Here is a 72,089-nt window from a genome sequence, read left to right as displayed (position 1 = left end):
CCCATCGTTAGTGCTCTTACGGTTCAGGAGCTATAAGCGAAAAACTGTGGGGGGCCAACTTCACGGAAGTTAGCCCCCCCCAGTAGTAATATGTGAGCACTAACTTTTAAAACTGTACCAACGGTTAGTGCTTCGTTAGTGCTGGTTAGTGCTTCAACTCCCATCGTTAGTGCTCTTACGGTTCAGGAGCTATAACCGAAAAACTGTGGGGGGGGGCCAACTTCACGGAAGTTGGCCCCCCCCCCATAAAAGCACTAACAATTAAACTAGTATTAATGGTTAGTGCTGGTTAGTGCTTCGTTAGTGCTGGTTAGTGTTTCAACTCCCATCGTTAGTGCTCTTACGGTTCAGGAGCTATAACCGAAAAACTGGGGGGGCTAACTTCCCCCCCCAGTTTTTCGGTTATAGCTCCTGAACCGTAAGAACACTAACGATGGGAGTTGAAGCACTAACCAGCACTAACGAAGCACTAACCGTTGGTACAGTTTTAAAAGTTAGTGCTCACATATTACTACTGGGGGGGGGCTAACTTCCGTGAAGTTGGCCCCCCCACAGTTTTTCGCTTATAGCTCCTGAACCGTAAGAGCACTAACGATGGGAGTTAAAGCACTAACCAGCACTAACGAAGCACTAACCATTAATACTAGTTTAATTGTGAGTGCTTTTATTGGGGGGGCCAACTTCCGTGAAGTTGGCCCCCCCCCACAGTTTTTCGGTTATAGCTCCTGAACCGTAAGAGCACTAACGATGGGAGTTGAAGCACTAACCAGCACTAACGAAGCACTAACCGTTGGTACAGTTTTAAAAGTTAGTGCTCACATATTACTACTGGGGGGGGCTAACTTCCGTGAAGTTGGCCCCCCCCCCACAGTTTTGCGGTTATAGCTCCTGAACCGTAAGAGCACTAACGATGGGAGTTGAAGCACTAACCAGCACTAACGAAGCACTAACCATTATACTAGTTTAATTGTTAGTGCTTTTATGGGGGGGGCTAACTTCACGGACCTGCAGCCATCGGCCTCGGTGGTCTAGTGGTTAGCGTGCCGGGCTGATATACTGAAGGTCCCAAGTTCGAATCCCGCTAGAAGCATACTAACTTTTTTTTCGAGATCTGTTCATTATCAGCAAGTTTGGTTGGTTTGGTTCGGTCATGACAGTTTAATTTTATTATTAAGTCATTATAAAATTGTAATTGAGCAATTTCTAGTTTTATTTAATTAACAGAATTATTTTTTCTATTAGTAATTTTTTTTAATATTATTTCATAATCAGCAAGTTTGGTTAGTTCGGTTAGGTTATGATAGTTTAATTTTATAATTAAAGAATTATAAAATTGAATTTGAGGCATTTATAATTTTATTTTATGAACAGAACTATTTTTGCGATTAGTAACCCTTCATTGCCAAGGTGCTCTCTACTACAGCGCTGTCCATGGAGGAATTTTGAACTAATGCCTCATTCGTACCTCCCCTAAGTCAGACCCCAGAAACCCCAGTTGTTGCTTTTTGCTAGTAGTTTTTTGATGAGCATCTAAGCAGCCAGTGCAACTCCGAGGATCGTGGATCAGATCTGAAAACCCCCCACCACCGCTCCGTGCCGATGGCGTGACGTCAACGATTACCGCAACGATACGGAGCTATGTCATGAGCCGTGAAGTGGATAGCGTGTCGGACTAATAATCGAAAAGTGCCGGGTTCGAATCCCGCTGGAGCACTAACTTTTTTTCGAGATCTGTTCATTATCAGCAAGTTTGGTTGGTTTGGTTAGGTTATGACAGTTTAATTTTATAATTATAAAATTGAATTTGTGAAATTTATAATTTTATTTTTAGAACAGAACTATTTGGTTGCACTAACTTTTTGTCAAAATTTTTTTTCATATCAACAAGTTTGATTGGTTTGGTTAGGTTATGACAGTTTAATTTCATCATTAAAAATTATAAAATTTAATTTGAGACATTTATAATTGTATTTTTAGAACAGAACTATTTTTTTGATTAGTAAACCTTCATTCGAGTTTTTCATTATCAGCAAGTTTGGTTAGGTTATGACAGTTTAATTATTTTTAATTTAAATTTAACAATTTAGAGATAGAGAACAATTTTCCTTGAACAGTTAGGCTATGCTGATGTGCCAGCATGATTCGGAAGCGTACGACATGGTGCGGTGGTGGGGGGTGATCTGATCCACGATCCTCGGAGTTGCACTGGCAGTCTAGACGCTAGTTTTGTTTTGGGCCTAGATTCAGCTAGCAAAGCGACCCATCGCCGTCATGCATTCTACGAAACGTATTTTCCGGGAAAAAAGTGCAGGCGCCAGGCAGGATTGTTGTGTACGTAACTTCTTAACCACTCTCTCTCTAAATATATATATATTAGCCTAATATATAGATTTAGAAGCTACATAGACAACAATCCTGCCTATATTTATCCTAATAAATCCTAGTATCTTCAGTGGTATCTATAATATTAAAACGAAACAGTGTTTTTTTATTTCACGATTCTGAATCAAATCAACCACTCGACGGATTTTCATGATTTTTGTGTTGAAAGAAAGATAATTTTGAGAACTAGGGAATGTCGAAGCCATAATTTTAGTTTAGGGTCCCAGCTTTTTAGAAATTAAGTTTTAATTTTTAAAAAGTCTAGCAGCCGACGCTAAGATTCTAACTAAACTAGCTTTTGGCATAAAATAATTTGCTTAACATAACAGCTGTAAACATTCAGCTTTTGTGTCACAAATTCAGCATTTGGATAAAAATGTAAAGACATACTTAGGGTTGACTTATTTATACTATGTGTAATGCTAATCATTGATACGTTCAATTCTTCTGTAAGAGGATGACAGATTAATTAAATATACATAGTAAAATACTAGGATGTTCAAATTAATTTTTAAAGCAATCTTTGTAATCTTCGATTTGTTTTAGAGCAATATAATTTGTTTTAACTAACAGCTGGTTAAATATAAACTATGGAACTATAAGATTATTTTATTTACTCTTATTTTGCCATTGGTTATAGGAAATAAGTAAGATTAGTATAGACAAAGATTACATATGCATATGTAATCTTTGGTATAGATAATTAGACCACAGTTTAAAATAATTTAGACCAAAATTAATTAAACCACATTACAAATCGAGGCTCTGTACACGAGTCTTAATAAAAAAGGATAAATGCAAATTATTTTACTGCTCCACTTTTCAAGGAAAGAATAGAAAAATAACAATGTTTACATGTTTTAATTCTTCATGGTAGCTTTTTGTTTACAATTAATATTTGTCTGCTTTAACTTTGTTTGGATTATGCCCGGAAATATTGATGTCATAAAAAGAAGATCAATAATAATCAAGAATCACGATTTTAAATTACCACCACAACCTCAGCCGGGTTTTATACAAAGATAAACAGATGGATGACATAGATGGAACACATTGACCTAGGATACTGCAATTAGACAAACCATTCTTTAAATCGTGTTCAGTTGTGGTTACGTTTGGGGGTGCCTATATCAGCGCCCCCAAACGTGAAAATATCACTTTTATTTCAACTACGAATGTAGTTTAAATTAACTAATATGGGAAATTACGATGTACAATTTATTCAATGAGGGTGGGTAATTATCAAGGATAGAACTGATAACGGTATGGATAATAAACATTGAAAATTACGTCATTAGCTTTACTAGCGTGTTTACTTTTTATATTCCTGCTACATGTTACCGGTGGGGCACACGGAAGATTTCTCAGGTGCCGTTTGACGTCACTAACTGCTGACGTGACTAACTGCTGCGTCTGAAGAAACAGACAATTTTATAATTTTCTATTATTAAATTAAACTGTCATAACCTAACCAAACTAACCAAACGTGCTGATAACGGAAAAATCGAATAAAGGTTTACTAATCTAAAAAATAGTTTTGTTCATAAAATAAAATTATAATTGCCTAAAATTCAATTTTATAATTTTTTAATTATAAAATTAAACTGTAATAACCTAACCAAACCAACCAAACTTGCTGATATGAAAAAATTGTTGATAAAAAGTTAGTGCCGCCGGCGGGATTCGAACCCGGATCATTCGAATTACCAGCCCGCAACGCTATCCACTGCACCACCGAGGCCGATGGCTCAAATTCGTATCGTTGCGGTATTGGGTTTCCTTTAAAGTGACGTCAGCAGTTAGTGACATCAAACGGCACCTGAGAAATCTTCCGTGTGCCGTTTCGTACATGTTACCAGTTCTTTTTTTTTCAAATGAATGTTATTTGAACTGCTGTTTCAAAACAAACTGTTATTGTTTTTACTTTTCTTTGTTTACACTTATTTATTTAGTAATTAATGCAGTAAATTGATAAAAGGATAGATGTGGCGATTAGTTTTGATGTTAGGACACCAAAGTTAAATTATGTGTACTGTGAATTTTATTGGATATTATCGTTTTATTTAAGGTAGTTTCTATTCAGGCCTACTGGAAATTGTGTATAGTAGTTGTATTGTGGTGATAATAATTATGGAATTGGCAGATATGCTATGGAAGGTGGTATCGTTGACTAGGTCTATACACTTCTCGATTGACTATTACCATAGACGGAGTATGTTTTATCTATGCTATTACTCTCTCTACTGTAGGCTACTTATAATCAGTGTGCGTCTGTGCGAATCGGCTGCAAATCTCACTTCAACGCTTTTCACATCGTAAAAATTGCAGAATTGCTGTTTTATTGTAAAATTATCGGATTTAAAATGCATATTGTATAGGCCTATGATGGAATAAAACATATTTGGTCACACAACATTTGTTTAAAGATGATTTTTCACATTAAAACTGCAAGAAACTTTGTTGTTGTTTGTAGTATATGTGTAAACTAGCTGATCTGAATTGTACACGGTTTTAACTGACTACTGAATTCACGTAGGACGGGCTAACACCTCGTCTTCTATAATATATTAATTTGAATTTGAAACTGTTTTCTTTGTCACAGCTAATTTGATAGCAACTAAGCAACTGTGTTTCTTAGAATAATTTACCGGTGTTGTTATTGAAGCAATGAAGCATGTTGTTTCCTCATATAGACGTCCATGTCACTGGCCCGGCCATGACGGAATTAGTACATAAGAATTATGCTAATATTTAGTACCTATTTCGTACTATTTAGTACCAACAAACAAAAAATTAGTACCCCACTCGGTACCGGATAACTAATTAATTTAGGATTCCGGGCCAGTGACATGCTGGCCCGGCCATTTTCGAATTTGATCCTAATATGTATACCATCATTTAGTACCTATTTCGTACTATTTTGTACCTCCATTAATATAATTTGTACCTCAAAGAAAACCAAGCTACGGGCCCGTTAACTGTACAGGTCAATGACCCCTCAGCCCGGCCATATCGGAACCTATGGTTATAAGCTATACTACTATTTAGTACTTATTTCGTACTATTTTGTACCTCCATTCATATATTTTGTACTTCAAAGATAACCAAGCTACGGGCCCGTTAACTGTACAGGTCAACGACCCCTCAGCCCGGCCATATCGTAACCTATGGTTATAAGCTATACTACTATTTAGTACTTATTTTGTACTATTTTGTACTTCCATTAATATAATTTGTACTTCAAAGAAAACCAAGCTACGGGCCCGTTAACTGTACAGGTCAATGACCCCTCAGCCCGGCCATATTGGAACCTATGGTTATAAGCTATACTACTATTTAGTATTTATTTTGTACTATTTTGTACCTCCATTCATATATTTTGTACTTCAAAGATAACCAAGCTACGGGCCCGTTAACTGTACAGGTCAATGACCCCTCAGCCCGGCCATATCGGAACCTATGGTTATAAGCTATACTACTATTTAGTACTTATTTCGTACTATTTTGTACCTCCATTCATATATTTTGTACTTCAAAGATAACCAAGCTACGGGCCCGTTAACTGTACAGGTCAACGACCCCTCAGCCCGGCCATATCGTAACCTATGGTTATAAGCTATACTACTATTTAGTACTTATTTTGTACTATTTTGTACCTCCATTAATATAATTTGTACTTCAAAGAAAACCAAGCTACGGGCCCGTGAACTGTACAGGTCAACGACCTCTCAGCCCGGCCATGTCGTAACCTGTGGTTATAAGCTATGCTACTATTTAGTACCTATTTCGTACCACCATTAAAATAAATTTTACCTCAAAGATAACCAAGCTATTGGCACGTACACTGTACAGGCCAATGTCCCCTCAGCCCGATCTTGTCTCAATCTGTAGTTATGAGGAATGCCTTTATTTAACACCGGCTATTAAAATATATCAAACTAACAAACAATTTTAAACTAGACTAACAGGAAAAGTGTAATATTTTAAAATTTAGCTTCTCTTTAGTTTTCGTCCTACACTCATTCGAATGAACACATCGATATAGGCTATAGATTTTTCGATACTGTACATCGATTACTTTATTCGGTTACGTTAACCTATCCAACCAAACTTGATAAATCGAATGAAATAATCGATATATCGATCGATATGGTGATTCGAATGAGTGTGGGACGTCAACAGCCTGTTTTTTAAGTGCAGCCTAAAAAAATTATCTTTCATTTTCTGTGTATATTATCAAATTAAAGTTGACCTTTTATGGAGTTAGGGAATTAGGATTACGAATCATGAAAATAGTGTATTAATAACAATCTTATGTTGTCTATATTTACATTTTGTCCCAAAACAATTCTAAATGAACTTTTAATATAAGTCATTTTAAGTACCAAGTGAAACATTTTATTAAAGTCAAAACGAGTTTTGTAAGGTTAATCACACTACACTTTCATAAGTTTACATATTGAAAATGTTACTATTATTACTTTGAGTTATTGTCAGTATGCATAACGCCTTTCTGTACATTTGATGTCAATCGAACAAAGATTCTTTAGCTGTGATAATTTAAATGGAGTAAACGAAAACTTGACACGGCACTTGTTTACTAGGAGAGACAAAACTCTTTGAGTCTTTGGTGTCATCGTAGAGTTCCCATGTGTCGTTAGATCTTCTAGCGTATGCCACGTAATGTCCAACACTTGTAAAAGATGTTGTTCTTCCGCAGAACCCCAAGAATCCTCTTAATATATATTCAACTTCTTGAACTACTACGGTAGCTGGTAGTTCACATGGTTTCGACTAAAACAACGAATATTGTGAATTATATAAGACACAATAAAATACCTACATTATATAACACATGTCGTGTGAATGAATCATGTTCGTACAAAACAAAACTCCCAGCTCTAGATGTCCTTTAAAAATAATTGAATGTCCAATATAATGCATTGCAAGCATTTAAAAACTTACGAAATATTTTTCTTACACCTTATAAAATGTATTGTGGTTATTACATGGCTTTCCTATGAATATACGCAATACTAACAAATCTAAATCAAGGATAACCTGGAACAGAGGTTTTTAGTTCAGATAAACCATGAACATTTATTATGAACAGTTCAGTTATTTCAATAATACTTTCCTCTAAGAACGTTTTACTACTAAAGTATATACTTACTTCATATTCCCTTAAAATGCCACTTGCTCTGTCTGTATTAATGAGATCCACCAGCTCAATAATTAAAAAGGTCTTTGATAAGATCCGCTTCACTATTTTGGACTCTTGGCATTTCTTGCATTGGCTGCGTTGGTCTATTGACAGTGAATATCTCCGGTTGGAGTATTGCTAGAGCGGTAATTTTTTTACCATATTGCAAGGGACATTGGGAGCATCAAGATTGCATGCAGGGGTCGTTGACCTGTACAGTTAACGGGCCCGTAGCTTGGTTATCTTTGAAGTACAAATTATATGAATGGAGGTACAAAATAGTACGAAATAAGTACTAAATAGTAGTATAGCTTATAACCATAGGTTCCGATATGGCCGGGCTGAGGGGTCATTGACCTGTACAGTTAACGGACCCGTAGCTTGGTTTTCTTTGAGGTACAAATTATATTAATGGAGGTACAAAATAGTACGAAATAAGTACTAAATAGTAGTATAGCTTATAACCATAGGTTACGACATGGCCGGGCTGAGGGGTCGTTGACCTGAACAGTTAACGGGCCCGTAGCTTGGTTTTCTTTGAGGTACAAATTATATTAATGGAGGTACAAAATAGTACGAAATAAGTACTAAATAGTAGTATAGCTTATAACCATAGGTTACGATATGGCCGGGCTGAGGGGTCGTTGACCTGTACAGTTAACGGGCCCGTAGCTTGGTTTTCTTTGAGGTACAAATTATATTAATGGAGGTACAAAATAGTACGAAATAGGTACTAAATGATGGTATACATATTAGGATCAAATTTGAAAATGGCCGGGCCAGCATGTCACTGGCCCGGAATCCTAAATTAATTAGTTATCCGGTACCGAGTGGGGTACTAATTATTTGTTTGTTGGTACTAAATAGTACGAAATAGGTACTAAATATTAGCATAATTCATATGTACTAATTCCGTCATGGCCGGGCCAGTGACATGGACGTCTCATATAGGCTATTATTTATTTGATGGAAGTGGTCATGACACTTTTCAAATTGGTTTCTTTCCAGTTATGTAGAGCTTAAAAAATAAATGATTTTGTATATTGAAGCGTTAATGTATGCCTAACGGCTACGGAGATAGTAAAAAAAAAATCAAATTTTGATTGGCAATCTTGTTTATTTCCTACTACTGTACAAGCTATCAGCATTTCAATGGAAAAAACACACCTCAATATCTTCCCCGTAGCAGCAAACTTAAGTATAGACTAAAATTAATGTTATTTAAATAGGAAAAAATTTGAAATTTATTAGGGAATATTTTAGTATAAAATCTCACCAGGTAAATGAAAATTCGCTTAGTCTGTAGGTTTGCTGCGGCGGGGGTATTTTTTTTAGTAATGTTAAAATAGTTTAGCAAGAGATAAATGCATCTTCCAAATTTGATCAAAATATATCTTTGTCTGTTTGTTTGTCCTTTATGGACTCCGAAACCGCTCGACAGATTGTAATGAAACTTTCAGGCATTATTCAAGGATGGTTTGTGTGAAGTTTGGTGCAGATCCGTCAAAAGGGCTCCACCCCAGTGGCTCTGGAGTTTCCAATGTTAACCTTATGAGTACTCATATTTAGATGGAATTAAAGAATCTTAACAGATGGTTCAACTAAACAATTTGATTCTGTGATGTTCAATAGCATCAACAAGTTAATATGTTTACAAACAGGGTGCAGCACACTATTATTTTTTTTATTTATGACAACAGCTACTTTGCAACCAAAAGGTGAGTGAGCGTAGCGAACGAACTTCAACCTGGAGGAACTTCAACTTATCCATTTTGTGAAATAAAAAAATTTGATAATCTACAAGATTATCTCGCGTTGTTTATCTAGTTAGAAGACTGATCTCACTTGTTGACAGTAGCTATGTAAGAATGTCCTATTTCGCCTTTTTTCAAAGTATTTATCGCTATGGCTTGATATTTTGGGGAAGCAGTTCAGGAATTCAGGATATTTTACTGATTCAGAAAAATATTGTTAGAATTATATGTAATGAACATCCTGATACTCATTGTAAACCTCTTTTTATTAAACTTGAATTCCAAACAGCTATTAATTTGTACATATATGATATCATGGTTTACAGCCTTAAAGCCACATAGTGATGTCACAGATAATATATAACTAACTCAGTAAAATTGTTCAATCATATTCAACTCACTCAATGTTTTCAAAACAATTTTATTATAATTAATTGGCTTTTAAAAAATCCCTTTTATTTCCTCTCAGAGTTTTTAGAGAAGCACAGCTGACGAGACGCCACCCCATGCCAGGACACCGTATTGTAACACCGACTGCACATAGGCATAATACACCATCCTGCAGTGATCCACTGTCAGCACCTGACCCAGCTGATCGAATGCATTTACTAATTTTCTAAGCCTCTGCTTGACATACCACACGTGAGGAACCCAGCTTAGTTTTTCGTCCATTTATGCCCAAATATTTGTATTGTGACACACGTTTGATGACGTTACAGTCACAGTCACGAGACGCCGGATCACCACAGGAGTGCAAACATAAATGACGTGAGCTCGGATCACTCTCCTTCTTAAAAAAAATTGGAAGACATTTAATTTTTGTTACATTTAAAGTTAAAGAATTATGATCCAACCAATTTTTAAACTTAAGTAGGTCGGACGATGCCCGCTCATACACCTCATCCCACATGTAGCCTGTAGTCACCACTGCCGTATCATCTGCAAACAAGAATAATATGCTTCTTGTTTCTTTTTTTATAAAAAAAAAAAAAGAGGTTGGCGGCCTCTTTTAGCGAATTTCCCTATAGGGAAGTAGCTATTACCGTAGGTGGCAAAATTTGTATATATGTATATATATATATAGACTTTTATATATATATACGTCCGTGAACGCGATAACTTGAGTAATTTTTGTCCGATTTTGATGAAGTTTGGTGAAAATGTGTTAAGCGGGATAAACTTGAATGAGTTCGCGAACCAGCATGATCGGACCATGGGAACAGGGCTTTACGGGGGGTTTTATGGGGTAAAAGTTGGTTTTTCTCACTTTTGACCCTCAAAACACAAAATTTTCCTATTTCTCTTTAGTCAAATGTAGTTTGCTTGTTTATGGATATATTTAGATCAAACATGGCAAATTTATTTATTTTGTACTAAGCTATCAATATTTTACCAAAAAACACACTTTATTAGTTTCCTTGTAGCAGCAAACCTAGGTACTCGTTAAACCTAATGTTACTAAAATATATTTAATTGAAAATCAATTCATACAAATAGAAATTTGCTTAGTCGGCAGGTTTACTGCAGCGGGGGTATTAACCTTGCATTTGCCCGTCCACATAGACTACAGATCTGTGCATGGAACATATCCAGCAAAGCAAGGGGTGAGCCGGTACAGTACAAAGGTGAACTGTACTGATAAAAGTTAGTGGCAGTAACCAGGATCCGAACCCACAACACTACTGCCTTGGGCCCAAAGTCCGCGATGCTACCGACTGAGCCACCGACTCACCAAGTTCTAGTATTGATATATTATTTATATAAACCAGGAAGAGCAAAGGCCCAAGATTGCTTCCCTGGACCACACCGAATTCAATGTTTCTTTTATTACTTGTGACACCATAGATTGTAACAACTTGCACTCGGTCTTTTAAATAACTTCTAAACCAGTCAATAGAGAGCTCGTCTAGTCCAAAAAATTCCAATTTGTTGATAAGTTTATGTCTACCAATAGAGTCAAAGGCTTTTGCTAAATCTAAGAAAGTCCCCAGTACACCTTGTTTTGAGTTTAATTTATTTGATATAAAGTTATTAATATCAAACAATGCATGACTTGTGCTCTTACATGCTCTGAAGCCAAAATGTGAATCACTAATAATGTTTTAGTTTTCAAGGTAAAAAGATAATTGTTGCTTAACACATTTTTCAAGAATTTTAGATATTGTACCAAGCAATGAGATTGGTCTGAAGTTTGATGCAATGTATTTTTTTGACAGATTTTTAAATTGGGGTGACTTTGGCAGTTTTAAAAGATTTTGGAAATTTACTGGACAGTATACTTAAGTTAATTATGTGCAAGAAGTTGCTATGTGCAAGTTGCTTTAAAAAAAAATTTATATATTCAAATTCAACTCACGATATTTTTGTGGAATAGGAAGTTTTGACAGTCCAGCAGTTATTTTAATACACATGTACAAAAACTTTTGCTGTACGAATGGATCAGTAACTATGAGATAACTTTGAGATTTTCCTTTAAATTGCTTTGAGGAGTGTATTCATCACATCATCATCCTAATCTGTTTTCAATCATCCTCCCCAAAACTTACCTTAAAAAGTTAGTTTAGTTTTATTTCAAACATTGGTTCAAAGTGAAAAACAAAGTATAAAATTCTATCAATAACTTTATTTCATGACATACAACAATAAACTTAATACAACTTACTATTTACACATATATCGCAAAAACTCTTATAAAAATGTTAAAATGTTACAAAATACAGTCTTTAAATACAATTTATACTAGAGATAACAAATTTACAAATCTGCAATTGTCAAGATTTTTAACAGGATGCAATAGTTATGAACAATATAATAATTTAATTGACTTGTCTGTTTAATAATTGGTCACCCTTAAATTAATTGTTCTGTTGTAATACTTAGCATGCAATCTCCTACCAAAGGTTTGAAGTCATAGAACTTAAGTATATTTAAAACTGTTCATAACTCTCACCACTCTTACCAGGTTATCCAGGTAAACTCTTGTTGATTGAGTAACATATCTTGCAGCTAAGTTATAGTAGTCAAGATAGCAGCAAATCAGTAATAGTTTTGCAGTCATTTTACAACAGTCACAAAACAAATGAACTATTAACACTATTAAAACTTTTAATACCACCTATCCTTAAGCATAATTCTTTTACTTATTCCTTTAAAAATAGTAGTCAAATAGACTTATCTACCACCACAAATCTGAAAGGTTAATAACTTAGAATTGCACTTTTTACATTCTCTCTGTTTCAAATATGAATTTTACTAATATTTAAAGCTGTTTACAATAAGTTTTACTTTTGCATTTTCAAACACATTTTATTTTTGTGTTTCTCTTGTCTACAACTGAGATAATTAAAGCTACAAATTTGACTACATATCGAAAAAATTTTAAACTGTAGGTGCAAACATTTAAGAACTACTCGTCTTTTTTAGCATGTGAAAGGACAAGTCATACAAATTATAAGAACTGGTACAGATCTTCTGGATCTTGAAGGTCAAATCATGATTTTTAGGAGTATGTGTCAAAGTTATGAGTCATACATGGTTAGGAGACGTGGACTGTTATCCATTCATGACTCTTGACTTCAGGGAGCGGCAGACGAGCAGACGGCTTTACAACTAACAACTGAAAGAAAAATAAACTTGTAAGAAAATAGAACAAAATAGTACAGTGCCCATTGAAAAAAGGCTTGCCAATGTTGATTGTGATGGGTTAAGGTTTCATTGTATTCATATTTAATATAAGATAATAGTAGGGGTAGGCAGATTCCAAAGTCAATTCTTGATTACACTAATTCTTTTCTTTGGAAGGGGATCTGAGAATCAACCGCCAAAAGTAGATTCCAATATCGATACCAGACACGTTTGCGAAAATCGCAGTCGCAAAACTACTGATGTTGCCACGATCGTGTAAGACAATGATGACTTTTTATGGCCGTGGGAAATGTTCATAATTTTTCTGCTATTGCGGAAAACGATGATGTTAATGCTGGGTTTGCCGTGACATGGGGAGACAATGACAAAGTCTACAAGATTGCGGGAAATATTAGGATTTTGCTGCGATCGTGGAAGATGATGATGTTTCCGTTATCGCGGGCGATATTCAAAGTTTTGCTGTGACCATGGAGGACAATGACAAAATAAAGGACCGCAGGAAATGATCTGAATTTTGTCTCTATTGTGGGAGAAGATGTAATGTTCACAGGATCGTATTTAATAACAACTTTGTTACTGAAATATCAGAACTTTTATAAAAATTAAATGATTTAATATTCTTAAATATAAAAGGCATGTTTTTAAGTAAGTATCTTTTTTAAATTTCTCTGTTCCAGCATTTTGGCATTTTGGACATTTGTACTGTGTATGTGCATCTATTGGCAAGCCTGCGTTGGAAATTTGGCAACAATCGGCTGTGTTTACATCCGGTGTAGAGCATTAAAAATGATGCTGCCAATTGAGACTGCCGCCGACTGTGAAGTGCGCGCTGTAATTAGATTTTTAAGTGCTAAAGGTGTGAAAGCCATTCAAATTCATTGACAGATTAGTGAAGTGTATGGCCAGAACATAAGGAAACTCATCAAAAGGAAATTCAAGTAGAAGTACAAATAGAAACACAAAAAAAAGGGAAGTAGAATATGTTATCCCTAACATGAAACTTACACTATGTTCTGATAGCCAGGGAAAAATGCTGGCACCTAAGATAAACGAGATAAGTAAAGGGAAAGTGGATACGTTCGGATATGTGCGACCAAACACAACCCTTATGGAAGTAGTTGATTCATCCTCAATTGGCAATTCAAATAACCCCCTAATCATTTTAGGTGGAAGTAACGACAGTATTAATAATAATTTCTCTGATATTTTTACCAAGCTTGAGAGCAAACTCGAATCTATCAGCAAGGTCAGGCCGGTTTTTATATCAACCATTCCTTTAAGATATGACAAACCCTACAATAGTGTTGAGAATATTCAACTAGATCTGGTGAACAAATACATCACTGAGCTGGCTGCTAAAATGGAGAATGTTACTGTAATTGACCTATACTTCCTCAAAAGACCAGACTTTACAGTACATGGTCTTCACGTCAATAGCAGAGGCAGAACTAAAGTAGCACAAGCAATCCTTAGCACTCTCTCACAGTGGTCAGCAGAAAAGAGACACAACCAGTCAACCTCAAAAGAAGACTACCAAGAAACGCCATCGCTAACCGACACGGGAAACCATACACAGTCACTCCGAAATAACACGGTTACATTGACAGAAATGCCCATGTACGAGCTTATTAAAAAGCACCAACACAATAAAGCAGTAGGGTTTGCACATAGCATCTCTGCAGATTTCCACCATCCACGACACATGACGGCAGGAGTGGCAGTAATATTTAAAACCCACTTTCAAAAACCAAAACCTCATGAGTGTGTGTCAAGGCATTTGGCCATACAAAACACAAAACCTGGAGCCACTGTATATAGTTTAATTACAAAAGCAAATTATTATGGAAAACCCTATATTAATGATTATAATATCGCTTTTAAGGATTTAAGTAAGAATTTTTATAGAAAGAAGACTGACACATCTTATATGTTCCCCTATAGCATGTGTTAGGGACAACATATCCTTAGCTGATTTCCTGAATAATCTGAAAATGTTTCAAAAAGAAACAGGAGCTGAGATAACTATTGCCTCGTACTACCAAAAATCTTCCAGAAAATTAAGAGGTGGCCTGACACATGAGGATTTCAACAGTAAAATACAATCCTTTATTACTGCAACGTCACTAGGAGAGCATCAAGAAAAAAATTTGAACGGTAACATCCATTCAGAGGACCATCATCTACTAAGCCCTACAAAGATCTATGCACATCCATCAATACCGATGTCAGCTTCCACACCTGTATCAACACCTGTCACAACATCTGGATCAGCCCAATTGTCTGCTACAGGTTCTACATCAGCATCTCCCACTAACCAGTCAACACTAACATCAACAGCAGAAACGCAGATGGAGAATGTGTTAAGTGCAGTGAATGGCGACCACACTGAATGTGAGGCGCTAAAGCAGAGCAAAAGAGAGAGTGAAAGTGCTTTAGGTGTGGGAATTATAAAGGGGAAAAATCAATGTTTTTTAGAGAAGGAAAGGATTGTACTAAACATAAATTAGATAGTAAGTTCAAAATCTTTCACCAAAATATTAGAGGTCTAAATTCATCTTTAGAGTCACTAGAAATTACTCTTTCTGAAGTTAACCCAGATGTAATTGTAATCACTGAGCACAAAATGACAGAAGTAACGCTTACAAGATTAAATTTACCCGGCTACACTATAAACTGTAGTTATACCCAGAAAAATAGCAGAGGAGGGGGAGTTATTGTATTAAGTAAAGAAAATATTAAATATAAACCTCTATTTATCCCTGAAATCAATAACCTATTAGAAGAACAGATCTTTGAATGCTGTCTGGCAGAATATCCTAATCTCTTACCTAAGAAACATTTCAAGTTACTGGTAATTGGCTTTTATAGAAACCCAATCAAACAAAACGAAAAATTATCTGTTGAGAAATTAGGTATCATGCTAGAAATTCTTGTTAAAAAATATGAAAATATAATAATAGCGGGAGATTACAATATAGATGTTACAGAAAATAGTAGTATTGCCTTGGATGTAAATAATTTATAAATAAAAAACTTTTGTAAACAAAACGTTTTTAAACGCCCTAAAAAGTAGAAAATAATTTACAAATAATTTATAAATATGTTGAGAGAGTATAAATACTTGTACGATTTAAAACGAAAAATGTGGGGTGCATGCAATAGATAGTTTACAATTACAGTAGACTCTTGATAATTCAAAATTGGTGGGCAAGCATATAAATTTGAATTATCAAGAGTTTTGAATTATCAAGAGTTCGATTTATCGGGAGAAAAATAAACCATTCAAATTACAGAGAGTTCATTTGTTTAATACATACAAAGGTACAGCACATTACAATAAAACATCATACAGTATTTTAGTACACTTTTAAACAATCACCGGCTTATTTTTCAGTTACTGTAATTGCAAAGAAATCTGTTATTTAGCGCTATATATTTTGCCAAATAGCTGAACTATCAGCTGTCGACAACTACGTTTGTGCTCAAGGAGATGTCGCGCAATCTAGTGATCGGATTGCCAACTTAGAAAAACAAGTCAGCGAACTAACTCAGACTACTGCTCTAACTAAACAAACATCAAAACGTCCAACACTAGCCTACCATGGGAACAGGATGTACTGTACTGTATAGCTTCCTGTTATAACAGGAAGAGATCACTTCGAACTATAGAGTGTTTTGCTGACTAAACTTCGAATTGCTGCGTGACTTTGATTTACAGAGTGTTTTTTCGACGAAACTTCGAATTACAGCATGACTTCGAATTGTAGAGTGTTAACCGACGAAACTTCGAATTACTGAGTTACTTCGAATTATAGAGTGTTTTTCCGACGAAACTTCGAATTACTGAGTTACTTCGAATTATAGAGTGTTTTTCCGACGAAACTTCGAATTACTGCGTGTTGCAAATTGACCTGCCCTCTATTTGGACTTTGAAATACAGAGTGTATCAAAATGCATGGTAAAAATTTGAAATATTGAGAGATTCTCTAGGGACTGAGCCTTCATTTTGAATTATCAAGTATTTGAATTACCAAGCGTGGACTGTACCTTCACCTACTGAACTAATGTATTATTATCAATTAATTGCATGCACCCAACGTTTTTCGTTTTAAATCGTACAAGTATTTATACTCTCTCAACAAATTTATAAATTATTTGTAAATTATTTTCTACTTTTTAGGGCGTTTAAAAACGTTTTGTTTACAAAAGTTTTTTTATTTATAAATTATTTTATTCTTTTTAGTTTTAATGTGTGTGCATGTTAAATCTATTTCAAGCATCTATATCAGATTAAGACAGAGGCATGTGGGAAATCTAAGGTTTATTTGAGTTTATTTGCATATAATTATGTTTTAGATTGCATGTATGGCCTACCTACTAACTATAAATATATCAATCTATTTAATCGCAATGTTTCTGAAATAAAGTACAAAGAAATGTTATTCATAAATATATTTGATAAAATTGTTACTTGAAATTAAAGCTATACCGTACTTATTAGTTTAAATTAGTTGATATATTTACATCCTTTCTAAAAGTAAACATGAAAAATTTGGAAGCCCATGGGGCGTAGCCCAAGGGAAATATGAAAATTAAATGATATAATATTGCATTGTCATGCATTTGTGAGCTATGTTTCAAATTTCAAGTCTCTAGCTTATCGGGAACATCGTTTAAAATTGATATCAAAATTTGTAGGAAAGCGAGCTAATAAAAACAAGCCCATGGGGCGTAGCCCGAAAGGAAATATGAAAATTAAATGATATGATATTGCAATGTCATCCATTTGTGAGCTATGTTTCGAATTTCAAGTCTCTAGCTCATCGGGAAGTATCAAAATTTGCAAGAAATCGATTTAATAAAAACAAGCCCATGGGGCGTAGCCCAAGGGAAATATGAAAATTAAATTGTATAATATTGCATTGTCTTCCATTTGTGAGCTATGTTTCAAGTTTCAAGCCCCTAGCTCATCGGGAAGTTAGTATAAAATCGGTTGCAAAATTTGTAGCGGACAAGAAAGCGACCTAATAAAAACGTTTTAAAAACATGTTGATATTAAATGGGATGAGATATTTAGTAAATTTCCCGACTAGAATTACTGATACTTCAGAAAGAGTAATAGATAATGTTTTTACAAACATCGAAAAACAACTCATTCATGTAACGGGATTAAACACTCAGCTTTCAGATCATGATGCTCAACTAGTAGAAATATCAGCTGTAAAACTTAGCAACAACACCACATATTTGGAATACTGTAGAAAATTTAATAGCTACAATGTAAATGATTTTCTTTTGTCATTGGAAAATGAATTGTGGTATGTTTATATGGCCCCTATTGAGCAAAAATTAAGGAAACTTAAAGATTTTATAACCACTAAAGCATTGTATAATATACAAGAATTTCTTGACCCAGAGTTTAATTCAAAACCTTCTGGGACTTGAAGGGCTTTTGGATGTTTAGAATATTTTACTGCTTTCTTAATTTAGTTCACGATTGTTGTTTGTTTTGTTGAGAATCTCTATTGTAATATTATAAATAGCCTTCTTTTTATGGTAAAAAATTGTAGAAATAAGTTAGAAAACAGTTTAAGTTATAATAAAGAATCACTTTTCGACACTGTTCAATGTACTGTAAATATGTACTAAAAGAATAAAGATTGTTTGAAATGAAATGAAATCAGATAATGATGAGATCGTAAACCGTCTGTCCGACGGTTACGGGTCTGTCCGATTTAGGCATGTTAGATTGGTCATTGGAATTGAATGAATCATCAATAATATTACAAATCACTTGGGAGTTGGGAGAGTTACACGGACAGAATTATGGTTAATTTGGTATTTATTTCAGGTATTTTGAAGGATATTTAGAAGGATCAACTACAGAGGCATATCTCTCCAAAATGTCACCTACAAAATACTTCCGAAAATAGTTCAGAGAAGACTAGAGGAATACACAACAGATATTGTTGGAGAGCATCAAGCAGGATTCAGCAGAGGCAGATCAACGACGGATCAAATCTACATTCTTAAAGAGTCAATAGCAAAGTATTATGAGTTCAACAAATCATTCTGCTGCCTCTACATTGATTTTTCAAAGGCTTATGACTACATAAATAGAAAGAAGTTGTGGATAAACATGGAGCATCTAGGTATACCAAGAAAACTTATAGAACTAGCGAAATTGAGTGTTTTAGGTTCTAATTGCAAAGTTAGAGTAAATGGAGATGTATCGGATTCGGAAGACTTTGAGGTGAACACGGGTGTGAGACAGGGAGACAGGATATCTCCATTGCTGTTCAATTTAGCCATAGAAACAGCCCTTCAGGAGATAAGAAAGACAGAAGTAGGGATTAAGATAGGAACAAACATAAACTTGCTAGCTTTTGCAGATGACATAGTATTAATTACACATAATATAGAAGAAATGAAAGATGTAACAAAAATGCTTATTGAACATACAAGAAAAATGGGGCTATACATAAATGAAGAGAAAACCAAGTTTATGACATGTGGAAGAAAACAAGATGATGACCAACCAAGATACCAAAATAACAACTACATTGAAATTGAAGAGTATAAATTTAAAAAAGTAACAAATTTAAAGTATTTGGGAGTCATCCTCACCAGCGATAATGATGAAGAGCTAGAAATACAAAATTGATTAAACCTAGCACAAAAGTTTTTCGGCCTGTCACAAGTTACGAACTTCAAAAATAATATCCCACACCACCAAACTCAGGATTTATAAGACAATCATCAGACCAGTTCTCCTGTATGGTTCAGAAAATTGGATCTTAAGCAAGAAATCAGAAAGGAAAGCTATTGTATTTGAGAACAAGATTTTGAGGAAAGTGTACGGACCGATTTTTGAGGATGGACAATGGAGATCGAGACATAATTGGGAACTTAGAGAATTATTTAAGGATCCGGATATTGTCGCTGAGGTACGGAGCAGAAGACTGAGATGGGCAGGGCATTGATTAATTACATCTGAATCTGAATAATAATTATCAAAACCCTAGTATCAAAAGTTATATTCAACGCTTAATGCTTACTAAGAAAGAACCAGGGAAGCTCAATAAGAAACAGGAAATGCATGTTAAAGCTCAAAGGTCAAAGGCTGAAGACCAAGAACTGGAGAGGATTCACTTCACTTCTGTATGACTAACTGTGAGTATAGCAAGAGTAAAATGTGCACTTGTTAGGGTTAATATTTTTCCCCTAAAAATATATAATATTTACATGTAAATATTACTTTAATTATTTTATCATTTGAGAAGTTCTGTTAAGTGTAAGCAGTTTGAGGCATATTTTACTACTATAAACAAAGCCAAAACAAGTAACTATTATTTTATATAAATAAATATTGCTTTTATTTTATGATTTATTTTATTTTAGGATAAGTTTAACTCTATCCTAACTGATATCATCATGTTTCCTAATCTTAAGCATTTTTAATAAGTTGGGTGTAATTAATATATATTTTTTATGCTGATGTTTTTTAATAAAAGATTTTAAATACTCTTGCCTATTATTATTATTTTGTATTGAAACAGTCATCTAACAATGTTACAAAATCAGGTAAAAATGTTGAACGAGCATTTCCCGTTGTGTATGAGAAGGGAAATCCCATCTCTATCTCGTCTTGAAATTTTATGAGAAAAAAATATCTCATCTCGTCTCGTCTCTAACTAAAAATCCAATCTCGTCCATCCCTACTTTCTACAATGGTCACCATGAAGCCCTGAATTAGCTGAACAGTTCGCGGGGTCTCATATCTTATGATGTCATCTATATAAAATCCAATGTATGTATGTTTGTAAGTCCTTTATGGCCTCCAAAACCGCTCGACAGATAGTAATGAACCTTTCAGGCATTATTAAGCATTATTCAAGGATGGTTTGTGTGAAGTTTGGTGCAGATCCGTCAAAAGGGCTCCGCCCCAGTGGCTCTGGAGTTCCCCATGTTAACCTTATGAGTAGGCCTACTCATATTTAAATGGAATTAAATAATCTTAACAGCTGGTTCAACTAAACAATTTGATTCTGTGATGCTCAATAGCATTAAAAAGTATAAAGGTTTACCAACAGGGTGTAGCACAATTATTTTTTTTTAATTTATGACAACAGCTAATTTGCAACCAAAAGGTGAATTTTTCAAGATCCAGATCCGGATTGGATCCGCCCATCACTACTTTTATTTATTATATTGTAATGTTGCTACTTTATCACATACTACAGAATAAACCTAAAGTATAATGCTAAGACCAAAAAAAAACTCAATATCAGTATACCTTTTTGATCAAATCTCTGGCAAGCGGTGAGACGTGAGGAGGAAATATGAACAACGATCGCTGGATGCGGTAGTATGTCTCATCGTAGGACTTGGTCTCAAAAGGAGGTTTCCCTGTGACCAGCTCAAAGCACAGCACCCCGAGACTCCATAGATCTACGTTAGCATCATGAGGTTGTCCTGACACCATCTCTGGGGGTAAATAGTCCAGTGTTCCACACAGGGTGTCTCTCCTGTCGGTAAAGAACCATAAATTATCTTTGGCCAAGAGACAGTGACAGTTTGATAAAGGTAGCTGCGCGTCAATCATCTCAGATCATACTTGGAAACAGATAGGAAAGCCCAATCTTTTGTTAAGTAGATAATCTTAACAAAAGATTTTTAAAGATTATAAAGAAGTTTATAACCTTTAAAAAACACGCCGACCAACTACAACATAAAAAATTTCTTGGAGACAGTGACAGTAGTTCAATCTCGGCGAGAAGGTGAAGTGTTCGTGCTTCTTGTCTGTATCAAATTCACAGCATTTATTGCCATATGTTAAAATAACAAGATTGTTTACTTTTTGTTGTCAGTTAGTTTTTACATTAATAAAATATAGTTTTGTTTTACTAAATGTTGTACTTTTTAATTGTATAAGTGAATAAACGTTATTTGTTGCAAAACTAAGTTGTTAGCTGACATTAACACAATGGCAAACTTACTTGGAAGACGGTGCATGGACAGACCAGCCAAAGTCAGCAATTTTAAGTTCCCCTTTTGCTCCCAGTAAGATATTTTCTGGCTTGATGTCTCTATGAATCACTTTCTTGGCGTGACAATATTGTAGTGCATCTGCTAATTGGAGAATCAGTTGCGCAGCTCTGGAGACATGTATTGTCAATTAGGGAGGAGATTCTAATGATTAGTCAGAATATAATGGTGAAGCGATAAAAAAGTAATTACAGTAGTCAATGGTAAAACCTAGTTAGGATGGCAAAAGGTCAGTAGTATTGAACCAAACTGATGATATTATGGACATTGGTGATATGACATCAGCCGCCTGCACTGTCTAATTTAATAAAAGACAATTCAATCAACCAGGAGGAGCCATTAAGAGTCTTCTTCACCCCTGTGGAAACACTAAAAACATGCTGGATTATTAATTAAGATTGATAAAAATGTCTTTCCCTACATATTAATGTTGGTTCTAGAGCCCATGTTGGTTTTAGTGACCAAGTCTCAGGATAGTTACAACTTTTCCAACATATGAATTACCATTACGTTCAAATATATTATGATGATTAAACATATTATGATAGCGCATATAGGTACGGATATTTACTATACAAAAACATTTGATGATTGGTAACTATATTGAAAGAACAAATTAATGCTAGGAAAATTTCAGAGGAAGTGGAAAGTACTCTTATATTGAGTATAGAGCTTTATTTATCAAAAACTCAGTACAGTTTTAAGCTTGCATTACTAGCCTTTTACAAAACTAGGCACAGACAGCAAATGAGTCACCAACCTGTCGCTGTTCACACACCACCTTTCCCTTCAAGGCCATAACTACACTGAGAGTGATGAAGACTCTGACAACGTTGGTAATCAGTTCCCAATCCTAATCGCCAAGCCATTGAAACAATAGAAGCAGTAAGGGCTGACTTAGACTTAGGACAATAATTTTGGTCTTTAGGACCAACATTGTAAACTTGTTTGAAATAAAATATCCTCCAGTCTTTTTGCACTTCAAAATTTTTTAAAACTATGCAGTCAGGCCCGGTCTGGCTTCATTGGAGGCCCTGAGCTAGATGGTGATTTAAGCCCCCCCCCCCCCCTGGAAATAAAACAAGAACCATGGGGTCCTCTCACAGCCACAATAGTTAGGCTATGTTTGCTTCATGTGGCAGGTGCATAAAAGGGCGTAAGGTGGTTTTAAATGCTTTAACATTTTAATAATTTGGATGAAATTAATAGTTGATAAATTTCTATCAATTAAAAATTGCATTTATAAATCTAATTTTAAGGTATTATTAATAAACTTTAAATTTATATAAAATTTGCTTGTATTTGTATTCACCTCTATAGCTTTAATAAAATTTAAAGGCCTATTCTTAAAATTGTTTAAAAATTGTTTATAAGTCTTCAATTAAAAAATAAAACCAAAACTAGTTCTTGGAGTTTTTCCCATACACGTTAGAAATCCTGGGTCGCCGGAATTCTACCCCCGGATATTTACCCCCATGAAAAAACGCCTACGTCATTGTGACATCACGAGGGGCGGGGCCCGGCCTATACACGGTCGAGAAACAGCCCGCGACTGGAAATCTACCCCCGGACATTTACCCCCGTGGTCAGCTACGCTACGTATCGGCCAAGATGCATTGTTGTAATTGATTTCATTAATTGGTTTATGTAAATCAACGGCTCTTCGGTTATTCATTAGCTTATTATGCGAATTAAATTTCTTTTGTAAAACAAAAACTCAAAAATACTTTATTCTTCTTGGGCAATAATATACCCCAAGTCGTTGCCAACACAACAATCAACACAACAGGTGTGTCACCAAAACGATGATATCATCAAAAATATTTAAAAGTAAATAATAAGAAAGCATATTCATAATAGCATATTTAGAAAAAAATATTGATTTCAGAATACGTATAGTTTTTTTTAAACTGCAGAATCTTGTAGTTGTTTTAATCCCAATAACATAAGATAAATGTTATTTGTTATAACCTTATTTAGCTACGTAAATCAAATATGTAAAATACTGTACCTATTCGATCAGTGGTTGTTTCCAAATTGCGACATAAATGTTAACTAGTGACATCGATCTCTGTAGTAATAGAGATCGATGACCAGTAGTCATCATTCAAATTTGTGCTCATTGTACTGTGTGTATTAGAGGTGGCTGTGGTTTAGGTCGTGGCTTATTTTTAACATGTGCTTTGATTCCCTGTTTTGTTTACATTTACGTCGTTATTATGTAAGCACCAGGGCAACCCATAAGTCCAATGTTAAAATAAAAAAAAAATAAACTTAGGGTTACTTTTAATTATATAGGCAGTACAGGGTGTCCAAAGACAATTTTTCATTAATTTCCATGACTTTCCATGACTATCCATGACCATTTACCATTGATTTCCATGACTCTTGAACTTTACTCAAATTATAATATAACATACACACACAAATAAAACTGCCTAGATTTTGCAGAAACTACTGAAATATGTATTAACAGATAACAATGGAGTACAATGGTACAACAATGAACTAATACAAACTCAAAACTCATAAAATAATACAACTGTAATAAATTGAATCGTCGAACATTTGTGAAAAATCCTGAAAAATGCTACAGTAGTCGGAGTTACGGCTGACTAGAGCATTGAACAGTCCCCTCAAATCATCCATCACGGGGAATTTCCATGACTTTCCATGACCTTTTATCTATTTCCATGACTTTCAATGACCAGAATTTTTTTCCATGACTATCCCTGACTTTCCAGAATGTGGACACCCTGCAGTATTATAAATATTAAGTTTGTTTCGTCTAAACCTTCCAAACATTTGACAAAGCAACCTTGGTAAGTTTGGCTAAAATATGTTCCGCCGTTATTGTGTTAATGTGTTAGAAAGTTTGCATTAAAGTCGTTCCCAAAGAGCTTCGCTTCGCTCCACTCATTACTAAATGGACTAATTAATTTTAATCACATTTCTTCAGAGAATATTCTCAAACGTTCAAATAATCCTTCAGAATGACAGCTGGGGGTTCTACCTAATGATAAAGAGAAAATGATCAGTATGGAACATAATTAAAACTTTTACGCGATATGGTGGAAGACCAAATTACATTTTCTTACCGCCAAGTACACTGTAACCTTTCCCGAGAGGCAGCGCAGGTGTTCAAATAGTTTCAACCCTTCAAATAGTTAGCGAAATGATAAAGAGTGACGTTTCCTCTCAAGACTATCTGTTTCTTTCAAGGAGGTCATTGGGAAAATGTACCAAACCAGAAACCAAAACCTGCCATATCGGACTATTAGAAGAGGGGGTGTGTTTTATATTTTTATATAGGTCTTTAAATATTTGTAATATAGTTATTTTTTATATTTTTTGTCATTGCAGCTTCTGATTTAGCTCGAAAAAAATAAGTAGTTTTGATTTATTGCTCTATGATTGTTCGTTACTGAGGTATTGTGCGGTAAACACTTTACGGTGTCCCAATTTTATTTGTCCTATTCACGCTCTAATTCACACTATACGATTTCGCTCTTACGAGGGTTAATCAAACCGTGCGGCACCGATGGAAGGTAGGTCATGAATATAGTGGGATAGTGTGTTCCAGAGTTAGCCAATTCCAAAACCAAACAAGTTAGTGAGTTCCTCTCATTGACCAAATTTGAAGATTGTGCATTTAGCATGGGGTTAGCGAGTTCCAGAGTTAGCCAAATCCATGGAACCCCAATGACTATGACCACATTCTGAAACTCCACATCACAGCTAGATGAAAATATTTGTGATAATCATATTAGACCGTTTGTACAAAATAATGATTACCTTGGCTCATCAAATCTCTTCTCTGGCTGGGCTTGAAGCTCCTTGTACAGTTCACCCTTGGGTGCATACTCCAAAATCATATAGACTCGTGTCTCGTCGTGGAAGTAGCCAAAGAGTCTCAGAATGTTAGGATGCCTGGAAAAATTGAGTATTTTAATTTTACAAGGTAAGATTAAAATAGTTTTCTGGTTTTTTAAGGTACCGTATTAATAGGCAATGCCTTTATTGGTCAAGTATTTACAATTACAATACAAACCTCGATAATCCGGATCCTCCAGTAATCCAGCTCGATCCCTTAAAAAGAAATCATCCTAAAAGAAATAGTGAGTAGCCTATATAATTTCATATTCAGGCCTATTAACTATAAATATAAGAACAAATGAGAACAACACTTTTTTTAGCTAACTTCAACTTCGAACAACCCGGAAATTTTCAAATCATGTGTGAGCAAATATAGATTCCTGCAGAAAGATTTTTAGATGTTTTAGGTCCATTGCGGAGTCTAAAGAAACTGCTTTCAGCAATTCAGGCATACTTGCCACCCGCTCATAAAAAAGCTCATCGCTCCTAGACTGCAATCATTTATTGTTATTATTGACATTGTCAGTCGCTACCCTTGGCTCAGGCAGATAGCATAAAATCAAATTCTCTTTCATTTTGTTCGTACATACATGATAGTGTCATAAAATAGTTAAACCTTCTATTTAAAAGAGAAGGTATATTCTACTCTTTTCAGGGAGGAGGGAAAATGCCTTGGCACATAGGTGGCCAGCCTGTCGTGTGAGACTCCTGAATTTATCAGACTTCAAACTAAAAAACCCTCTCTATACTGTTGGACACAGACCTAGAATTTTTTGTCACATTACTTCAAATCTAGTAGATCTAGTGGTATGGAAGATGTGATCATGCCAGCTAAGCTTACTGTCCACCATGACTGACTTCGACGGCCCCCCACCCTCAATGGCACGATGGTGTCAATCCGTTTTTTGTCAAAGTCGCGATCTCGGTTTTGTTCAAAGCAAGCGAAAGACCGTGTTCCGCCATCCACGCCTTGATGGCTGAGCCAGCTAATGCTACGTGCAGCTATCAAAGCTGCTGGTTGGGTACATTGTCTGCATACCCAACCAAAACAGTTTTCTCAGGCATTCAGACCTCAGAAGGCCGTTGTAGAAGGCTGTTTTCCATTGCAAACTTTGCTAAGAACATAGTGCAACTTCATATAAAGACAGGGGCAGCAGTATGTGTAGTTGCAAAGCGAGAAAACTCATCCAGGCAACTTTATAATGGACTCGACTTTCCTAAATTCATAAATGAACTTTGTCATGAAATTCATGTGGCCGAGAGTATGGCGAGGGAGTATGCACTGAAATCTTCCCAATAGCGCCCATGTGGAAGTGACGGAGCCAAGTCAGTTGTAGAGTCAGCACAATCTCTTGAGTGTCCAGCAGACAAGGTAAAACACCCCGAGTATAACTATTAAATAATTATAAGATATGGTGATATTTCAAATATCCATTTGCACTATGACTGAGATCAAAGTGGTATATATAGCACACTCAAACAATCTAAAAGCATCAAAGATTTACTCAGGGTGGCTGGCTAGTGAAATCACATTGAAAAATTCCCTGACTTTTCCCTGACAATTCCATGATTTTTTTTAACTTTCCCCAGATCGACAAATTCAAAATTACAATTTAAATACTACCTAACTCAAAAGGACTAATCTTTATCTGAAGAATATCTTATGTTTGTTTACATGAAAAACATACATAAAACCTAGAGATACAGGCTAGCTTATATTCAGACTCTGCAACTTACCTTAATAAAATTAAACTGAGTTAAGATGATACGCAGTTTATAATAAAATTTAATTCGTAAAAAAATCCATTGACTAAGTTAAGACTGAAGACAGAACAAGGTACGTAACCTATTATATATTCGATTATCAGTCTTGGTGGCAAAGATGTTTAAATTGTAAAAAAACACAAAATTTATTTGTAGAGACATATTTCTTAGTTTTCACCCACACGGCACACATACTCTCGACCTTTCCTAACAATTATTAAAATTATGTTAAACATTTTACAATTTTCCCTGACTTATGACAAAATTCCCTGACTTTTCCAGATATTTAATATTCCCTGACATTTCCAGGTTTTCCAGGTCACTAGCCACCCTGTTTACTGGATAAAAGAATTATGAACAGTGTTATTTTAACCAATTTTAAGCTGTGTATTAACATATTATATAAAATTTACCTCAAATGAGATTGTATTTCAATTTCTCTTCTGAGCTGGTGTTCTACTCGAGCTTTTTGTATCTGAGATTTGAACAACACTTTGATTGCTACAATAAACTGCGACTGTTTTTCTCTGGCAAGGTAGACATTCCCAAACTTTCCTTTGCCCAATGCCTTGCCTATGTCAAAATCACTAAGGGTCCATTTTTTCCTGAAAATAATAAAAATTATAAATTATGGATTATTTTAGCAGATATTAAGTATCCAGTTATAGCCTATACCCTACCCAGTTATCAAATGAATAGAAATAATTTTAAAATGAGATAAAACATGATTTTTTTGTTCTTTGATTGTTCTGGTTTTGTTCTTCCCAAAAACACTTTCTTTCACCAACTGTTTGGATGAATATTCACAAATTGGTAGCCATACGATGTTAAACATCATAGGATTTATTTAATTTTATTTATATACATAAACAAATCATATAATAATTATTTAATTTTATTGATTGACATTGACATTCATAAACAAATCTATGTAACTAATACGCCAACACGAAATTTGCTCCTCCACCATTTCTTAACCGATTTTGACCATTCACGTCTCATTGGAAAGAGCTAGTCGGGTAGATTTGAAAACTGGACTTAATTTTTTTAAAGTCCCTCAGGCTCTGCCCCAGTGGCTTTTGAAGTTCTCATGTTATCCTTATGAAGAAAATATTTGTTTACATTATGATTAGCTGGATAATTTAATTGCTGTTAATTTTGCAATGGAAACGCATGTATAATAATATTCAATGATTTGGTTGAAATTAAATATTTACTTTGAATTTGGGTTTGCGTACATATTACAATGGAAAAAAGCTAGAAAGCCTGGTCCATTATCTATTTGATATTCTATCAAATAAGATAAATAAATTGACATAGTACTATATTTCTTGAGCATTCATTGAAAGAATCGATTTGTAAACTATGGAAACATAGTTTTAAATAATTTACTATCGTTATTAGCCTGTACATATATTTAAGAACACCTACAATATGAAGATTCCTACAAACAATGAACGAGGATGTTTGCCGAAGTGCTAATATTTTTACTAGTAGGAAACATGGACTTTACTTTGTGATCATTGCAGAGGAAACCCCACTAAGACTGAATAAAATTGGTTCGGCAAGGACATTAAATGTATGTTTCAATAAAAGTCGTGATTTTAAAAGAATATAACTACATCCAAGAAACCTTTAGTCAAACTTTCATTTAAGGATTTAATTATTTTTCACGTTTATGGAAAAAAAAATACCATCTGAACAACATCAGGCCTTTTAACCCTTTCAGTGCCAGGCCAATAATTCATGTTTCGTAAGACTTTTTTGTTTGCCTTTTGATTCCATTACATTTTGTTGAATTTTAAGTTAACTGTATTGTTGTCACTATATTAATAATTAGGGTAATTTTGAATAATAAGACAATAACAAATATATAACAAAGAAAAGTCCGGGTATTTGTAATAAACATTAAATAAAACTTTGTATTTGTTGTAAATTTCCAAGTCTATATTATTTTTATAAAAGAGGAAGTTTGTATGTATATATATATTTGAACGTAATGGACTCCGAAACCGCTCGACAGACTGTAATGAAACTTTCAGGCATTATTAAGCATTATTCAGGGATGGTTTGTGTGAAGTTTGGTGCAGATCCGTCAAAAGGGCTCTGCCCCAGTGTCTCTTGAGTTTCATATGTTAACCTTATGAGTACTTATATTTCAATGGAATTAAAAAATCTTAACAGCTGGTTCAAATAAACAATTTGATTCTGAGATGTTCAATAGCATTAAATAGTTAATAGGTTTACCAACGCGCAATAGGGCGCAGCACTATTATTTTTTTTTATTTATGACAACTGCTAATTTGTAACCAAAAGGTGAGTGAGCGTAGCAAACGAACTTCAACCTGGAGGCGAGTTAGCGTAGCGAACGAACTAAGCCTGAAGGCAAGTGAGCGCAGCGCACAAGGTCCAACCTAAAGGTGAGTAAGCGTAGCAAACAAACTTCAACCAGGACATGATTGAGCGATGCAAACGAGCTCATCTTAAAAATTAACGAGCATTTGACATAAAACCACATTAGGAAAGGACGACGTCTGTCGGGCCAGCTAGTTTTCTTATAAATTGTTATGTTCTGATAGCATTGTTTGAAACCAAAATCTCATGAACTCGAAAGACATCAAGTTTACAATGTAATATTGAATTTAACCTTGATTTAGTTTGATAAAGTTATCATAATATAGCCATTTTAGAAAAAATGGTTTTTTGCAGCAAAGCCTCAGTAACACAATTCATCACTGTTGTGGTTCAAATGAAAATGTCATCTAATTAGTTTGTGACTAACTAGTGCTGCTACCTTGTAACGCATTGAACAACCTTCTATAACGCTATCTGTTCGCAATCGTTGGCGTCAGCGTCAGTGAAAATACTGGTTTTTGACTCCTCAGTCTCCAAGCACAGATAGCCGAGAAGACTAGGGCGTGTGTCACTTGGCCAGTGGCATTAGTTTGCTCGGGTTCGATTCCCGTCCTGTGTGGCAAATAATTGGTGACCTGTGTGTTTGTAGCGATATACTACAACCACTGGGGCATAGTGAGTTGTTCATAATCCTTTGTTTAGACATATACCTCGAATAATCGGATTGGGCGAATGTTTTAGCTTAGTGGTTATTAGTGTATCCTATGAACATGCAGGTCAACGATGGCCGTTTTGCTACTTTTTGTAAAAATACCCTTCCTCTCTACATATCCCTTAGAGATTTTAGTTAACGCCAAAATATCTTCGCATAGCACTCAAATAGTTAACTTTGCATTTTCTCAGGTGAATATTACAGTAACTAACCAAAATAATGCCAATTAAAGCAAATAAAATCGTGACAGACAGGTTATACAGGAAATACAGGTAGTTCTTAAGTACCGGTAATTTGAACAAATGTTAACGCTATTAAAAAAATAACTGAATCTTGCAAACATCCTGGCGACAATGGGTAGTATCATGCAGGCTACATTATCAATGAGTGGGAAATGTTTCTAAAAAACATCAAAAAACGAGATCAGATTTTGAAAAATGATAAGACATTTACAGGAAATGTTGATTATATTGAACTGTTACGGACATCGTGAGTATTTCCAATAGTTACATCATCTTTGAGTTCCCTCTTTTTACTCATTGGAAATTATGACTGTTAATCGTTTCCAAACAAGTCCTGTAATATTTTGCAATTGCTCGATTTCAAGCAACTTATACCTAGGCATATAATAAAAATAATAATAATAATAAACATTAGTAATCAAAAACTGTAAAATCGTTTCCTCTGCAGATTTGTTGGGAGCGTTTCATAAACTCCAAATTTCACAAACTCCAACGCTTAAAATATTAAATGAACAGCGTGTTTCATAATGTCCAAATTTCATAAGCTCCAAAACTATAACATTCAAATAATCACTGTTTCACAATGTCCAAGTTTCACAAACTCCAACGTTTAAATATTAAATAAACAGAGCGGTTCATAACCTCCAAATTTCATAAGCTCCAAAACTATAACATTCAAACAATCACTGTTTCACAATGTCCAAGTTTCACAAATTCCAACGTTTAGATACCAAATAAACAGAGCGGTTCATAATGTCCAAATTTCATAACCTCCAATGGTACAGTCTGGGCCAGAAGTCTCTCTAGTGGTTGCCACAGTCAGATAGCAGGCACCGTTCGCCAGCGCTCAACTACTGATTATACGTACATTTTAATGATTGAAGAACACTCAGCTGTGTGACTCAAATATGTGTTAGCACACAATGTGCAAATCAAATTTACATTTTAGCGAATTTCCCCTATAGGGAATAAGCTATTACCGTAGTACTCATGGTAAGACCTGGTCCCGGGACCGATTTACTTTTTCATTTTGAGGTCCCTAGAGACCAAAAACACCATCAGTTCAAATTCATATATATATATCTATTTATTTATATATATTTATATGTGTGTGCGTTAGCGCGATAACTCGAGCAAAAATCATCCGATTTTGATTAAATTTGGTAAAAACGTGTAAACCTACGTTTATTCGAACGATTTCGCGAACCAGCATGATCGGACTGTGGGAACTCTTAAGAATATATACTTATACTCTTAAGAAAGCAATTACGGAGCAACAATGATGCTTCATGTCGCGCCGCTACAACAGTAGAACGTGTAGCGCCTACATACGAACCACGGCAACCTCTGCAGCGACTTCTGGCAGAGACTGTACCGTTGGAGCTTATGAAACTTGGAGGTTATGAACCGCTCTGTTTATTTGATATTTAAACATTGGATTTTGTGAAATTTGGACATTGTGAATCGGTGATTATTTGAAAGTTATAGTTTTGGAGTTTATGAAATTTGGAGGTTATGAAACGCACTGTTTATTTAATATATTAATAATGGAAGTTTGTGAAATTTGGACATTGTGAAACGGTGCTTATTTGAAAGTTATAGTTTTGGAGTTTATGAAATTTGGAGGTTATGAAACGCACTGTTTATTTAATATTTTAGACGTTGAAGTTTGTGAAATTTGGACATTATGAACCTCACCCTTGTTGTGAATATGTATAATAATAAATTCATAAGAGAAGATTATTGCTTTTATTTAAGTTTACTTCATTGATTAAAAAACAAAACTATACACTTATTATTACAAAACATTCTTATCAATCCATCTATTTTTAGTTTTCTCAGTAAATCTGTTCAAATATATCAAAAAGAGCTCTTACCTGTTAGGATCTGAGTTACTCTCTAATCCCATTTTCATATCCGATTCAACTTGATCAGCAGTGAGTGTTTTGCCATTAGATGTTTGAAAAGTAGCTTCACTTTGTATCACAGCTTTAGGTTGTTCTTGAGTTTGAAGTGGAATTCCTGAAGGAAGAGGTTTTGTAACTGTCTGGACAGTGTTTCCAACAGAATAGGAAGATTTTGTAACTGTCTGGACAGTGTTTCCAACAGAATAGGAAGATTTTGGAACTGTCTGGACAGTGTTTCCAACAGAATGGGAAGGTTTTGGGACTTTCTGGATAGTGTTTCCAACAGAATGGGAAGGTTTTGGGACTTTCTGGATAGTGTTTCCAACAGAATAGGAAGATTTTGGAGCTGTCTGGACAGTGTTTCCAACAGAATTGGAAGGTTTTGGGACTTTCTGGATAGTGTTTCCAACAGAATGGGGAGGGTTTGTAGCTGTCTGGACAGTGTTTCCAACAGAATGGGGAGGGTTTGTAACTGTCTGGATTGTGTTTCCAACAGAATAGGAAGATTTTGGAACTGTCTGGACAGTGTTTCCAACAGAATGGGAAGGTTTTGGGACTTTCGGGATAGTGTTTCCAACAGAATGGGGAGGGTTTGTAACTGTCTGGATTGTGTTTCCAACAGAATAGGAAGATTTTGGTACTGTTTGAACAGTGTTTCCAACAGAATGAGAAGGTTTTGTAGTTGTATGGATTGTGTTTCCAACAGAAAGGGAAGATTTTGAAACCGCTTGAACTGCATTTCCTCCAGAGTGAAACTGTTTTGTAGTCGGTTGTGTGGGTTTTGACAAAGACTTTTGTAGACTGGTCCCAGTCTGAACTTTTGTTTGCCCGGTTGTGGAAACTTGATTTCTTTGTTCTCCACTGGTATGTTGACTACCAGTATTCACATTTGGTTTGGATCTATAAAAATTGCACATTTTATTTAATGTAACATGTCATAATCAAAACATTGTGAAAGTAAACCATAAATGAAGAATAACATGTTAGGGTCCTGACTGAAACTGTCTAAAATAGTCTATTTCTAGTAAGAATTTGTAGGATTCCCAAAACATTGGGATGGGTCGGGACCAATGTCATTCCCGACTAACACTCGGAAATTAAATCATAGCCTCTCCTAATAGAAGGCCGTGGCAAGACAAAACAGGCAACCACAGCTGATGTTGCGACGTTGCCACACACCAACGCCGTGACCTTGTATTAGAAGAGGCTATGCCATAAATGAACTTCGGAAAATTTTGGGATGGAACAGGTAATTGGAGGTTATTGGAAAATAAATTAATTTTCAGTCAAACATACAATTATTTCCATTGTAATATCATAGACAAAAAGAATTAAATATAGACTGTCAGCCATGCTACTGTTACCATGGGTTCTGGTGCACACCGCTTGGAGCGCCGTGTAGTTACGTAGCACGTACGCCGTAACTACATGGCGCTCTAAGCTCTGTGCGCCAGAACCTATGGTATCCGCAGCACAGCTGCAGGTCTATATTTAAATCTTTTTGTCTATGGTAATTGTTCGATATTCATATCTTTAGAGTATTTAGAAATTAGGTAATCATTATGTTAATTAAGTCACTGGTTAATTAATCATGCTAATGTGTATATAAATCACCATCCTTTTAGTGTAATATTATTTAGTCTCAATAACAATTTATTGTAAATAGACTCCCGCTTTCAATATTCAAATGAGATTGCTAAGCCCGCTCGAATTTCCCACCACAGTAAGGCCTATTTTCCTGTACTACATACCCATGAATCACCTGACGCCGTGTTTGCTTCAATCGCATTTCCTATTGGCCATCGAATTCCTAGACCCCTCTAAACCGTAATTGCATTTTTAAAAGTGCAGCCGGCGATCGGCGTCTGTCTGTCCAAGGTCGGCGTCCATAACTCACGGTTTACTCCGTTTCTATTCTCTCGGGACATTAATTGCCCATTTTACCTCTCTTTAACGCATTTTTAGGCTATAGATTAATTATATCTGGCCTCTCTCTCCTCTACAGTACATTTAACAATATTTACATTTTAATTTCCCCCTTTTGTTTGTGATTAAATTACTTATATTGTGATCAGTGTTTCCAGACTCTTCTGTACCTCAAGACAGTGTGTGCGTGTTCGTGATTTCTTCTAGACTTTCCGTTCGATTCTCAACGCGACTTCCGCGTATTAGTGAGCTCTTTGTGTTTTATAAACTTGGGTGCGTTGCGTTCTTCAAAATTCTACAAAACAGAAGCACTCGGTTTAAGGACTCCGCCATCCGCCATCGCTCCGCCATAGAAGACGCCGCTGCCATCCTCTCCACTCCTTTGGATAATTGGACTCAAGGTACAACCTTAAAGTTTTGTGTGTGTTTTAATTAGACTCCTAACTAATCTCATTTGCCCCTCACAAGACACTTTATTTCACCTCGGGACCTCAGTGCCCTTCAAATTGCAGATTCGCCATTTTTCTCTAATTTATTATTTTTCTCTTGAACTATTAATTAGTTCTGGTCCTTCGAGTTATTAATAATTTTCATTTCACCCATTACGCCCTCAACAGTAATATTAATCAGAAATGAAATAACGAGAGACGTCAACTGTTTTTTCTCAAGTCAAACCGTAAATCTAATGAGACAAGCCAGATTGCACAATGGATTTACATACGAAATATGAGCAGACAGCAAGCAGGTGCAATGTAAGGAAGAGTTGTCATTAAATGAATATTAAAATATAAAAACATTCACAACATTTATTATTTTATGTACCTATGTTTTTTCATTACATTCCATTGTTCCTTTTAGCAAATTTCCCTAAAGGGAAGTAGCTATCTTACTAATATTATAAATGTGAAAGTTTGTGTGTTTGTTTGTTTGTTTGTTTGAAGTTCAATCACACATTAACTAATGGTCGGATTGGACTAAAATTTGGCATGATGATAGCTCATATTCCCGATTAACATATAGGCATAATTCTTATCTTAAAAATCTTTTCGGGCTCCGCCCCAGTGGCTCTTTAGTTTCCCATGTTAACATTATGAGTATTCATATTTAAAGGGAATTGAAGAATTTCGTCAGCTGTTTTAACTAAAAAGTTGGTTCTATGATATGCAAAAGTATTAAAGTTATAAGATTCTATTCACCATCAGGGTGCAGCACTATTATTTTTTTTGCATTTATGAAAACAGCTAATTTGAACTAAGCAGCAACAAAAAAACTGTGATAGGCAATGAGAACTGTCAAAGTAGGATTATTTACAGTTATGTTTATGTTTTTATTTGCATGAATAATTTGTTATATTTTGTGAATTTTTAATAATTAATTTTTCTCTATTGTTTAGGTGAAGTGGTAGAACATTATGGCTATGGTAGATGTGTAATACTATAGTATACCTTAATTTAAAGAAGCAAATTTTATCAAACTGTGTCCTCCCCCATTGCAAACGCTAAGAGTATAACTGCAATAAGCATTTTACACTTATATGCCAACCCCGTACGAAGGACGGGTACTCTGCTAGTTATTAATATATGTGGCACAGTAAGACCTATATATACATACACATACATACAGTGCTTGGACTGAGGTGCCAGAACTGTAACCTGTAATGTGATTAGTACCTATTTATGCCATTATTTTTAACTTTCTTAACTTCTAGCAATTATGTTTCTTAATTACTGATAAAAAGATCATTCATGAAAAAAAGATCTCAATGTTGTTTAAGGCAAATTAGTTCTTGGGATTATACTCACAAGATGTGAGTGGGTCTCATGTTAGGGTTTGTTATTATTCTATTCTTCTGACAAAGAACCACAGTAGAACTGGCTTCTTTACTCGCTTCTTTCAAACCAGTGGCGCTTGAATGCATAGAAGTCATCAAAGATCTTCTCGCGGTGTTATTCGATGATAAAGGGACGATGTCTGGTTTTAATGTTGGTTGTTTCAGAGGAGGAGGTCGTTGGATGACATCTGGTTTGTTGCCTGAAAACATCCTATAAATTAATACCAATCAACTCTAAGAGCCTGGAAATTAGTGGTAAAGTTATATCTAAATTATATTCAACCGCATATGTAACTCTCTCACTAGTGATGCAAATGTTAATCCACTTCTAGAATAGCTAGAACCTGAAATTTGGCACGCTTGTAGGTCTTGGTACCAAACCCCCCAAAATTTGGAATTCCCCCCCATGTTATTCTTAAAGGAAAAAATATTGAACATTTCTGATATTGGAATGGGGATCTAAACCATTTAAAAACAAGGTAGAGACTACAAATTAGGCAGTATTGTAAAACCTAATCTCAAATTAATGGTAAAATTTCAAAAAGTCACATTTTCAAATTTAACCCACCAAAAAATCTAAAATGTCCTACATCTGAAAACAACAAAACATAATATATCGAATTTCCCATATAGGGAATAAGTTATTACTGTAGGTCAAATTCATATACAGTAGAACCCCTCATATCCGGCCTTGGTTTTACCGGTCCTCTGTTTATCCGGCCCCTTCCAGGAAGCCAATAAGAAAATGTTTTTCTCGCATCTTACAGACATTTAGATGCAAGCACTAGTCTTTGTGTTTACTCAAGTCATAAAATGAATTGTTCTCACTATTTATCTGTTTGTTTATAATTTATTTACTGTGTCACTATACTCAGTTTGAGCTAGTAGGCCTAACCTCTGAACAGTTGGTTGATTATTTTCCAAAGTGGGGTTAGTACAGTACAGTACCGTACCGGTACATTAATTTTTGTATTTCACTAAGTGGATAAGAAAGTTGAGTAACTTATAAATGCATGTACCATTTAAGTCCTAATGATCTTCAAGTCCAATTCATTGTCATTTTACCTCCATTATTGTTTAATATTTTTTGTAGGCCTACCTGGAATCATAGTATTTGTGCTATCATTACTTAACGACTTTAGCTTACAAATATTTTTTTTTTAAGTCATAAACATGTTTATTCTTCTAAAAATAATCCCAGAACAGACTTGAATGATACTTTTGACTGCATATATTGATTAGATAATATTAGATCAATGGTCATTTTCATAGTAGGTTGGTTTATCCGGCCAAATCGTTATCCGGCCAGGGGCTTGGTCCCGTGGTGGCTGGATATGAGGGGTTCTACTGTATATATATATATATAGGTGTGTGTGGGTGTGTCCGTTAGCGCGATAACTCAAGCAAAAATGATCTGATTTTGATGAAATTTGGTACAAACGTGTAAACCTACTGTTCAGTATGGTTTTGTAAATATGTTAATCAGTAATTTCATCATTAATCATTAATTTTATTAACATTTAATTAACAGTGTGCATAGGTTTTTAACAATACAATACATAAAAGAAAGGAAGAAATATATAATTTACATATTGACACAGAAAAGTTAGAAGACAAACAGGTAACAAGAGAATTCAAGCTGAAACTAGAAAACAGATTCCAAGCTTTACAAAACCTCCAAAACTGGAATGTGTTTAAGGAAAGCATAATAAAAACAGCAAAAGAAGTGTGTGGGAAAAAGGAAAGAACCAACAAAAAACCCTGGTTTGATGAGGAATGTGAAACAAAGGTAATAGAGCAAAAGGAGAAGAAAAGGGCATGGTTGTGCAGCCAGTCCACAGAAGATAAACAACAGTACAATGAAATAAGTAGAGAAACAAACAGAATATTGAGACAGAAGAAAAGAAGGTACATAAATAGTCTGATTGAAAAAGCAGAAGAAGAGTGCACAGCAAATAATGCACGAGATTTTTACAAAAAAGTAAGGTTTTTCAAAAAAGGTTACACTCCAAACCCTTATGGAGTGAAAAACAAAGAAGGCATTGTTGTTACAGAAACCCAACAGGTTATAGAAAGATGGAGAGAATATTTCTGCGACTAATTAAATGTAGATGGTGTAGACTTTGCACCAGAAGAAGATAACGATGACGTATACTATCACGTTCAACCAAAGGTTGAGGCACCAACCAGAGAAGAAGTCGAAGCAGCAGTCAAAGCTCTAAAGAGCAATAAAGCCCCGAGCAGAGATGGGGTAGCAGCAGAAATACTGAAGAAGGGAGGGGGAGTAGTAATAGGAAAGCTTTGGGAACTGATTAAAATAATCTGTGAGAGAGAAGAAATTCCAGAAGAATGGAGGGAAGCAATAGTAGTCCCCATTCACAAGAAAGGAGAGAAAGAAGAATTTAGTAATTTTAGAGGCATATCACTCCTTAGCATACCGTACAAAGTTTTATTAAAGATAGTATTAAATCGGATCGAAGAATATACAAATGAACTAATCCTAGATCATCAGGCTGGTTTCATGAAAGGCAGGTCCACAATGAATCAAATATTTATCCTTAAAGAAGTCATATCGAAGTATTGGGAGTTTAATAGGGAGTTTTTTGCAATATTTATTGATTTCAAAAAAGCGTATGATAGCATAAATAGAGAGAAACTGTGGAAAAAGATGGACAAATTTGGAATCCCAACCAAACTTATAAACCTTGCTAGAACAACTGTAGCAAATTCCACATGTTCAGTAAAAGTAAATGGGAGAGTCTCGGAGCCCTTTACAGTAATTGCAGGGGTAAGGCAAGGGGATGGGCTCTCCCCAATCCTCTTCAACCTAGCAATAGAAGAAGCTCTACAAGAAGTGGCAACAATAGATAAGGGAATTTCAATTGGCTCCAGAATCAACATATTAGCGTTTGCAGACGATGTCGTCATTTTTGCAGAAACTTTAGAGGACCTACGCCAATTAACAAAAGTATTTAAGGACAAAACAGGACAATTAGGACTAAAAGTAAATGATGAGAAAACCAAATATATGAAATTTTCAAGAAATCAAGGTATAGCCCGACCCACTGCAGGTAGATGACCATAAATTTGAAAAAGTAGAACATTTTAAGTATTTAGGGGTTATCTTATCCAGGGAAAACAAAGAAGAAATAGAAATTCCAAATAGACTAAATCTGGCAAACAGATGTTTCTACGCTTGCAACAGACTGATGTCCTTTTAAGTTACTGTCAAAAAACACCAAAGTTAGAATTTATAAGACAATAATCAGCCCAGTATTATTATACGGAGCTGAAACATGGAAACCAAATAAAAAAGAAGAAAAGAAGTTAATCACATTCGAAAATAAGATTTTAAGGAAAATCTATGGACCAATTTATGAAGGTGGTGAATGGAGGAAGAGACACAACAGAGAACTGAGAGAAATCTACAGAGATCCAGATGTGGTGTGTGAATTTAAGTGTAGAAGAGTTAGATGGGCTGGACATGTTTTACGAAGAGAGGAGCAAAATAAGTTAAAATTAGTTTTACTAAGAAACCCCGAAGGAAGACGACCGAGAGGAAGGCCAAAACAAAAATGGTGGAGCCAAGTAAAGAAAGACATGGAGCAACTAGGAGCAACTGAGGAGGATGCAGAGGATAGAGCAAGATGGAGAGGCTTTGTTGGTGCGGCCAAATATCTTCTTAGATATGCATGGCCCTGAGAGTAAGAGTAAGTATAGGTTTTTAACATTTATTTGTAGCCTATGTTAATTATTTATTTTAAGTCTGTAAAATGTATTCCACTCTACTCACACACACACACCACTGCAATTCCCCTCCCTCATTTTCTCCTCAAAATCATACGATGCTTACGTCATATGGCGTGATACATCTCTGTTTCTTTCCCTCTCATGGAAAACTCAAATTTTCCCACCATGATTTTATTCAGTTAGCGTCTAAAACCTTCCTTGATCGGACGTATGTGCCGCGCCGCGCCGTTATTATGGCAACCTCGGTCTTTTGACCACCTCGTGGTGGAAGTGTCCCCACATTAAAACCTCTCTCTCTTTATCAGTGAACAATAATACTAAATTCTCCCTTTCGAGTGTGTGCAGTGCCTCAGAACTCCAAGAACTTCTTGTGTGTTCCTCAGCGTGGTGAGCTCATCCAATCCCCATTCCCCCTGCTACCTTCCAGTGTTGGATTTTTCTCATTAAAAAGGTATGTGACACTGTTTTTCTCAACTCTAATTAACTCCCATATCGAACATTTTGGTCCTTCGAGCCGGATGTGCTACGAATCACGCTTTGGAAACCTGTCACTTTGCAACTTTGAACTTTGATTCGGCGTCCTTTGTAAAGCCACATGTTTATTTTTCATTATTATTTCACTGAACTCAAGTCTCAAACTCTCTCTCACAATTTTCTGTGCAGTAAACACTAATTTGATTGTGCATAAACTTTGAACATTTTGTAGTGCAAGTGCTTATTGAAATTACTTATTTTAGTTTTGGCGCGGAATCGCCATTTTTTCTTGGTTGCGTCGGTCGTAAACGAACGAGGGAAACGACACTTCCCCCTCTTTGCAAATCAACTTATTGGACGATATGCGCTCTTGCGCTAACTTCGTTTGGTGACCGTATCAAACGTGATCGTTCTCCCCCCACTGATCGATCAGCTGTGCATTTGATGTGAACGTTATTCTTCTCCTCTCCTTCCTCTCACAACAACAACAATAACCTGGAAACCACCCTAGCAGCCTTGTCCGCCGTACGGAAAATCTGATCCCGCCAGCTAAGCTTGCTGTCCACCATAACCCCAAGGTAATTGGCAGAACGAACGGTCTGGACTTCGACGGCCCCTACCCTCAACGGTAAGATTGGTCAATCCGTATACTAGTTAATATCACAATCTCAGTTTCGCTCAATGTAAGCGAGAGACTGTGGTCTGCCATCCATGCATTTATGGTACGCATAACTCGGTTCAGCTTTGTCCTCCAACATGTCCTCCTAGGTGTCTAATTTACCACACCAAAAGCCCCGAGGGTGGGGGGCCGGGAAGTTGTAGCCATCTTGGATTTTATGTGCCACTGTTAGGTGTTTCCAAAATATCTCGAAAACTATTAACTTTTTGTATATGAATTAGGAAATTAAAGAAGATTACATTTCCTACAGAAAAGTATATGGTGTAACTATTGGCGAGCTCACAATAACCGCATTATTTGTAATAGTTTCTTATATTACAACTTTTTTGTGTGCTTACCCTCGCCTTCATCTTGGAACAATTTTCATGATTAAAGTGTGTGTTTTTATGATTAACTGGGGGCTTAGGCCTACCATGGTGTTTGTGACAAAACTAGGCCAGTCATGTTTCCTTAGTGTGTGAAAAAAGTATTAATAGTAGGCCTAGGCCTCACTAACAATATGTCCTTACTTCCTGTTTAGTGGCATTACCTAAAATATCTAGAACTAGGAGTTTTAAAAAAGTTACCACATATAGGTAGCCTACTTATTTTCTACTTACTTCCAACTAGTCCAGATGATGAAGTAGTTTTTGTAATGGATGGCCGTTGAACTGGCAGAATATTGAATGAGCGACGTTGGTAATTCTCTGGTTTCTTTTTCTCCGTACTGCCTTTGGAGACAACTGATTTTCTTGATACACCATTGTTCATTGAATTGGATCTAACTCTGGCAGGCAAACTATTCTCTTTCCCCGAAGGAGCCATTTTCTATACTTCCCAAATGTGCCTGTAAAAATATTAAAAGTGAGTAACTTAAGCCTAGGCCCAATAGTTTTAATACAGTACACTCCTGATTATCCAAGATAGTTTTTGGCCTAAATATTTTATAATTTATTTTCAGTAGGAAAACTAATAAATTTATTACAAGTAGTATGTTTCTATTAAAATAAACGTAAATAAAATTACCAATTAATTTGCAATTTGTTGAAATGAACTGCAATAACACGGTCTACTAGGTTGGTTAGCCACCGACGGCAAACTGGACTGGATGAGCTGTCTGCAGAACATTAACTATAGCAGTGTCGGTCTTCTGAAAACCAAACAAAGTTAAACAAATTGTAATTTTATACTTTTGAACAAAAAATATCCACCATAGTGTTTTGTTTTAAATGATGTAGAGTATTGGCTTATTATGATTCTTATAAAAATTGTAGGGCTTATTATACTTTAAGTTTTACAAGACGATTAAAGAGGTGTTTAACCATTCCTGGACGGGTGACGGACATATCCGCCTAAGCCTTTGGCAATAAAGGACGGGTGGCGGATATATCCGCCTTCTCTTCAGACAGACTGGCAGGTGCTTGAGCAGTAACCAGATGTTTTGCGATACCAAGGCGCCACTTTCCTGCTCTCTCCATGGCTGCGCTCTCTCTTGCACTCCCCCCTCTCAGCCCACGCCTACCCCTCTCCCGCGCCACCCCCTCCCAGCCACTCCTAGGCTCCCCCCTCGACGTTTCACGCTCAACACTACGTTGTCTTTATTTATTGCCTAACGCTGTCATGGTCATATCTCCAAAGACGGGTGGCGGACATATCCGTTGCTTTTCTACTTATCCGCGGACGGGTAGCGGATATATCCGCATAGTTAAAAACAAGTAAAAATTTATTTTGACAGTATGAAGCGTTCCATTGTGTTTATTTTATGTATACTTGTATAACAAAACACAATAAGAAAATTTTTTATTTTTTCCTATAATTTGTCCCCGTTTTTGTCACGATTTTGCTCGTCCGGGTAGGGTTAACTGTTTGAAAGTAGGATATTTGACTTCATTATCATAATAAGGTATCTTAACCCTAACCTTTAAATGTATGCGACCTCTAGGTTATCTGAGATTCTTGGTTATCGAGACAGTCTCGGTCCCAACAGCCTCGTTTAATCGGGAGTGTAGTCAAAAGCTCACTGGTGGTTTTAAAATGTCCCTAATCTAAATTAAATCAATTTTAATAAAATAATAATAATATTAATTTAATAATAATTTTTTATCAATTTTAATCAGAGTATGTAGGTAGGGTTAATTATACCTTTAAGTATTAAGGAAGGTTTCTTAGAGATGATGTTTTTTACTTAAGTAGCAATATGAGTAGGCCTACAGAACCTACCTAAACTAAAAGCAATGCACATTATATTTTTTTATTGAGGCAAACAAATATTTAAGGAATAATTAAGCTATTTAATTTGTGTCCGTTCAAATTAACACGTTCGCTACTGAGCGTCGCATATATGCGACGCCGCGGTCATTGTCACAGACCAAGGTATACATTTGAATCTTACACATGGACCGGCTGTCTCTTGGTTAACAGTACACACAGACCACGGGTGAAAACCAGTAAAACAGTGATCATTTACATTGTAATGTGCTACAATCGTGTTTGTAAATAATTTATTCTTGTTTTTTGTATTTTTTTATAATCTTTTGTAATGTCGCATATTTGCGACACCCGGTCTACAGCAAAGACAATAGTGAAAATTAGGCTATCTTAGTTTTCTTTAAATAGACCATACGTCGCATATAGGCTATGCGACGGTTCATTTTTGTTTGTGTTTGTGTTTTGTGGTAAAAGTAAGTAAAAAAGACAGATTATTCAAGATCAGTTTATAACTGAACAAATATAAAAGCTACAGAGGATAATACATCATAAATACTGCATACATACATACGGTGATGCAGAAAAGTAAAGACCAGTTTTTACAATTATCATATGACGTCACCAATCATCATATCCACAGACCAAGCGACGCAGTTGTGCGTCAGACATCTCTGTAGACCACTGAAGGGAATTCAGTGCCTTCAAATAGACCGTTACAAAGATATAAGTATTTTAATAACATTAGAACCCCGACACAAATATATGTCATGAGTCTATTTTAATGTGACTAGCCGTCGCATATGTGCGTCGCTGGTCCATGTGAATGAAAAATTTCGTACTATTGCAGTAGCGAACGTGTTAATTATATATATATATAGGCATTTATACAATTGTTTGGGTAAAGGGCCACTATTATATATTAAACAAAGCATACTAACTCAGTAGGAATACCCTGAAATTATTTTTTTATTTTTTAAACTCTACATGTTTCAACCTTTAGGCCATTTACAAGAGTAACATATTTAACCTCACTTTAAACACAACAAATTGTTAATAAAAAAATAATGTAGAAGAATATATTAATATTTAAATTATAATTAGGTAGGCTAATATATATATTTATATTATAAGGTATTATATAAGTACTTATATATGTGTGTCCGTTAGCACAATAACTCAAGCAAAAATGATCCGATTTTGATGAAATTTTGTATAAACGTGTAAACCAGCATGATAGGACTATGGGAAGGGGGGTTTATGGGGGGTTTTATTGGGTAAAAGTTGGTTTTTCCCATTTTTGACCCTAAAAACACAAAATTTTACAATTTCTTTTCAAACCATTTTGTAGAGCTTAAAAAAACAAATAGGCCTAATTTAGTTTATTGAAGCATTAATGTGCTTAGCTTCTTTTTGGTAGGAAAATCAGAAGCATTGTTCCTACTTCAGACTTAAAACATTGGAGCCTAAGTGGCCAGAAAAAAATATTAAGGCAAGGGACACCTCAGAAAAAGAAAAACTGAAGCGAAACTACCACAAAAGACATCGCGTAAGAGAGCTACGAGTTGTGGTCGCGGGGGAAAAAGTGTGGGTGTCTAACCTGAAGAGTATATGGAATAGTGGTTGGAACAAATTCCAATACTAGAGACTACGGTCAATATCAATGGGAAATTGTACAGAAGAAATAGAGTCTTTTTAGTTCCCACCAACAGTAGATTCCAAACACGTGAACAGGGAAAATAAATTAAAAAAAAAAAAGAGAAAAAGGGAAGGTTATTATTGGAATTATTGGAATTAAGGAATTATTGGACAGCTGGTTTAATATTTTTCATTTAATTTGCTAACACATGTTATGATTATTGTTTGTTGTTTATGTTTAAGTTTTAACCTAACTTAGTTACTGAAATAAAAGGTTGTACATTTTTTTGCGACATATTATTTGGCACCGCTACAGAATGCGCACCACAGGCTCTTAAAATTTCAATGTTATCCTTATGGAAGCAGTATTTGACACAAAAGCATAAGATCAGATGTTGACTTAAGGGAATTATTGAATAGCTCTGTGTGGGCAGAGACTGCTAGCAATGATCGACTAACGCTCAGGGCCGTCCAAAGGGGGCGGCAATCGGGGCAAGCTGCCCCAGGACCCGTGGCTGAGGGGGCGCCGCGCAGCAGCTATTTGTATTAACATCGTATTAAAATATGCGAATGCGACTATTACTGCTGGGGCTAGGGGGCGCCACGACCACGTTTGCTCCGGGCGCCGCCAACCCTAGGGACGACCTTGCTAACGCTTGTGCGGTACCCTAAGTCAAGCGAAACCAGACATTACCAAGATTAGGCCTAAGTGTTTGGTGATCTTATTGTATATCTACGAGTGGTGATATGGCTCAGCTACTATCGGTGCAGGATCGAGCTTTATTCATGCCATCTTATCTTTCAAATCAGTGGTAAGCCTATACAAATAGATGTTTTGCATACAAACACATTTAAAACAATTTTCAACTAAAAACTATCATGCACCAATCCGGCAAAGATCAGTCATTTTCGTATTGATCTTAAGTACTACTGTAATATTACTCATGGAACCATAAAGAGGAAGATTACAGTATATTCTTTTCTATACGATGCATGTAAATAATACAAAAAAAATTGTAGAAATATGCAAGGCTGTTTCAGTGGCGTAACAGAAGGGTCCGCAATACAGGGTGCACACTAAACGGCGAGTAGAGGCCTGTGAGACGAGTGGGACCGAAAAAAGTGAGTTCATTCTTATTGAAACGTATTGGGACGGAAAAAATCGGTTACGCCACTGCGCTGTTCATATCATGGCAAGAGAAGAAGAGGCGCTTTTGTGGCTACTGACACCCTTAATGAGAGTTGGCTATCTAGTAGGATGTTAAAAGTATCTAACTTAGATAGCCTAAGTTATTTAAACCACATACAGGTAACTTACGTACCTACTAAGAGACCATACCTGTCTACTCAATTAAGTCATAAATTATACAGTGTGATTGAAAAGTCCCGGAACGGTTTTATATTTTAAAAAATAATGCAGATAGAGCTAAAATACTTGGTACAAAGTTACAGGGCATAAAACTCTATTTTAACACATATTCAGTGACTCAATAACTCTTCAGGGGGACGTCCCACAAGGAGTCAGAATAAAATCTTAAATGGAAGCATAGGTCAATATGCACATCAAATTAAAGGTCTTTTTTAGTAGAATACAATGCCACAAACCGCACTTCAAAAGGTTGATCCTGCGCAAAATGACAGTTGTTCAAAGATTCATTTAATTTACATTGCTATTATACGCTTTCTCCTCAGGGGGCACAGCCCTAGGAATCGGAAGAAAATTTTTAACGTAAGAATAGGTCGATATGCACATCAAATTAAAGGTCTTCGCTTTTAGATTACGATGCCGTAAATTCAAGCTCAAAAGAATGCCTGAGTAAAAAATGGCAGTCGTTCAAAGATTCAAAATGGCAGATTCAAGAAATCTTTGAACATCTGCCATTTTGTGCAGGATCAACCTTTTGAAGTACGGTTTGCGGCCTTGTATTCTACTAAAAAAGATCTTTAATTTGATGCGCATATTGACCTATGCTTCCATTTAAGATTTTCTTCCGACTCCTTGTGGGCCGTCCCCCTGAAGAATTATTGGATCACTGAATATGTGTTAAAATAGAGTTTTATGCCATGTAACTTTGTACTATGTATTTTAGCTCTATCTGCATTATTTTTCAAAATATAAAACCGTTCCGGGACTTTTCAATCACACTGTAGGCCTATAGGTCTAGTCCAAACTGAGATAGGTACCTCTCCCAAATAATTAAAGACTTAACTTATGAATTTGATTTTGATGACAGTTTAAAGTTAAAAAGTAGGCCTACCTACTGTAAAAAGCATTCACTCACTTGCGACACAGAAAACATACTAGGCTACTATAACCCAGAATGCCAACACTCAGCATAGCGACGCTGGTGGCGCTGCCTACGAATTGACAGGCAAAGCTCTCTCAAAGTACTTAAAGCTTTTTACTATGTGGTTGGCATTCTGGGTTATAGTAGTATGTTTTCTGTGCTTGCGACTAACTTACTCGACCAAAATAGGTCTAGGCATAGCCTACTAAATACTATTTTAAGTTATGTCAAACTTAAATTACCTACTTCATGTGTGATGTGACAAAATTTACTTAGGTAGTTATTTCATTGGACTAAGGCCTAGGCCTAGTAACTTAGTTTTTCCTGAAACCTAGTAAAATTACTCTTTCTAAGATAAGAAAGGCTCAGTTAGTTTTTTCAAACAAAATTTAAGAGGATATTAAAATGTCGTCCTTTATGTCTTTGTCCCTATCTTAAACTTGTAAGTTAACTTGTTAGGTTAGGCTAGGCTATGAGTTACATTGAGCCTCTGTTAGCCAAGGCGCATTTGAGCTGTGCGGCAGGGTCCTGACAGTGCAGCACAGCAGCATTGGGTAAAAAGTCTGCGTTGCACAGGACATTGCATATTGGGAAGCAGTGTCGTACAGCTCTCGTATGAGTGATTCAGTTTCTTGTGTGAACATATCTGTTAAATATTAGGATTTGAGTTCTGAGTCAGATTCAGGTGCTGATCTAGATGTATTGTCACTTCTTCAAAAAAGAGCAAGAAAGAAGGGGCAAAAAAATGAGCAATGTTTGGTGATTTTCTTATTTTCTCCCAGATTTCATTCTTGTAATTTCTCTTTATTTAGGCCTAAGTTACTTACTATGACTGGTAACGTAAAAACTGGATAAAAACACACAGTTTCTATTAATTCCCCTCTAGATCCATCACACAACACAAAATTTAGTCAACACGGAGCAAGTGAGAAATGTGACGCAGGCACTTGTGTCTCGGCCACAAGTGAGCGCAGTCCACGTGCGGGACAACACTGTATCCTGCCCTGCGCCACAAAATGTGCGCGCCCTAGGGAAAACAAAAAACTGCCGTCCTGTGCTGCGCTGCACTGCTTTGACTGCGTCTCAATATGCGCCAGGCCAATTGGGATGCAAAGGACAGTACCTACAGTGTCAATAGCCCTAACTTATGCCTTTAACTTAAATATAAGTTAAGTTACTGCTAACTCAATTGTATAGTAGGCCTAAATGTAGGCCTATGTGCAATGAACTGTGATATGTGATATTATGACAAGGACTGTGTTCTCCTGATTTCAATTAAGTTGAGTGATGCCCAAAAATATTTAAGTTATCATAGGCCTACTGTAGTATGTAAACCCAACATAAGTTTATGGCCTAACTTAGGCCAACCTAACTTATTTTGAGAAAATATTTGCACCATTAGGCCTAAGTTACCTATTTTCAGCTAAAAATCTTAGTTTCTGGTGAATCTACATAGGCTAGGTTCCCAAGGTCACGTAAGTCACAATAAGGCTTTTAGTTTCCGAGTTTAAGTTAGGATTAAGCTATTAACTAACATATATTTTATTTAGAGTAAGTTAGGCCTAGGCCTATTAAGACTAGGCCTAGCCTAACTTGGGCTGAAAAAAAACAATAAAACTAGGCCTAGCTTAACCCGGTGAAACCCCTATCTTATTGCTTTGAAAACACACTTCATAAGTTAACAGACCATATTTTGTATACATTAGGCCTAGGCTAGAACAAAATTAAATGCATTTTGAAATGTCCCACTCACCTAAAGGGAAGGGTGGATTTAGTTTTTCAAGTTGAAATAACCGTTGTATCTCTACATTCACTGTTTGTAGAAATTTAAATTAACTGAACTATGACAAGTTTAGTTGTGGTTGTGAACAAACGTATGCAGTAAACTGAAATACGATTTGAATAATAAAAAGAAATTTTGATATTGGACCGCTCAGTTAGTAAACGTTGCCGTTAACTTGGAAATTTCAAATCGTAAAAGTAAAGTAGCTGAAAGAAAAAGAAAGACACAGGGAGTACAGCAGCAAGAGCAAAGAGCAAGTAGCGACAGGACAGGGACAGAGACAGATAGATGGTGAGGTGAATTGGTATTGGTGATCGTCCGATGGTGGTGCCTGGTGGTTGGTTGAAGAAGAAGAAGTAGAAGAGCCCGAGCCCTTAAAGAGTACGTGAGGATTCAGGAAAAAGAAAGGATGAGCAGACCACTGAGCTATAAGTCTGCTGTAGAACAAAGAATAATATTACATTAAATTTTGCAAACCTAATTATGATCATTGTTATATAGGTGGTTTCTTATAATATTAATAGAAAATTTTATGGATGTTAAAGATATTAAATATAGCACTTGATTTTCCAAATTGAATTTCTTCCAAAATTTCTCGACTTGATGAGGAATTGTTCCGTTTGATCCAATGAGTAGTCCATATACTTCAAATTTATTTTTCCGAATAATAGGTGATAGCTTTCTTATAAATATTTACTTTTTCTTCATGGACTTCCTGTGGCTGATTTTCATTTGTCTCAAGCAAAAACTGTTGGGTCTATAATGAGACCGAAATCTTTCCCCTTGTCTATAACAATGATGTCACTGCGCCTCACAGAGCCCTCTTCTTCTATAGCCGTGACCTCTTCATAGACCTCGTAACTTTTCTTTCTGAATTGATCAGCTAGGTGGTGGGTATTCCGTAGAAGACTACTAAATGGACACTTTCCAATGACGTGGGCAAGAGTTTCAAGAATAAATTTCTCAGACGCAGGACAATGCCTGCACTGGTTCCCGTCCCTGGATCTCCCATGAAGACTTCTAAGAGGAATAACGTCTCCGACCATTTTCAAGTAAAGCTTACGACAAAGTCAATGTTTCTGTTTTACTGCGAAAGATGTATTTGGAACCCCACCTCACTTTATCAACCACCTCCATAAGTGGCTAGTGGACAGAACAGTCAGGCACAAACTATATGGATTTTCAGACAGGAGAAGTACCTGCACAGGATTGCCGCAGTGTCCTTAGTCCCATCCTATTTGCACTGTACATATCCGATTTAAACTTTAACTTAACCGAAAAGGTTAAATCCTTACAGTGTATGCAGATGATATTGTTCTGTACAATGCTGACAAATCAATCGAGACTGCAACAAATAAGGTCCAGGGAGCATTAAAAGAATTGGAAATATTCACTAATAAACTCAATTCGGAATTCAATCCCAACAAGTGCAAACCCATCTGTTTCTCGAGAAGTAGAAAAATATTCTATGAGAAAATCACCCTCTTTCTACAAGGCTATCCTATCCCTGTTTAAGATCAAAATAACACTACTGGGAATTATTCTTTACACAAAACTTACATTTAAACAACATATAGCACACGTACAGACACAGTGTTTCAAGGACTTGAATATATAGAAAATATTGGCCTGTGGGGATAAAGGAGCTCATCCATCCTCATCTTACAAATATATGAAGGTCTAATTAGGCCTAAGATTGAATATGCAAGCTTTCTATTTGGACATGTAGCTACAAATACATTAAATTTAAGTTTGACTAATTCAAAACCAGGCACTGAGAATCGCAATTAAAGCATACAAAACTACTCCAATCATAGCCAATAAGCATTAGAAGGAAAATGTTAACAGAAAGATTAACATACAAAATACTGACTGGTTACGACCATCCAGCGTTTCACTACACAATGTATTTGCACACTATGGTTGTTAAATCTACCATGTGGGGTGCGCAAAAAAAAAACCACTATATGTAGAAGCTACTGACTTAATAATAAACATGATACCCAACATCTTCTATATCTCTGAAAACATAGACATCTATAGCATGGTGGAAGGAAAAAACAGCAATCCATTAGTTATGCTGGATGGCAAAATAAACTGCTACATTGAAAATGGAGAAATTGGAGAGAAAAAGAAAAACATCAATATTAGTATGTTGAAACAGCACCATATAGGTGCCCATTTTATCACCAACACAGTGTTGACATTTTTTCGTAACCATATCGACCAATCGATTGTCAACCGACCGAACAGATCGTTTTCGATAACCAAACTAAGTCTAACTAGTCAACCAGTGATCGACGTCGACGACAACCAACCATCGACCGTTTTCTGCTGATGTCCCGCCAAGCAAGAGCCAAAGCATAGCTAAAACAGGCATATGTTTTATCTATATTGCAGTCCTATCATAAAAAATACTTCTTGGGCTTCTTAGCCTAAGTTATTATATCAGCACATCCAAAAAATATGACTTATGCTTCTGTTATGTGTGTATATGTATTCACTTTGCTGTTGGGTTGGGATTGTTCAGTTAGTGAGGTCCTACATCTGCCACTGTTGTGTATCAAAATATTTATCTAGCATGAATTTGTGAGTCAAGACGAAGACGGACTATTTATTATTTATTTTTGTATCGACGAGAGTGGCATAGCCTATTGCATTGCTTAGTGGCCAAATAAATAATTGAAGCAAGTTAGGCCTAATTAAATAAACACCGAGATGGTTCATTAGAGCGTATAGGCCTACCGTAAAAGGTTTTAACTTTAACACTTTCTATGAAATAATATATAGCAATAATGATAGGTAATTATCAGTTTTATCAGGTCCGTTCCAGCCAGCGTATGAATTATCGAAATATACAATATATTAAACAACCTTGTGGCTGGAACTGAAAAATGTTTTAAAATAGGCCACTCAGTTAAGGCTGTTACTACGAAAAAACAAAAGTAGCCTAGTAATGTGATACAGGTTCCCACTTGGTTTATTTTAGCAAGCTTGTGGGTAAATGTGTAAAAGAGGACTGGTTTGGTACAACACACTAACTTAGTTCCTTCTCTTGAGTTTCGAGTCAAACCATCGATGAACTTCATCTATGGTCAAACTACCCCGTCCGTGTTTTGTTTTCCTACTTGGTGTTTAATAAAATAAGGTTAAACGATTCTTAGTTGTCAAATCATTATTTTAAAAGGTTAGGTAAGTTATAGGCCTACCCAAGACTTTATTTAAGATGTTTATTTGAGTAAACATATAAGTTAATTACGATAAAAGGCAGACTAACATTCCGGCGTTAGTATGAAATTAAATATTAATAGTTCATATTTTTGTTTATTTTCATAAGTCCTTTTATAGTATGTTAAAATCGATAATCGATAGCAAGCGATGGTCGATATGACTACAAACCGATATCTTGTAAATCCCGATCGTAATCTTGGTAAGGTGTGTTACTGTGGGGGTGATAAAATGGCCACCCAACAGGTGCGGGTCTGACCATAGATAAAACATACTCCTCATCTATGGTCTGACTTAGGGGAGGTACGATCAGTGTTGCCAGACTGGCCATGAGATGTTACCCACCGTGAGTTTCGAAAATCTCCGGTTTTACACGGCAGTATCTTTAAAAATCCCCGCATAATCCACGGCAGCGTTTCTTGTCCCTTAAATAGGGTATTCATGACGTTTCATACTAATAAATCAAGAAAACGGGGTAGGGTTTTTTTATGTATACGATTTTTTTTAAAATTTTGTGTTATTTGAGGTGGGTCGAATAATCAATATCCAATACTCTAATATGAGCAATGTTTGCTTGCTTGCTTGCACAAAGATCTCGAAAACGGCTCCACGATTTTCTTCAAATATTGTAAATCTTCATCTTGGCTGAATTAAATAACAAGGAAAATGTAAACAAAAGACTTGTAAGTTAGTTGTCTATCCACAGTATACTAGCAAATTACAAAATACAAAATACAGTACAAAAGGAAAAACATCAGTTGTGTCTATTAAGCAAAGATTATACTGAAGATTACTCGATGCATTGTTTGTAGTAAAGGCTTGAGGAGTATGTTTTATCTATGGTAAAGGCTAGCAGGTGTAGTGTAGGAAGCGTCTGCGGCATTTGGATAGTAGATTTCCCATCCTTATGGAACAGCTGAAGCCAATTTTATTGTTAGTTCTGTCCGGTTTTATGTAGATGTCGTGTTTTGTTTACAATTTGTTTCTTTTATTTTAGGGTTAGTTTCTCATTATTTGTGTCTCACTGTTTGGTTATATAGCTAGTGGACGAGTGATTGTTTATAATTAGATAGTTTTATTTGGTTAAACGAGGTTTTAAGTTACTGATATAACAAGAAACAAATTGTAAACAAAACACGACATATACAGAAAACCGGACATAACTAACAATAACATTGGCTTCAGCTGTTCCATAAGGATGGGAAATCTGCTTAAATAAATGCTAAGAGAAGGTTAAGATATTTAGTATAAAATTATTATGGAAAAGTGGTATGCCAATCGTATCAGCTTTATGCAAGCGCATACTTTGGTAACTATATCTCAACTCTAGAACGGTAAAAAAGTGTATTATACATAAGAAGTCGAATATATTTTATTCTTATTTGTGGCCAATTTGGTTTAAAATCTAGAGTCGACTCAATCCGATTGGATTGTATCATGTAATTATGCATTATGGCAAAACTAAATCTGAAATAAAAATTTTGCATTATGCACATATGGTTAAAAGTCACATGTTTGTGATTAAAGTATCAACAATAGAGTTTTGTTTGTAAACATCTTGCCTCAAAAAATTCGTTATTAGATGGAAATGTATACTCAACAAAAGATCTGAAACCATGAAAAGAGGACGACCACCAAATAAAAGTTTGAAGAAGTTGGGGAATTTCTGTAAAAGTCACAAAGCTGATGAAGACCAGGTAAGTTAAAAAAAATATCCTATAGCCTACTCTAATACGAGCAATGTTTGCTTGTATGTATGCTTGCTTGCTTGCAGAAAGATCTCGAAAACGGCTCCGACGATTTTCTTCAAATCTTGTAAATAGTTTGTTTTTGGCCTAAAAACGAGTTTCATGCAGTTAGAACTGCCAAAAAAATCTAATTACGTAATCCTAAAATGCTATGGGAAGGGAGGGAAACAGGTCCATGACGTAGGAAGTGATGATGGAAGTAGTAAAGGCAAGCTGTCTGGAGTGTAAGAACTGTTTTTGACGATAAGATTAGGTTATTTGCAATCCTAAAATGCTATGGGGAGGGAGGGAAACAGGTCCGTAACGTAGGAAGTGGTGAAGGAAGTAGTAAAGGCAAGCTGTCCGGAGTGTGGGAACTGTTTTTGACGATAAGATTAGGTTATTTGCAATCCTAAAATGCTATGGGAAGGGAGGGAAACAGGTCCGTGACGTAGGAAGTGGTGAAGGAAGTAGTCAAGGTGAGTAGTCCGGAGTGTGGGAACTGTTTATGACGATTAGATTAAGGTATATGCAATCCTAAAATGCTATGGAGAGGGAAGAAAACAGGTCCGCGACGTAGGAAGTGGTGAAGGAAGTAGTCACGGCAAGCTGTCCGGAGTGTGGGATCTGTTTATGACGATGAGATTTAGGTATTTCAAATCCTAAAATGCTATGAGAAGGGAGGGACAGAGGTCTGTGACGTAGGAAGTGTTGAAGGAAGTAGTCAAGCCGAGCTGTCCGGAGTGGGGAACTGTTTATGACGATTAGATTAAGGTATCTGCAATCTTTAAATGCAATGGGAAGGGAGGAAAACAGGACCACGACGTAGGGAGTGCTGAAGGAATAAGTAAATGCGAGCAGTGTGGAGTTTTGGGAATGGATTTATGTATCTGCAATACTGAGAATGTTTTCAGAGTAAACTAATGATTTCCCCCGAGCAAAGCTCGGTCCCCAGGTACTAGTCATTGATTTGGTAATATTCAAATGACTATATTGATTATTCGACCCCCTCAAATAATCATGTTTTAAAAATAGTGGTTACAGTAGTACAAATTCGTTAAATAGATTATTAACATTTTAATTTATTTCTAGATAAAAGGTGAGTTTTTTAGTGGTAAAAATCTGCATATAGTTAACCTATAAAGTGTAAAACACTTGTTTCTTACATATAAGGCCCGTTGTCCAAGGCGCGTCTATTCAGTTCAACAGTTGGTTGCTGACTGGTTAAAATTTATTTTGCTCTCACTATTAGCGTTAAGAACCAAGTGTTGAAGATCCTATTCATCGAAGAGATAGAAAACGAGGAGACTCTGGACCTTTAGTGAACCTCGATTTTATACCCACAGTGTTTTCAAAAAAGATAAGTAAGGAAGGATATTTTAAAATACTTATCAAAAACCACTTTAATGCAGACAAGAGACTGTTAAGGGATTTTTTAACTTTTAAAGGAAACAGTTTAAGTTTCCTTCCAGTTAAAGTTTAAAAGTAAAACATGGACTTAAGACCACCCAATAAATACTGGTGGATGTCTTAAGTCAATATCTCGAAAAATGTGCATACAAAATGGATGTGGAATATTTTTTTTATATTTCCAATGTTAGGAAAAGCCGCAATTTTTTTTAAGATTTTAGGGAGTATCCCATGGACCGATTTCTGGCAAGTTTTAGTATGCAGCAGACCCAATACTACAAAATAAAACCATAAAACATTTTCTTGAATTTTTTTTTAGGTCATATCCTATATTTATTTGACTATAGCCATTACTTAAGATACTGTATTCTCCCGTATACTCCATAATATACAGTATCTTAATGTAATGGCTATAGTCAAAGAAATATAGAATATGACCTAAAAAGATTGCAAGATAATGTTTTAGGATTTTATTTTGTAGTGTTGAGTCTGCTGAGTGATATACTAAAGGTTGCCAAAAATCGGTCCATGGGAAACCCCCTAAAATCATTATAAAAAATGGTGGCTTTTCCCAACATTGGAAAAATAATAAAAAATTATTCCACATGCATTTTTTATGCACATTTTCGAGATATTGACTTAAGAACACCACCAGTATTTATTGGGTGGTTAGTACTTCATTTCGATAGGAAACACGTTTATGGCCGCCATCTTGGATCCGCCATATTGGATATACATATTGTTTTTATCTAATGATAGTTTTGTGACACATCATTTACAAAACTAGATTTTCATGCTAATTTCAATGCGGGAATCCGTATTTTTTTTTGTTTTAAAGATATTCAAACGAAAACTCTTCCCCATACATTTCTTATAGACGTTTCGTTCTTTTATCATTTTTTTTTAAATATCTCCAGTTCTTATTAACGCTTGCAGTTCGTTTCAACCTTAAAATATTCAGTAATGTAAGGGCTTCCATTTGAGTTATTGATAATTAAAATCATACGAGTTAGAGACCCGCTACGAACAAAAACACAAAATTAAATCAAAATTAAATTAAGGTTAAAGTCTAAAATAATTCACCAAAGTATTGACTTTTATTTTAGCTATGGATTACATATTGGGAGTTATTTAGAATAGGAGATATCTGTATTTAAGTAAAGAAAAATTTCAAAATAAATTAATAATCAATAATAATTAATAAATAATAATTTAATAATAAATTAGTATTAAATTAAATTATTACAACTTAAACTTTCAAGGATTTAACGGAACTTAAACTGTTTCCATTAAAAGTAAAAAGAAATCACTTAACAGACTCTTGTCTGCATTAAAGTGGTTTTTGATAAGTATTCTAAAATATCCTTCCTCACTTCTCTTTTTGAAAACACTGTGGGTACACAATCGAGGTTCACTTAAGGTCCAGAATTTCCTCGTTTTCTATCTCTTCGATGAATAGGATCTTCAACACTTGGCTCTTAACGCTAATAGTAAGAGAAAAATAAATTTTAACACAGTCAGCAACCAACTGTTGAAATGAATAGACGCGTTCTTGGACAACGGGCCTCTAAAAAAGCGATCGACGGTCAGCGATCATCGCTCGGCGATCATCGCTCTGCGTCAGACGCAACAGACGCGCCTTGGACAACGCAGCTTTATCTGTTACCTATTTTAGTTTTCAGCATTGAAGTCATCAGCTACTTATATTCTCAATAAAGTTGTTGATTACTTCAATGCTGAAAACTAATAATTTATAAAAAAAATACCTTTTTAAAAATGCCACGTTTTTAAACGCACTAAAAAGTATAAAATTATTTATAAAATGTTGAGAGAATAAATACTTGTAAGATTTAAAACGAAAAACGTGGGGCGCATGCTGAAACTTCACCGATTGAACTATTATGATCTATTGCATGCGCCCAACGTTTTTCGTTTTAAATCTTACAAGTATTTATTCTCTCAACATTTTATAAATTATTTTATACTTTTTAGTGCGTTTAAAAACGTGGCATTTTTAAAAAAGTATTTTTATTTATAAATTATTTTCTAGTTTTTAGTCTTTAAGGTGTAAATATGTTAAATCCATTTTATATAGCCTCTTAATACATAAGCAAAACCCAAAACCTTATTATCTGTAATCAGATGTTTTATCTTTACTTTGAAATGATTGTTTTATATTTTTAGAATATCTTGGGAGCAGAACCTGTACCTCTTAACCTCTGCTCTTCTAACTGTCAAATTTAAGTATTTACAGCTGACTTAAATTAATTTATATGTTTACATTCTTTTAAAATGTAAACATGGCAAATTTGGAAGCCAAAGGGGCGTAGCCCAAGGGAAATATGAAAATTAAATGATACAGTATAATATTGCATTGTCCTCCATTTGTGAGCTATGTTTCAAGTTTCAAGTCTCTAGCTCATCGGGAACTTCGTTTAAAATTTATATCAAAATTTGTAGGAAAGCGAGCTAATAAAAACAAGCCCATGGGGCGTAGTCCAAGGGAAATATGAAAATTAAATGATATAATATTGTATTGTCATCCATTTATGAGCTATGTTTCAAATTTCAAGTCTCTAGCTCATCGGGAAGTATCAAAATTTGCAAGAAAGCGATTTAATAAAAACAATCCCATGGGGCGTAGCCCAAGGGAAATATGAAAATTAAATGATATAATATTGCATTGTCTTCCATTTGTGAGCTATGTTTCAAGTTTCAAGGCTCTAGCTCGTCGGGAAGTTAGTATAAAATTGATTTCAAAATTTGTACCGGACAAGAAAGCGAGCTAATAAAAACGTTTTAAAATAGGCAACAGATAAATGCAACAATCAAGTGTTTTACACTTTGTACGTTAACTATAGGCAGCATTTTACCAAAACACACCTTTTATCTTACAATAAATAATTATGGTTAAAGGGTGAATAAATCATTTGTCAACATCAATAAAAATCATAGAATTATATTTTTAAAATTAACAAAAAGTATCATATGCAATGTATACGAATTAGTTAAGTTAAATCAAGAGAGTACGATTGAGGCATTAGTTCAATATTTCTCCGTGAACGGCGCACAGCGCTGTAGTAGAGAGCATTTTGGCAATGGTTTACTAATCCAAAAATAGTTCTGTTCTTAAAATAAAATTATAAATGCCTCAAATTAAATTTTATAATTTTTTTTTTTTAAATACCGTACCGTCTCAAGAACTGTAGGCTTCGATTAAAAACGTTCACCCTGTGACGAATGAAGCCGTTGCTACAGAACCAGTGGTTCTCGAACACTAAACTACATTGTGGTGATTTTGAAAGTATCGAATCGAATGAATAGAACTTGATTGTCCGCGACAAGAAAAGAGGACGGATAAAATGTGTAAACCAGGCGGGGACGCGCCCATTACTTACCGGAAATGCATTTGCCTGCGTGTTGATCGCGGAAACGGAAGTGGCGACCGCAGGCTTTCACCCTTCTGATTGCCGATTCTATAAGTTGCGTTCCCGCCAGTTAGTCTACTTCCGGTCGGGCCACTGCCGAATTTAGGGTTATGTGGACATTATTTCAAGGCGCCTTCAGATATGGGATAGATTGTGGGAAATATCATTGTGATTCATATTATTTATCGTCAGAGATTTGAGATTTTTACCGTGATGTAAACTCTATGAGAGATTACAGTTGTTGCTCTTAACTTGAACTCTATTTAGATCTTTCTGTTAAATTGTGATAGGAGATTACTGGTTTCAGGCCTGGTAAACTTATCCATAGATTAAGAGGAGTTGTCCTTAGAAAAAGGCTTCAACCCACTGTACTTACGGATCATATGAAGATACCTTTTGTAAGGTGCTGTACGATATTCAGACCAGACATGTAGTATTTAGCTTTCTAATAAACAAACACGCAAAGTAAAATGGTCTCTCTACTTAGCTTAGTATAAAATAAATATATTTGCCAAGTTTGACAAAATAATATCTATAAACAAGCAAACTATATAACAATTAGATTATTCTCCATAAGGATAACATGTGAATTTTAATTTACAAATTTTTTTTAATTTTCTGTGTGACCAATAACCGCAAAAACACTTTAACATCCTAATTAATTAGTTTTTAAGCTCTTTAAAAATGTTTAAAGTTAAATTAGGACATTTTATGTTTTTAGGGTCAAAAATGAGAAAAGCCAATTTTTACCAAATGTGAGAAGAATTATGATTTGAGAAAATTATATTTTCTTCTACCTTCCACCAAATAAAGTTTTATGAAAAACATCTTTATTACAATGGAAGAAAATTATTTGACAAACTACCCACTAATATTCAAAACTTATAATTCAAAGAATACAAAAAAAAATTAAAACATATCCTTACTGAAAATCCAATCTACTCTATTGAAGACTTCAATGGAAAATGTATCAAAATTTAAAGAGTTTTTATTTAATACTAAACCTAATTGTACTGTCGATACAATTTATATTGTCAAGACAATAAAGTATTTATTTATTTACCCCGTAAAACCCCGTTTCCATAGTCCGATCTTGCTGGTTCGCGAACTAATTCAAGTTTATCCAACCCTACACCTTTAAAACTAAATTTCATCAAAATCGGACAAAATTTACTCAAGTTATCGCGTTCACGTACGTATATAACAGAAGAAATCAGACCACACAAGCACATATTTAATGGGAGTACGTTTTCACCTAGAAACGCGAAATGAAATCATTCCCCCCCTAAATCACACATTCGAATAATACATTTAAAATACTTAGAACATGATCCAAGCACAAGGTGTTCTAGAAATGAAGGTCACGTGTTCGAATCTTGAAATTTACTTAACCTATCATTTTACTTTTTTAGAAAGTTCGTGCTTAGAGCAACATTTTGTTGAAAACAGAACTCAATTTCAATTACTCAATTTGTATTAAAATGACGGTCATTTTAGTGAATATTTCGCGTATTAACGTCATACCCTGTATTTTCTAAACCGCTAATCATTTTCTCGTTCTGACTGAAATTTCTTAATCCTGATAAACCGAGTTTTAAAACAAGGTGTTACATGTAATAATTTTTTCCTAATATTGTTAGCTCTGTAAATAATAAAAATCAAATAGCAAGTGAAAAGCACATGTTTTAAGCGTCTTGTTAAGATGAACAACTATCCTATTTACACCAGCTGTCAATTTCTTTTAGTATTTGCTTGGATTACTGTATGTTCTAAGTATTTTAAATGGATCATTATGTTTGTAATTTAGGTGAGAATAATTTTATTTTGCGTTTCAAGGTGAAAACGTACTCCTGTAAAAGTATGTGCACTGGTGGTCTGATTTACCCTGTAAAAATGCAAGCAAAGGGTGTTTCAGAAATAAACATACCTATAAATATAAATATAAGTATAAGACGTATAAGTATAAGTATAAGTATAAGTATAAGTATAAGTATAAGTATAAGTATAAGTATAAGTATAAGTATAAGTATAAGTATAAGTATAAGTATAAGTATAAGTATAAGTATAAGTATAAGTATAAGAATAAGTATAAGTATAAGTATAAGTATAAATATAAATATAAATATAAATATAAATATAATATATGTGTTTGGCCTATAGGGACATAAAAATGAAAAAGTAAATCGGTCCCGCGTCTAGGTGGTCTTACTACCTACGGTTATAGCTACTCCCCTATAGGGCAATTCTCTATTAAAAAAGAAGCCATTAAGCCATTAAAATAAACCATAAAACTATTGAACCAGGGTCTAATTATTTCTAAGAATATTTTCGTTGACATGTATACATGTTCCCAAGTATGGTAGTCCTACTAAATTACGTAACCGAATGTAGAAAAAACTGATAACTCAGTTGTTTTTCATCCGATTTTAACAAACAAGGTCTCATTTGATTTTTATTAAAACTCTCTATCCTCTTTGTGAGGTAAAAGATTTTCTTAATATTTATGGTGTTCATGAAATTCGGCATTAAAGATTTTAAATGGCCGCCATATTGAAATGGCGTGAGGTAATAGAACGAAATTTTCACAGTTCTTTTTAATTACAGAACTTCACATTCATACCAATTTTTAAATCTCTATGTTGAAAAATGCTCAAGATATAAAATAATTTATAAAAATCACAAACAGACCGACAGACATAAATCTAGGCACCTTAGACCCATACTTATACGGTGTTTTATGTTTGTCTTAGCCCAACAACAACAACAAACAAGTCCACAAAATTTGTCCACACAATTCGAGAACACCCTGTATATATATATAATTTTATACAGGCTGTCCGACGTAAGGTGTCTCAAATTAGTTGCGGGAAAACAACTTAACGTACAAGGATGAAATAAAGTTATTTCCCGCTAAATTGACCCGAAGGAATAACGTAAAAATAATTTAAATTTTTTTCTGATACAGGGTGTGTCATAAACTGAGGGTCACTAGTTCGGACCTCGGGAGTTTCAAATGTAAACATATGTCATGTTATACATAATTTTAAAGGCAATTAATAGACAAACATTTTGGCGACAACAGAAATTAGCTATCTTTTTCGGTTTCAAAATATGGCAGTAGTTTCTTGGGAGAAATCAATATGTTTTTAATACTCTGTGTTTCCTAAACCAATTCACTTAGCCATTAAGATTGAATTGTCTTATTCGTTATGAAATTAGCTCTACTGTAATATGCTACAAGTAACGTTTTTTTTATCATAAAAATTCCAAAAAACTGATTTTTGAAAATTTGCAAATGCCCATTGTTCAAAATTCTCAAATAGCAACATATGTGAAGTGGCAGATAATTTCATAGGATTTTTAATTGTTAACAACTTTGTAATTTACACTTACTTCGTACCGGTATCTCTTTTAGTTTTAGTGTAAATAACAAAGAACCTAATTTTCCTATATCATATGCATACCATTTGGGCTTAACACTAATAATGAAATTGAGCCGTTCGTGTTAAATTCAAATAACATGCATTTGATATAGGAAAATTAGGTTTTTTGTTATTTTCATATGTTGCTATTTGAGAATTTTGAACAATGGGCATTTAAAAATTTTCAAAAATCAGTTTTTTTGAATTTTTATGATTCAAAAAACAAAAACGTTACTTGTAGCATATTACAGTAAAGCTAATTTGACATCGAATAAGACAATTCAACCTTAGAAGGGCTAAGTGAATTGGTATAGGAAACACAGAGTATTAAAAACATTGATTAAAAAAAAAAAAAAAAAAAAAAACTACTGCCATTTTGAAACCAAAAAAGATAGCTAATTTCTGTTTCCACCTAAATGTTTGTCTATTAACTGTTTTAAAATAATGTATAAAATTACATATGTTTACATTTGAAAATCCCGAGATTCGATCTAGTGGCCCTCAGTTTTTGGCACACCCTGTATTGGAAAGAAGTTAAAATTATTTTTACGCTTTTCCTTGGAGTCAATTTAGCGGGAATAGTATATTTCATTACTAGGACCGAAAGTGGCATTTTCCGTCGCGCGCTCAAGTTTTTGTGTGAGGCGAAGCCGAACACAGTGAAACCCAATTTCACGTGCGAGGCGAAGCCGAGTATGTGAGAGCTATTTTCATGTACGAGGCGAAGCCGAGGACGGAAATAATGGAGCAAGTGCCGGATAATAACTTTTGGTACGAGTTATGAACGATACTTTTCATCACGACGCAAAAATACACAAACACAGATTAGCAGACCTCAGTAATATCACAATTATTTTATTTCTCAATTAATTTGATTGAACATCAAAATAAAATAAAATATTCTAAAACAAAACGTACGCATATTTCTCAGTAAATTTTGTTTAAACATGAAAATAAAACAACTTTTAACAATACATACAGCTGAGCTGATTCAAATCATTAAATTAAACCGTAACAAAACACTAGCGCGCGTAGTGAATAAATGGAGAACTAATTGAGAGCGAGGGAAAGTAAATTTAGAGCGAGGGAAAATCAGCTGATCGATTTTCCCTCGCCCTAAATTAGGAGCTTGGGAAACGACTACTTTCATTGATGTCAGCTGTTATCGAAAATAGTTACTTTCGTTACGGAGTGATGAAAATAACTTTATTTCATCCTTGTACGTTAAACCGTTTTTCCGTAATCAATTTGAGACACCTTATGTGGGTCACCCTGTATAATATGTACATTTGGCTCGGTTACGAGGGCCGAATGACACTGAGTAAACTGAAATCAAAGATTATGGAAGGTTGTGGGGTCGAAATTATATCTAAATGCATGTGGACACATTTATATATTTGTAAGTAAAAAATAAGGGCAGTTTTGTAAAGTTTATAAACATACGATACAAGCTAACGTAACCTAATATAGTGAAGTATGGGTTGCTCTTTGTATTTTGTGGCCAAGATAATCTGAAGTCTGGAAACTCAGAGTGTGAAGTCAATGAAGTTTGGACTGCCTCTGAAACAAAAATAGGCTTTAAAAATCAAAATTATTTTGCGATTATGAAACATTTCGGATGTTATAAATATATAATAAAAAATAAATGAAAATGCCTTTATTTATCACGCGTTTCTCAGTACAACTGTCGTCTTAATAAAATACATGAAAGTACATAAACATTAAGTAAAATAAATGAAGCTCACTGTTTGGCGAATAGCTATCTTACATCTTTGACATGCCTGATAATAAGTATTGTGATTGGCTTTAGGATTTCTACTTGTTTGCATTCGTTAGTTTAGGTAATGTGCAATGACCGTATGATACACATTTTCCGGGACTTGATGTTTTCCAGGTTAGTCCATTGTCTAGTGATGGATTTATCAGATGGGCAATTGATTTTACGACTTGAGCACTGGCGTTTTTTTTATGTCAATTGAAATTTCATCGCGGACCTCTGCTTTATTGCATGGTCAAGGACGTAATGCCTGATATCATTACGTCCTTTTTTCACATAAATTTAGGAAATTGAAAGCATTCATTAACGCCATCTCGTTTTACTATCCATAACATATTCCCATAACTATTGATCAATATCGGTCTCAGATCCCATGTTAACGAAATATTAGTTGATCTTACATTATTAGCTTGAAGGTCACGTGTAATGCTCCAGTCACTCTTGGAGCTAATTACTGTACATAATTCCTTTTCAGGCACGTCCAAAATGTTTTTGAGGATGATGGTTTTTCAGAAACATTTGTCTTGTTTGATTACATTATTTTACCTATTTCTAACCCCAATACTTCTTTACCAATTCTGAGTACATCTATATTTCCAATCACGATTTCGCAGTCTATTTGCTGTTTGTTGATTTACCTATGTTTTTCTGTTCCTAAGTGATATTTCTGATCGGGATTAATCTTTATATTTTGAGCAACGATAGTACGGGCGAGTAATATTTTTGTTTAAGACTAGGGAAGCAGCCATACTGGAGAGTTCATGGTAAAGATTCGGCGTAACAAGATAATCAAGATATCATCAAACTCACTTTCTACAGAGCTTGATTGATAATCGGTACCTATAAGCTTAAAATGTAAAAACACAGTGTAGCAAATCTCATGTTTGTTACTCTAAAAGCATAAATATTTGTCTAATGTGTGTGTTTCTAATGTGATAAACTTAGTAATGCCCCCGCCGCAGCAAACCTGCAGACAAAGCCAATTTCCATCTACCTGGTTGGAATTCAACTAAATTATTCCCTTAAAATTGTCAGATTTATTTCCTATTTAAATATCATCAATTTTAATGAGTACTTAGGTTTGCTGCTACAGGGAAGAAAATAGGGGGTTTTTATTGAAATATTGATAGCTTAGTATGAAGTTAACAAAAATTCAAAATTTCATCAAAATATGTCCATAGACCAGCAAGCTACAACAGTTTATTTATTCTCCATAAGAATAACATTGTAATTTAAATTTAAACTTTTTTAGGATTTTTCCGTAACCGTTAGGCATACAACCATGCTTCAATATACTATTTTTTTTTATCTATAAAATGGTATGGAAAGAAATTTCAACATTTTATGTTTGTTTGGTGAAAAATGAGAAAACCCTATTTTACCCTATTTTACCCCATAAAACCCCCATAAGCCCCTGTTCCCATAGTTTGTCCATACTGGTTCGCGAACTCGTTCGAATAAATGTAGGTTTACACGTTTATACCAAATTTCATCAAAATCGGATCATTTTTGCTCGAGTTATCATCGTGCTAATATATGAATTTGAACGGATGATGTTTAGGCCTCTGGGGACCTCAAAACGAAAAAGTAAATCGGTCTTGGGTCAAGGTCTTACCGTGAGTAGGCCTACTACGGTGATAGCTTATTCCCTATATAGGAAATTCGCTAAAATGTAAACCAAATTAATATGCTTTAACACTAACATTGACATTTTACAACATACCAGTTTTCGTCGTTAAACATATTTTCTTCACAAAAAAGTAAATTCCCGGGAATATTCATCGAAATGAAACCACGAAATGAATCAAAGTCACAAATCTCAGTATAATGATGTGGTTATGCCTCAATTTGTAATCAGAATACAAAACTACAAGTTCCAAGTTGTCCATTGTTTCTTGACTGAATAATTTCTCGCTGTTAAAATCCTCACTCCGAATCTTAATTAAGTTTCTTATTCAACTGTAATCGCAGATTCAAGCAGTGAAGCAGAATAGGAACGAAATATGATTAAAAAGTTGTAACGAAGTTAGCGGAGAATCGTTTAACTAAACAAATGTAACTCAGTTAAGTTAGTCGATGTTAAGTGACGCGTCTTAAGTTGTAACTTTAGTTATCTGTCGGGACAAGCGTAGTCATGGGGCTCTGTGAGTGCTGCAGAGTTGACATCATAATCGCCTTATCGTTTGAGACAGGTAGAATCTCTGAGCGTTGCAAACAATACTTCTCCCTGCCACAGCAAACCTGCAGACTAAGCGAATTAATCATTTCCTAGTAAGATTTTCACTGAAATATTTCCATACTAAATAATATTATCAGTTTATGAATATTTAGGTTTGCCGTTACATGGAAGGTAATAAAGTATGTTTTATTGAAAAGTTAATAGCTTAGTATAAAATAAATAAATTTGTAAAAATTGAAAAAATATATCCATACCTACAAAAAAACTAGCCTACAGCAGTTAACTTATAAATGGGAATTTTTAATTCGGCGTTTTATGGAAGTTTATAACCACCTATTGCACAATTTCACGATGTTTTTTCATTTCACAGATACACTCACTTCAATACCTACTAGTCGTTTGTCAGATATTCTATTTAAAATTTTAAACATTTATTATTGTTACTATCGCTAGTTTTATCACGTTTTCTTTCTTGTTATGTATCAAATGTATTTTTCACTGTAAATTGGGAAATAAATTAATGAAAAATGACGGTTCTATATACTAAAATGTTTGTTGTTTTAAGCTCTACAAAATAGTTTTAAGAAAACTATAGGTAATGTTGTATGTTTTGAAAGTTAAAATGGGAAACCCCCATTTTTATCCCTTGAGCCCCCGTTTTTAGAATTTTCTCCGTAACTATTAGACAAACAGTAACGCTTTAGTAAACTAAAGTATTTGTTTTTTAACCTCTACAAAATGTTTTGAAAAAAATTCAAAATTTTATGTTTTGAAGGTAAAAAACTTTAAAAAATTTCACCCCATAAATCTCCAATCACATGGTCGGACCATGCTGGTTCGTGAACTTGTTTGAATAAACATAGTTTTTCGTCAAAATCGGATGATTTTACGTGAGCTTTCAATTTCCTAAGAGGAATTTGTAAAAATTCTCAAATTTGCAAATCTTTATATTATAATGTTTAAAACAAACGCTTTTGGAATTGAAAAGTCGTTAATTTATTTACCTAACCCGCCATGTTAAACTTCCCTATCCCAAGCGTGATGTATATAACTTCGTTACTTCTCGAGTGATGTAAAGTTGAAAAAAAAACTCACTCGGTGATGTAATGAAACCCATTTAAATAACATTGAGTGATTAACTTAAAATATATACCTCTATGGAGCCAACGACGTTCAACGCTAGAAATCAGCTGTGCGCTTGAATTTTATTGTTATGTTTTGAAGAATTTTCCTAACCTAGCTTTTGTTTGTAAATGAACGTTACTGTTAGAAGATGAGTGAAATGGATAATGAAAAATATTGTTCGTAACCTCCTGTATATTGTCGGGTCAGGTAAAATCTTGTACGTTACACGTTACGCAAGAGCGTGTTTACATAAACTCGCTTCCGCTCGTTGCACAACATTCACCTGCGTGATGTAAAAACGCTCTTACTACACTTGTAAGGTAAATAGCTATTACCTAACTATTTACACCAGTTAACAAAGTGGATAAATATTATAAACAAAGGTGGCTACAAATACTAGTAGCCTACAAAAGTGGCAGGAGAAAGAAAATAATATAGCGAATAGCAATAAGTAATAAATTAGTTCTATATAAATAATAACATTAACCTAAGTAACAATGTAACAATAACAAGAACAATAATACCCCCGCCGCAGAAAACCTGCAGACTAAGCGAATTTCAATTTGCCTGATTGGATTTACTAAAATAACAAATCTTAAAAATATCATTGGTTCCCTACTTAAATAGCATTAGTTTAACGAGTACTTAGGTTTGCTGCAACAGGGAGAGTAAAAATGTGTTTTTTTTTTTTTTGTAAAATGTTAATAGTTTAGTATGAAATGAATGCAACTTCCAAATTTGATCAAAATATGCTCATATACAAGCAAACTACAACTGTTTACGATTTTCTCCACAAGAATAACATATGAATTTTAAATTTTAAAATTTTTGGAACTTTCTCCGTAGCCATTAGGCGCATAATAAAATAACGCTTCATTATACTAAATTATTTATTTTTTAACTCTACAAAATGGTTAGGAAAGAAGTTGGAACATTTTATGTTTTTGGGTCAAAAATGGGAAAAACTAATTTTTACCAAAACACCCAATAAACCCCTGTACCCATAGTCCGATCATGCTGGTTTGTGATCTCATTCGAATAAACGTAGGTTTGCACGTTTGTACTAAATTTCATCAAAATCGGATGAATTTTGCGCCAACGGACACACACACACACATATAATATATGAATTTGAACGGATTTTGTTTTTGGCCTCTAGGGACCTCAAAACGAAAAAGTAATTCGGTCTTGGGTCCAGGTCTTACCATGAGTACTACGGTAATAGCTTATTCCCTATAAGGGAAATTCGCTAAAAACAAAAGTAACAATAATGACAAGGAGTAACATTAACAATAATAATTGGAATGCAAAGACAAGATGATACGAGCACTAAAACTGAGATGGCCAACTACCAAATCATCTGTATTTAGAAGAGGTTACTTATTAAACCTAAACTTTTAATACTTTAATACTTTCTTATTAAATGGCAACCATACAAAGTTGGTATTTTAAGCCAAGTATGAATGGAGATGAGTGTAGGATGAGTGGCGCGATCTTGTAATCTTGTTAGTGGCTAAGGCCGACATTTCTTAGACACAGCTGTTAATTAATAGCCCATACAGCTAATGGCAACTAAAGGACCTACAGTTTATAGTGGAATCTGAACCAAACTTTTTACTTGGTATATACGAATTGGTCTAATTATCAGGGTAGTACTGCGGATAGTCGTAGTACTCACTCGTGCGGACGTTAATCCATACCAGGGAGTATCGCATCCACAGTGTATGCCTATAAATATCCACAATTCGTGACCTCCTAGTAGCTGGATTACAGGACGACGCCACCCGTCCCAGTCTCAAAACAAAAATGTCCCCAAAAATCTTAACAAAAAGTACACGCTCTATACTATATACTTTTATAAAAATATTCCCTAGACATCCCAAGATTTATACGATATATTTCCCTTGACATTTAGAAGGAAGGCGAGTGTATCGGTCTCTCGTATAAAGAACAAGTCCGACCAGTTTTGACAATCGAGGTTTTATGTGTGGCTTATTTACTGATGACTGTGCAGAATCTTTCCCTCCTTGCAAAACAAAGCTTTCTTGTTACAGTAACTCCCTCGCCCTCGCTTGCTACGGACACTGATAGCACTGTTCACGAGGAAATAAATATAAACAGACGAAATTATTCGGAATGTTGGAAATTGCGATTTTCATAGTGCACAATTATTTTTTCGAATTTAGGCACAAGACAATATTGCAGCATACAGTATCTGATACATCTTACTATAATATTATAATATTATAAACTAGCAGAGTACCCCCGTAGTCCCTCGTACGAGATTGGCATATATATCCTTAAGTATTATAGCCTATATTATCTATAGCATTGAGTATTGTATGCATGCACAAGAGTGTGATGACTTTAAGTGTCATGGGTTTTTCTCCTAAACTAGGCTAGGCTACCTACATTTTTGTGTGAATAGGCCTAAGTAATACAACTAAACCAAGCTAAACCAAAAACGAAATATCCAGGAAATAGTTTTCAATGGAAACCTCAATCAAGGGCTGCAAAAGATTCTTCAAGGTTAAAACTACTCATTAACCAATCCTAAAGTGTCTTTTGAATAAATAAAATAAATACTTAACTCTTGATTTGATGTCAATCAATATTTTCATTAATTATATGCCATATGCACCATAACAGTGTTGTTATTAGGACAATTTGTTCTATGAAAGCGTGTAACATAAGGTAATTTAAATTTAAAGCTTAAATTTTTTTTTTTTTTTAAGGTTTATACTGTGACTAATTAATAGAGGGTTATTTTTTACATATTATCTATCATTGGGTTTGAATTTATCACAGATTTTAACTGCGGTTCTCGCAGAAACCTAATTTGTTACCATACTATGCCTATTCATGGCTTTATCCAAGGAGGCCAAGCTTATATACAATGATATAATGGTATAGATACACCATAAGCTAGGTGTGGCAAATGCATTTGATAGGTTATGAATTGCAGCTAAGTTGGTTAAAGGTTGGATTAGCATGATCAGCATGTGTCGTGTCCGTAGCGTGTCACCTGTCGACAAATGTCGACAGAATGACATTTAACTAAACAAATTCGTAAAATGTACAACAAATTTGTAAATGTGACGTGTATATTTATAAAATTTCAAGAGATTAATTTTGTTCTTAAAACAGCCAACACCTAAGTTAACCAACATTTGCTTGTAAATATTGTTTATAGAAAAAATTGAATAGGTATACTAATACAAATTTGATTATAATTTGTCTCTTTAATGAGATCTTCTTGCTAAATAAAAAATTTAATCGTTTTCAGTTGGAAAGAGTCCTGAGTGTCCGGAAAGTTTTAACTTATTACATTTAAAAAATTAAGGGTAAATTAAAGGTTTCGGTCCAAGTTCTTGCAGTGACTAATACTTCAAAGGAAGGAAGGTGAGAAGATTTTCTTACTGCTGATAGCCTTTTTCGAATTCAGCGTGAAAAATACTGGGTATTTTCTATAGTTTTGGCCGTTTAGGGGAACCAAACTAATTGTTAAAACAACTCTACTATCTCATCATTTCAATAAACTATGATATTATTATTTTAATAGAAGTTAAATTGATGCCAAGAAAAAATTGGCCGCAAATTAATATTTTTGGGATAGATTTACTTTGGCCAAAGAAAGAATACTCTTAAAGTATAGTGTAGTGATAAAGTTCCCCGAGCAAAGCTCAGTCCCCAGGTACTTTATGGAAACAGCTAATTTGAACTAAGCAACAACAAAAAACTATGATTTGCTATAAGGACTGTCAAAGTAGGATTGTTTACAGTTACTTTTATGTTTTTAATTTAATGACTTATCATATCATACTAATATTATAAATGTGAAAGTTTGTGTGTTTGTTTGTTTGTTTGTTTGTTTGAAGTTCAATCACGCTTTAACTACTGGACGGATTTGGCTGAAATTTGGCATAATGATAGCTCACATTCTCGATTAACATATAAGCCTATTCTCTTCCAGTGGCTCTATGGATCCCTATGTTAACCTTATGAGTAATCACATTTAAAAGGAATTAAAGAATTTAGTCAGCTGTTTCAACTAAACAAGTTGGTTCTATGATATGCAATAGCATTAAAACGTAATAAGGTTTACCAACTAGGTACATGGTACAACACGATTAGGCCATTTTTTTGTTTTAATTTTTGACAATAGCTAATTGAACTAAGCAGCAACAAAAGCTGTGATACGCAATGAGAACTATCAAAGTAGGATTGTTTACAGTTATTTTTAGGCCTATATGACCATTTAATGAATCATTTGTGATATTGTGCAAAGGTTTGATAATTTGTTTTCTATTGTTTAGGTGCAGTAGTAGAGCATTATGGCTATGGTAAATGTG

General features: G+C 34.9%; 1 protein-coding gene across 1 annotated transcript; it reads right to left on the bottom strand.

The window, feature by feature from the left end:
* Positions 1 to 11,942: 11,942 nt before the first annotated feature.
* Positions 11,943 to 49,566, bottom strand: LOC128995006 (aurora kinase A-like). The gene is made up of 10 exons (XM_054419872.1): positions 49,412 to 49,566; positions 42,554 to 42,677; positions 42,148 to 42,374; positions 36,617 to 36,845; positions 32,859 to 33,788; positions 28,086 to 28,277; positions 25,828 to 25,962; positions 21,984 to 22,142; positions 21,281 to 21,512; positions 11,943 to 12,955 (listed from the first exon to the last, which is right to left on the bottom strand). The coding sequence occupies exons 3-10, from the start codon at positions 42,350 to 42,352 to the stop codon at positions 12,875 to 12,877; spliced, it is 2,163 nt and encodes a 720-aa protein (XP_054275847.1). The 5' UTR covers positions 42,353 to 42,374; positions 42,554 to 42,677; positions 49,412 to 49,566; the 3' UTR covers positions 11,943 to 12,874.
* Positions 49,567 to 72,089: the final 22,523 nt, after the last annotated feature.

The sequence above is a fragment of the Macrosteles quadrilineatus genome, unplaced genomic scaffold (genome assembly GCF_028750875.1).
Source record: "Macrosteles quadrilineatus isolate MER2022 unplaced genomic scaffold, UCM_ALF_1.0 Scaffold_5__1_contigs__length_97177068, whole genome shotgun sequence".
Classification (NCBI taxonomy): Eukaryota; Metazoa; Arthropoda; class Insecta; order Hemiptera; family Cicadellidae; genus Macrosteles; species Macrosteles quadrilineatus.
Note: the sequence above shows the minus strand (reverse complement) of the source record. Positions and strands in the feature narration are given on the sequence as shown.

What these genes read in the sequence shown, in the direction of transcription:
- LOC128995006 (XM_054419872.1), bottom strand. Translation starts at nt 42,352, where the DNA reads ATGGCTCCTTCGGGGAAAGAGAATAGTTTGCCTGCCAGAGTTAGATCC. An exon ending in GAAATACAATCTCATTTGAG is followed by an intron (nt 25,963 to 28,085) that starts GTAAATTTTATA and finishes CAATTTTTCCAG; the next exon opens with GCATCCTAACATTCTGAGAC. An exon ending in CCAGAGATTTGATCAAAAAG is followed by an intron (nt 12,956 to 21,280) that starts GTATACTGATAT and finishes TTTTTCTTTCAG; the next exon opens with TTGTTAGTTGTAAAGCCGTC.